Source organism: Quercus robur, chromosome 2 (genome assembly GCF_932294415.1).
Source record: "Quercus robur chromosome 2, dhQueRobu3.1, whole genome shotgun sequence".
Taxonomy (NCBI): Eukaryota; Viridiplantae; Streptophyta; class Magnoliopsida; order Fagales; family Fagaceae; genus Quercus; species Quercus robur.
The window spans coordinates 84,446,951-84,508,703 of record NC_065535.1 but is presented as its reverse complement, the minus strand read 5'-3'; the positions used below and the strand labels follow the sequence as shown (position 1 = coordinate 84,508,703).

Below are 61,753 nucleotides of genomic sequence, written 5' to 3'. Positions count from 1 at the left end.
AATGATCAAAATATTTTATTTAATTTGTTAATATGCTCTTTTGGTTTTTTTGAAAGAAAAAGAAAAACCATCATGATTTTATTTCAAAAATTAAAAACCCTCGACTTTGTTTCATAATTTTAAAATTATGTCTCCTTTATTTGAGGTTCCAACATCAAGCAGTCATTAGAAGAAGGGATCCAGATCCTCTCCATTTCAAAGTGAAATGGAGAGTGTCTAGTTAAGGGATAGGATGCATCTAAAATAAATCAAGGGTGTAAAAACTATCACGTCAATTAAAATTTAAAGCACTTAACTCTAGAAGCTCAACTGTGGTTAAACAAAAGGGTTAACTCAACAAACCCATCTTATCTCAATCTCTCTTCTCCATCGCCGAATATATCAAAATCACCATAGCTGTGCTTTGCTCTCTCAATCTCTCTTCTCCATCGCCGTGCTTTGCTCTCTCTCAACCTTGCCGTCGCCGTTGCCACAATCACCAACTTAGCCATCGTTGTTTCTTCGATTTCGTCTCACATCAGCCTAACATCACCGAACCCACTGCTCGGTAAATTTTCTCAATCTTATTTCTTCTTTATAAGCTTTGTTTGGTTGCTTGGAAAACAAAGGAAAATAAATTAGTATACTGCTATTTTTTTTTACCGATTTTGTCATGTTGAGTTTGGTTTCTATTCTCTGAGTGTTTTTTTTTTTTTTTTTTGGTTTTGAGCTTTGGGATTGTTTGAAAACAAAACAATTGGTGGGTGTTTAAGCTTTGTAGGGTTTATGGTTTGTTTTGATCTGAATTTGTTCCAAAAGGTATGAGATTTTTGGGTTGTTTTGATATCACACTCAAGTTTCTTGAGACTAGGATGAAAAATCTGAAAAATGAAAACAACAAGCAAAGCTAATACTGGAAGGGCGTGGGAGGAAATATAATTAATGATCAAAATACAAGCTTACTGTTTTACTTAATCATAATTATTCACTCGATTAATACACTGGCTTTTTAGGGTGAGGTAGAGTAATTTTTTATTTTCAAAAATCCGAGTTGTTGGGATTCTTGAGAACCCTTTTGTGGTTGGTATTTAAAGCTCTTATAGGAAAAATAATTGAATTTCTTGGCTGTTTTTTGTGCCTCTCTTTTTGCAGATTGGTTCTATAAACGAATTAGCAATTCACCTTATAAAAACCTTACAGCCTTGTCTATTGGTCAATCACATTGGCTTGAGGATGCGTAGACTAAATGTATGATACTGTGAATGTTCAATTTTGGCTTTTAATCAGTTGTTAATTATTTTTATTCTTCTTTCCCCTCTCCCCAATGCCATGAAAAACATAATATTGGTTGCAAGTATTCATCAAAATACAAGCTTAGTGTTTTACTTAAATCATAATAGTTAAACCTGTTGGAAAATAGAGAAGTTTACAAAATGAATGATTGGCATTTGTTGGATATTGCTTGTAGGTTTCATCAATCCCTACTTGGTATACTTTCCTGCATTATTTTGAATCATCAGTAACTTGAGGGGAAAGACTCTCAAAGTGCAAGGTACTCTAGGCGATTGCATTTCATATGTCGAGAAACCTGGGATTCTAGAGCTTTGGTACAAAAAACTTAATAATGAAGAGGCCTCAAACTGGGGCAAGCTGTATAACACAAGACAAGTTAAAGTGATCAAGCTAAGACTGAAAATTGCAGACTGTGGAGGGAATGTATGGTCAAGAAGCAAGAGACATGCCAAGTGTGGAAGTGGCTGACATTGTTATCAAAGTGTTTATTTCAATAGAACTCTTGTTATTATGGCCTTTGTAATCAAAATGTACATTTTAATAAAATTTGTTCTTTTTTTGATCAAATTTTGATTGTAACAGACCATCAATTATTCAACTTGAAGCAATTTACTTTATTGTTGATGATGCCTTATGAATTCATAGTGATGTAAACATTACATATTCCTTTGGTTTATGGTTTCTTTAAAACAACACAAAAATAGGATAGTACACACCAGTTGCAATGATTTAAGAGCTTTGAATATTAATGTAAAAGGGTGATTTAATAGCTTTGAATGTTAATGTAAAAGTGCATCAGCACTGTTATACACAAGTAAGTACTGCTAAAAATATGTACACATGAAAACCAACATATTTGAGTATCTTCAAAAGCCAACTACAAAAACTATCCAAAAACTTAATACAAAATGTGCAAATAATAGTCCAAGACTCCAAGTTGTCCTACAAGCTAGAATATATCAAATGTGAATCTTTACTAAAATTGAATTTTAAAGTTGCTCAGTTCAAGATACATTGTCTTCAACAAGGCATGGAATACTTCAAAACCTTTCAAAACCTTTTCTTGATAACGAGCAAAATTTGGTACATGAAACTTTGCATAACAAAGCTTGCACTTGACTTCATGAAAAACACTTATACCCTTCTCTTCAAACCTTTTTACAGTTGGGCTGCTAGGCTACTTCACGTCTTCAACTCATTTTCTATAAAAATAAAAATCATATGCATTATGTACATCAGAAAAAGAAAAAAACAATAAAATTCCTTAATAATCCATAAAATCAAATTAAAAGTTCTACACATATTGCAAATACACCATGACAAACTGAAAGTGGTCCACATACTCAGCCATGAAAATGGACCAAAATAAGAACAAAAGCACTCTCTCCTTTTAAATATACCTTCTAGCGGAAAGGAAACTAGGGAAGAAGCGAAACAAAATTCCAAACACTTCTGTTTCAAAAGAACATGTAATCAAAGAGAGAATAGAATAATGTTCATCCTCTCATTAGACTCCAAAGCAAGACAAGCAACTGCATTCAAAAGCCATTTAATAATAGATATTTTGATGATAAATATTTATGCTTTTATATGCAGTAAGCCAAATGTTCAATGCTTCAAACCCTTTCAATTTTGACATATCAACCCAAAGGCCATTTAAAATTCAAGCACTAGTTAGCTAGGGGATATGATACAATGTAAAAGTATGATTCAAGCATGCCAAGATGCAAAACCAACAAATAAAAAAACAACAACATATATTATGGAGATTCATAGGCCTGTCGTCCACTTTAATAAATTCTCTAAAAATAATCATATCCTTTATAGTTAAATTAGTTTTCCTGATAAAAAATAAAAAATGGTTTAAAATGTATTTTACTATGTTCCGAATTAGCTCACAATTAAATACAGTTTCTCACTAAGATTCAAACAGCCACTTTCGTTTCATTTGTACGCCACTTCATTTCTCCTAGCTCTTCCCTTTCAATTAGACAATTTCTTACAAATTTCAATCAATCCCCAAGCTCAAAACCAAGAAAAAAAAGAAAAGAAAAACACAGAAAAGAAATCAAAATCAACATGGAGAAATCAATAAAAAATAGCCGTATAATAATTTATTTTCCTTCTTTTTCCAAGCAACCAAACAGAGGTTATCAATAAGAAATGAGAGAGAGAAAACTAACTGGGCAGTGGGTTCGGCGATGTTGGGCTGGTGTGAGATGTGGCCAGCGCAACAACGGTGGCTTGGCACGTTGGTAATTGTTATGGTAGTGGCGACGGCAAAGTTGAGAGGGAGGCAATGGAGAAGAGAGAAATTGAGATTTTGAAATATTCAGATCAAATGGGTTTGCTGAGGGTTAACTGAACGTTTAACCACAATTAAGTTTCCCAGAGTTAAGTGTTTCAGATTTTAATTAACGTGTCACATCTTACACCATTGATTTATTTCAAATACATCCTGTCCATGAAAAGGATACTCTCCATTTCAAAGAGAAATGGAGAGGATCCAAATCCTAGAAGAAGCAAACAAAAAGTAACTTAAAAGTCAAAAGTATAGGATTTCAAAGTATATAGGAAAAAATATAGGATTTCAAAATTTACGTGGCAACATTAGAAAAACCAAACAAAAAGTATAGGATTTCAAAATTTCAAAGTAACTAAGTCAAAAGTATAGGATTTCAAAAGTATATGGGAAAAAATATAGGATTTCAAAATTTATGTGACAACATTAGAAGAAGCAAACAAAAAGTCAAGTTTTCATTTAATACACTACACCAAAATAAGTCTATTACATCAAATGATAATATAACAAGGACTTTGTTAATAGGTGCTGGCTAGGACCTGCTAATGAACCAGCTGTGGTTCATTTATAATCTATCACAAATCTCACTGCATAGAAAATTGACAAAATTTTACTTTTTAGCTGTAGTTTATCACAAAATTATTTGACTTTCTCCATTTAAACTAACACACATTTAATATATATTCAGTTTTTTTCACATTCCTAAAAAAAGGTGAATAGTTTATTTTAAATTTTATCACATTAACGGATGCTGTACAACACCCATATAACAAAGTTAGTATAGTGGTATTAGACATAATATTACATCTATAAATTAAAATTCATTGCAATAGTAACTTAAAAGTAGTAAATTATTACATTAGTAATATTTAGTTGAAATAACTTATAATTTTTAGTTGCAATAAAGGCTTTATTACAAAATTGCATTAAAAAGTTTTTTTTTTTTTTTTTTTTTTTTTTTTTGCAATAACTTAAATTGAAGAAATCATTGTAATAATTTGATACTAAATTATTTTGCAATCTGTTGCAATGAAAATTTCAAGGTGACAGCCTATTGCAATAACTAAATAATCAATTATTTTATAATCTATTACAATAACAAACATAAAGTTGCAACAAATATATTATTACAATAATCTAATGTCAATTATTTTACAATCTGTTGTAATGAAAAATATTAAACTATGAGATTCAAGGTTAGTGTTTCAATTTTGACACAAAGTAGCAAACATATACCTCAGGGATAAACTATGAGATTCACAGTTAGTGTTTCAATTATAATTGACCAAGTCTGAAATCGAGTATCCATTATCTTTTCCTTCTTCAAAAATTTTTTTAAGTAAGAAAAATTTGATATTGTAAGAAATAGAAACTTGCAACGGAATATAAGTAATCGGTTTTTCGGCATACCACTCTTGGCCTAAACTGATGATCACACGAGAGTTTTGAAATTGTTCTACGTTGTCTAGAGCCAGCCTCCACGCAAACCAGCTATTCAAACACATTCTAAATTCCAGTTTGTATGATCCACAAACTAAAAACGTTTCTCCGACGGTGTTGCACACTACTAGAGTGATGCAAACATAACCCACAACCTAAGAGCCTCATAACACTTTGTAAACACTATGAGAAATGTAGAATTCGTTCACTGTTCAATGGGTACCATTCTTGGTGTTTATATACACACCACTCAATTAATATTGAGTGGGATAGTGGACTTAGTGGGGTAGAGTAACGGTCCAATATCATTACTCCTTAACTTCTAGATGTTACAATCTAACTGAGGCAAATAGAGGGACATGCTCACATTGGGTGTATGTCCATATTCTTTCAATTTCTAACAGATATTTTCTAAATGATTCGATACTGGTAACTCTCATCCATCTTTTCCTTGGTACTAAATATATCCTGATAACCCTTAGCGTTGATATGATAAGCGTAGTCAATCACATGCAATAACACCTTGATTTCGACTTGATCATTTAAATTAGACATCTTCATAAAGATCTTGTTGCTCCAAGCACAATCCAAGTTTGACATTTGAATCTTATGTGGCAACATTAGAAGAAGCAAACAATAAGTATAGGATTTCAAAATTTCAAAGTAACTTAAAAGTCAAAAGTATAGAATTTCAAAAGTATATGGGAAAAAATATAGGATTTCAAAATTTATGTGGTAACATTAGAAGAAGCAAACAAAAAGTCAAAAGTTTTCATTTAATACACTACATCAAAATAAGTCTATTACATCAAATGATAATACAATAAAATTAGTATAGTGCTCCATCATTTAAATCTGCTAAGAAAGTGTGAACTTGAAGCAATATTTGTTCCCCCAATTCATTGCTAAAGTTCCATTGACATATAGAATCCAAAACTTGATGACACTACCAAACATATATGTTGATACTTGAGCATCATACACAAGAAAAATAGATAATATATTGGAAGAGGCTCACATGTTGTTGCAGTGTAGACTGGCAACACCGAACAATTATATGTAGTAATACATCATTAATTGTCTGTTACAAGGACATATCAACTTCCTTAGGACCATCAAAGTAACACTGCTGCAGCTTGAGTAGAAGTCTAGCCAATCCACCAACACCCAACAAACGTTCTTCTTCCAAAAACAATTGTTGTGGAGAATCATCTTCACCTCTCTGGAAACACACTTCACTTGAAAGTTTTTTGAAGATTTTGATCATCAATTCTTCTTCATCAGAATTAGTGAGCTGTGTGAGAGACCGTGCCCCTGGCCCATTTTTTTAGGATGTTGGGCCAAACCTACGTGAATAGGTAGAGTCGTGTTATTACCTCTCAAAATGAAGGTCGACTAGTTATATTTTCCTCTTTAGACTAAGGGTTTTACAATGGAGTCGCCACTTATTTAATTATTGGGATAAATAAGAAAATCAAAATTGAAAAATTCCTCATTTTATTAATTTTCAATTGAATTTACATTGATCATAGGAAAATTACATGGCTTTGTTCCTATATACAATCTAAGATAAAATACATAACTTTGTTTCTTAGTTACAATCTAGAAATTGAAAATTACAAGGATAAACCTTGGTCTATCAACCCTTAATCTATGTTCGGAGACTATGTTACAAGGTGGGGGAAGGTGTTAGACACCCACCTTGTTCGGTGAAACCGGTCTTCTAGACTATAGTGGCCAACATTCATATCACATCATCCAATATGTCATCAATCAATTTGCATGTTGAATTTAAAGTGTGTGCATGTAATAAACCCTAATTCAATTTATTAAGCGTTTCATTTGGATTGAAAAATAAATTCTAATGAATGTGTGTGGATTGTGATATCCTAGATTCAAGAATTTGAAAGAATTATGAAACAAACATGTTTTTCATATTTTTGATGTGGATTTAAGATTAAAACTAGTGTTATGCATGAACATGTGATAAACAATTAAGAACATGTGAAGAACACATAAAAACATTTAAGAACATTCAAACATACTCAAAAGAATTTAAATAGTTACTATCGTCATTTAATCTTAAATTCTCATCATGGCAACATAAAAAACAAGTTAGGGAGAGAGATTATACCTTCATGCAAGATCCATATGGTGGAGGAGAAGACTCTTGGTAGAGATCTTAAGGGTGGAGGAAAAGAAGAGTTAGAAGAGAAAGAGTGAGTCTCACTCAATACCTTGAATCTCAAGAAAATGAAGATATGACAAGACTATTCAACTTCACTAGAACTCAAGAAAGGAAAAGAGAGAAGGTTTTTTTTTTTTTTGTGTGTCTTGGAATGAAGGAGAATGAGGATTTATATAGTAGTGGTGGAGGAAATATGAATGGAAAGTCATTTAATAAGGGTTGACAAAGAATCATGAACCTAGACTTCATTAAACTTTGGGGAAATCTGATACATTAAATGTGAAGATTGGCGAGAGTGAGGAGCAAGCCAAAATTCGGTTTTCCCGTAACTGCTGTAACAGCTTGTAGAGCCAACTTCGAAAAATAATATCTGACTCAATTGTGATCGGAATTGTCTCGTTCTTGTGCTCAAATTGAAGCACCAGATGTCTAGTTTCTAGGAAAATTAACCTCATTTACAGATTTAAAATATTCTGAGAGATATTGATGAAATGGTGAGCAGAGGTCATTTGTTAGAAAATTATTTCAACACAATTAACATTAATATGTCCCAAATTAACTCCCAATTAACATTAAATGACTCCAATTACTCCCATTTCAGACTTAATTGGTTCCCAATTTACCTTAATTAAAAAATAATTTTACAAATTACTCATTGAATAATTAATGTTTATCTATCTAATTAATTAGGTGTATGCAATTTCACTATAAAATGTAGTCCTAACCAATCAAATCATGACACATCATTAATCTCAAATTGATTATAATTATAACCAATTGGAATCAATTTTTCATAATCACATAGAGTCGGACTCAATTTGTGATAGTGCATCTCGGCCATTAAAACTTAATTTGATGATAACTTTCAATCTGATGGTCCGATTATGGCTTATGACCAGTCGATTTGATCGTTACAATATCAAGATCATTTTGGTGAAGTGAGATTAAGGACTAGTGACCAGAATCAAGATGCATATTTCCTAAAGTGAGATTAAGTACTAGTGACAAGAATTAAGATGCATATTTCCAAGGCGAAATTACTCATTTACCCTCCATGTGAGGTTAAATGCGGGTTACAAAAATGGGGTGTCAACAAGCTGGTTGCAAATATTCTGATCATTGTTTGAGGCCAAAACCTGGTAGCATGAATATCTAAAGAAGAAGAAAGAACTCAATATGTGTACACATTGAATTTAGACAAAAAGGACATCAGCTTACTAAATGTAACTCACAAAAAAACTAGTTGGGTACTATTGAAACTAACCTCTACATTCTTGTAATCAAGAATCTCACAATAAATAATGACTGCATCATCATTCAGAAAGCCAGAATTTTCTTCCCATATCTTCAAGAATTTGATGAACCAAGGAACAACATAACTATAAGTATTCTGTCTAGTCTTTGTATAGAGAGAAAACACCTTCTGTAGACTTTTGGCAGAGTCTTTTTCATTTAACACAGACAACTTATAGCTAACTTTAAGATTCTTACCATGATCAGCTACACACTCCAAGTATGCACAAATGACACCAAAGAGCATATAGAGCCCTGCATGATAATGATGGAAGCTATCTTGGAATCAAAAATCATATACTAAACAAAGAAACCAACAGCTAAACCAATTAACAATACCATCTTACCAATTTGAAACTTGTAGCCACCAATTTCAAATATTTTGCTCTATAGTGTTTAGGTTTCCCTGATTTCTTTTAATGCTAAAAAGTTGTTCAACCTCCATTTATATGCTCCATTAGAAGCGCTCAAGTCTTCGAAACCCTCGAACATATACAGTTTAGCATCTAACACGATGCTCTGATCATATGTATAACACCACCCCTCATCATATAGGGTGTCAAGACTCATGAAGTCTGACCATCCATATTGATTTCTATCCATAGAGGGGTGTTCTAGTCTATGTCTAAAAACATGCTTATTTTTATCTTTTTGATTGTGGACTAGTAGCCAATAGTAGACTAAGAAACCTCCTTTGAAATTCTCCTTCATTTCTATAAAAAAAGGAAAGGTACTTAGGTGGTGTTTGAGATTTCCTGGTTAACATTAAGTTTTAGTGATTAGTTAATTTTTTTTACCAAACTTACAACTTTATGAAACACAATTTTAACACAAACTAACAAATTTAACAAACACAATTTTAACACAAAGTAGGAAACACATACCTCGTGGATAAACTATGAGACTAACAGCTAGTGTTTTAAAAACCATTGTCGGAGTCTGAAATCGAGCATCCACTATCTTCTTCTTCTTCAATACATTCTTTAAGTAAGAAAAGTTGGATATTTTCTAGATAATTCGATTCTTGTAATCCCCATCCATCTTTTCCTTAATCCAAAATATCTCTAGATAGCTTTTAGAGTTGATATAACTGCTTCGTCAATCCCATGCAATATCAGCTTGATTTTGACTTCAACATCTGAATCAGACATCTTCGTAAAGATGTTGTTGCCCCAAACACCGTCTGAAATCTGAAACTTATACATACACCGGTCGGCTTGCTTCATAGTCACCTCCAAATAATCTCCATCACCTTCTTTCTTATTCATAGCAATTTGACAACTAGAGGTTGATTGAGTATCCCTCTCAGATCTACGAATCACAAACTTACAAATCTCAATGGGAGGACTTGCTACTACGTGATTTTGGATATGCTCCTTCACGAGCCCAAAATTCCATATAACGCAAGAAATATTGTTATGATAACCATCAATTTCAACTAATATGTGCATTTCAAAAATAACATGTAGAGAACCATCCAGTAAGAAATCATCTGAATCAATAAATGCATCATCTATAGAAAAAGCATACGAGTATTCTTTAGAATCGAACCTGTGACATAGGTGATCAACCTTAGAATCAAATATACATGTCTGGTTCACAATTTTGTGCTCTATGAAGGCTAAGCATGTAATGTCAGGGTCTTTTGGAATGAAGGTGCCGAAAATAAATGTCTTCAGAACCGGATCTCTGTAAACTAGGTGGGTGAATCAGAATTCACCCACTTCAAAATCTGTGAGCAAAAGACCATCTTGAGACCCGAGTGTTATGTCTTTATAGTTCCCGATGATCCACTCACACTTCATGTGGTGGTCATTCAATTGATCTTTGCTTACTCTAGTAAAGTTTTGTGAAATATGTGGGTCGGAGCAAAGTTTGGTGGGTTCTGTCATTCTCTCTCTTAGTGAAAATATAGGATTTTCAAAATTTATGTGGCAACATTAGAAGAAGCAAACAAAAAGTATAGGGTTTCAAAATTTCAAAGTAACTTAAAAGTCAAAAGTATAGAATTTCAAAAGTATATGGGAAAAAATATTGGATTTCAAAATTTATATGGCAACATTAGAAGAAGCAAATAAAAAGTCAAAAGTTTTCATTTAATATACTACATCAAAATAAGTCTATTACATCTAATGATAATGCAATAAAATTAGTATAGTGGTATTAGACATAAAAATATTATTACATCAAGATTGTCATTAAAATATTTAAATTTTCTTGCAACGAAATATTTTGTAGCCCAAATCTATTATCTAAAATTTTATTGCAATGATTCTGATGATATTGCAATAATTTTTTATTTTTTTTTGGTAATAAACATTTTTTTTTTGTAGTAATATATGTTACAACAATATATGCTATCAAGACTCATGAAGTCTGACCATCCCCACTGAGTTCTATCCATAGAGGGGCAATCTAGTGCATGCCTAAAATCATGCTTATTTTCATCTTTTTAATTATGGACTAGTAACCGATAGTAGACTATGAAGTCTTCACAGGTTTTAAAATCCTCCTTTATATCTATAAAAAAGGAAAGGTCCTTAGGTGGAGTCATAGATTTCCCTCTTCACATCAAGTTTTAGTGATTAGTTAAGTTTTTTACCAAACTTACAACTTTATGAAACACAAACTAACAAATTTATCATACATAATTTTAACAAAAAGTAGCAAACACATACCTCAAGGATAAACTATGAGATTCAAGGTCAGTATTTCAATTATCATTGACCAAGTCTGAAATCAAGCATCCATTATCTTCTCCTTCTTCAAAATTTGATATTTTCCAAATGATTCGATACTTGTAACTCTCATCCATCTTTTCCTTGGTACTAAATATCTCCTAATAACCCTTAGGGTTGATATGATAAGCGTAGTCAATCACATGCAATAACACCTTAATTTTGACTTGATCATTTAAATTAGACATCTTCATAAAGATCTTGTTGCTCCAAGCACAATCCAAGTTTGACATTTGAATCTTATATATACATATACACTAGTCAGACTACTCAAGTATGTTCATAGTCACATCCAAATAGTGATCCCATCACTCTCTTTTCCATTCACAACAATTTGAGAAGACTTGTTACTGCATGATTTTGAATGAGCTCCGTAAAGTGCCCAAAATTCTGTATCCTCCAAGAAATCTTCCTACGATAACAAGTAGGATCTATATGACGAGTTTCATCTAATATCTGCATCTCAACCACAACATGCAAAGATCCATCCAACAAGAACTCATCAGAATCAAGAATAAGTGTATCGTCTATGGAAAAAAAAAACATGGGGATTCTTTAAAAGAGAACCTATGACATACTTGATTGACCTTAGAATTAGAGAAACATACATGGCTCACAATTCTTTGCTCAATGAAAGCAAAGTAGGTGAGGTCAGAGTTTTCTAGGATGTAGGTTGAAGTGTGGACATAAATTTTCTTCTCAATTGGCTGTGTCGAAACCAATTATAAGAATTGGATATCACCCACTTGGAAAGGTGTGCTCGTCGAACATAATGCAGAAGAACCCTTATAAGACACGGCTACGTCTTTGTAGTTTGGGATGAACCACTTACACTTCACGTGTAAGTCATTCAATTGCCCTATGCTCATACTAATAAGATTCAGTGGGGTTTATCGGTTTCATATGGAGGAAAGTTTGCTGTTGGTGGGTTCTTTTATTCAAGTTCGGCTCAACACATTTTGTGGCCTAACACAACAATTTAAAGTGAGACCATTTATAAAAAGTTATTAGTTTCTTCGAATATCCCACCAATGTTACTCGTTGAACATTTCTTTGCAAAACCATCAATTTGATATTTGCTTTTTTTTAAAACAACTTTACCCTTGATTTGGTTTCTTTGTACTAAGATCACTATGTTCATGTCAAAATCATGAAATATTAACCATGTTATTGGCATGCTAAATGTCTTTCATGCAAAATATGACCATACATTTCTATGAAGATTTTTCACATGTGCAAAGTATTTTAAATTTAAAATAATTTTTTTAAAAAACTTGTAAATTCTAAACGATGTCATTTCTATTAAATACCTCAATCCTACGTTAAACATATTCTTTTCAAACCTTGCTCAAATTCACAGTTCTCACAAAGTATGGCCTATTCTAGGACCAACTCCACACATTTTGGGGTCAGACACAAATGTAAAATATATTGCTACTTAATATTTTATAAGAGATATATGACTTATAAAAAAGAATCCAACCTTTTTAATATAATTTAATACATTAATTAATTGGACTATTTTTGTATAATTATAAAATGTATTTTAAAACTTTTAATTCCGAAAATATTGAATAATTAGTATCAGGATTAGGAGATCATATTTTATACGGTCACTATCTCTCTTGGCAATGTTGGAGTTCAGTTATTGAACAACAAATTTTCAGTAATGAATTTGTCTCAAAAACTATTAATTCTAATTTTAATTTTTATAGAGTAAAAGATTGAAAATTTTGGAAGATCAAAAAGAGTATAATATAGATATAAAATATTCTATTTTAGGGAGCTTCTTCCATTTGGGGGCCATAGGCTATAGCCAAAATGGTCTTATGGTTGAGCCGCCCCTGCTTTCTTTCTCTTTTTAGTGAAGAAGAAAATGAAGATAACGAGGAAGGTTGCAAGAGGAAGTAAGACAACTTTTTGCGTAGGAGAGAGAGAGAGAGAGATTGTAAGAGAAAGACGCAGTGAGAATGAGAGTGAGAGAGAGAGAGGGGGTAGAGAAGTTGTGAAGACTTGCATGTTACGTTATTACAAGATTAGCTAATTTCTTGCTTTTGTGTCTAGAGGGAAGTTGGTTACCACCAAGATGATGTGGCAGGGCACACTCATAAAGTAATAGTACACACAACAAAGAAAGAAAATCCACCTTACACTCACATACTAAGTTATTGTTACCATCGAGAGATTATTAGGTCTACTAGAAGAACTAGTCCTGGTTCTTCTAACCAATAAAATACTGTCATTTATGCATATATGGCATCACCAAGTGGGTTTTTTTTTTTTTTTTTTTTTTTTTTTTTTTTTTGGTACTGATTTGGAATTCGACTCACACATTTATATAAGTATTATTATTTCATTAGTTGGAAGGACCATTTTAACAGTCCTCCCGATGGACCTAATAATTTATTGTTACACTCAGCAAAATCAACACCCAAAGTAGGCTAAATTTATTTTTGTTTTATCCAATATTTTTTTGATAAACTTGTTTTATCCTTTTTTTTTTTTTTTTTGATAAACTTGTTTTATTCAATAAGTTTGATTACTAACGTAATATTAAATATGGGGAAATGTTAACCAATGTCCTAAGGACATTTGTTTAGGAACTATTTTTAGAAATATTTTATTGAGAAAGTGATAAAACAATAAATGCTGTTGACAATTTTTTATATTTCCCATAAAAGTGATGTCAAAACTTTCCTAATGAGATTTGTTAACAATTGCCTTAAGGACATCCATTAACATGACTTTTAAATATGTTAGAGAATATGGTGCTAGGATGTTAGAACTAAAATTCCGTGGTATAAGGTTTGTATATTTAGTTTGCAAATGTAATAGTCTATTAATAATGTTTTGTACATTAATTGAATTTTGCGAATCTAATAGTTAGAATTAAATTTATGAGCTATTAATTTGTTACAATTTGAAAGACCTTTCCCAGGATATATTGCTTGCATATTTTATGGACACCAAAAGAAAGAGTTAATTTATATTTTATTTTAGAGGGAACAAAATAACTTTTATTATTAACTGGAAGCTGAATCAGAAAGAATTATATTATGTTGGAGAAATTATCAATAAAATAATATTCTATAATTTTTCAATATTACTAATAAGATAAGAGATGCCATGAGTTTGGATATCATTGTCATCTTTATGGCTTGACTCTTGAGCCATGGCAGGGTTCGATTTCTTAGACTGAGAAATCCTCATATGCACTTTCTAATTGACGCATGGTTGGTTGGTAACTTGGGAGCATTTTGTGATCAGAATATTAAAGAAATGAATATATATATATATATATATATATATATATATATATATGTATGTATGTATATGAAAACAAAAGACCCTAAGCATGAGCCTGCACATCAACTTTCTGCTTATGTAATATCTACAACTTGAAATCCCTATTTAAATCACACTTCTTCAGTGTCTTTTCTACCTGAAGCAATATTCTCTACGACGTTTTTTTACTGTTTCACATACAGTTCAAGGTGTCAGGACTCAGGTTACTAGTTGTGTTGCTCCTTCCAAGCATCATTACCTCTAGCCTCTCCAGCCAGCATGATGGATAGGAAATTTGACATCAAATGTGTTTAAAGTAGGTGTCAATAGTGAATTAGAATTGAATCTCATCAAAGAAGTTGGACCCCTTTGCATATGTCCAACAGCTGGTCTTGTCTGCACAGGTCTCATAGTTACTTCATTGAGGCAATTATATGCAGAAGGGAGTGTTTGAGTAGCAAATGGTGGAGGAATAGCAACCCTAGATGTAGAAGGAAGCAGAGGACTTGGAGTAGCATGGAAACTTTCAAACATTGAGTTTGGCACTTTGAAGTTGATTGAAGTTGTTAATGGCCAATTTGTCTTTGGAACCGATTGCCTGTGAAGCTCAACGTCAGGTGGACACCATTCAGGCATGTCATCATCATCATGAAAAAGATTCTTTGCACATGGAACAGCACTAGTGCTACCTCGTGTGGTGACAGCTATGGTTTGGGCAGTGTGTTTTCCTTCCACAATGGGAAATCTGAAGATACTGTTGCTTTCACAAAAATTCTTCAGGGGAGTCTTCTTCTGAACAGCACCTAGGGGAAGCTGTGCAATATTTGAATTTTCCAATAGTCTATGATTGACAATTAGTGACACTGTTGGAGGCAGGGACCTATCAATATTCCTAAATCCTTCAGCTGAAAGTTTCTTCTCCCTTATATAAGCATCTAGAGGCTTGCTTGTTATAGTCTGAGAAATACCGGATGAAGTCCCAAAGTCAAATTCAGGAAGATCATCATCGTCAGGCACAGACACAACTTTCTTTGTGACATTAGATGGAAGAGACAGGACAGGTGTTTGAAGTTCCAAACTCGGTTTAGGTTTCTCTTGTCCTGAATTGTGCATTTGAGGAGCTTCAACTTTGAATGACTGTCCCAAAGAGCCTTGATGAGAGTCACAGTCAGAACATGATGTCTTGATTCCCACTGAAACAGATAGAGAATCACTTGGGACTGAAGGTGTTGGCAAGGGTTTAGAACTGGTGGAAGGATTACGAAACTCAAGTTGGGCATTACTATGCTTAACATTCTTGCTTTCAATACTATTATTTCCTATACTCTCAAGAGTCGCATAATCTGTAGCTGACGCAACTGGGAAGGATTCCTCAGCTGGTTGTGTATGAGACAAATTATTTTCTGCACTTCTTTGAGTAGAAGAGTCAGAAGGTGAATTGACAGGCCGCTCCGTCAAGGAACAACTCTTTTTATTCAGTTTCTTTACATCAGTATTTGAAGTTGCTCGGTTCCTTCGCCACACAACACAACCAATCAAGGAATCTTGGTTGTCTTCAACAGCAGCCATGCCCTTGAAGAACCCATGTTTAGCAAGTATTGTGATAATGGTCTCACTACGAGGACAGATGTAAAGATCAATACCTGGAGAGAGTTGTGCAAAGCCAACCCTCTCCCCTTCTTTGTACCCTTTTGCAACCTGTTTAATGTGATGACAAGAAAAAAAAATTATCATCTTTTCATCAGAAATTTCTATGATTCAGCTTTAGCATTTAACAATTAAATCCGTACCAGCTGTTAATAATTTCCAAATTACTCTTTCTGACTCACCTTTTTCATGCCTGCCAGTCCAGTTTTAGAAGACCCTTCTTTCCAGCAAAGTGATATTACCTGAAGACAAATGCTAAGATTAATTAAATCTCATGTGAGTGTATAACATGCAACATGTTGGGTCTCTAGGTAGTATAAATCTCAAAATGCATCTAAGATATTATTCATAGGAAATAGAATCAAGAATCTTATCATGCAATAAGTAATTCATATCCTAGCATTGTAAAATTGTCAGTAGTTATAGAATTACATGAGACATGTTTTGGCCTCTTATCAATAAAGCCTAAGTTCCAAAATTTTAGGGTCAGCTATGGGTCCTCAATAGACTAATCAGGGTTGTTACTAATATTCCCCATCATTCTATCCTATCCAATCTATAGCACCTCCTTAATTATCATGTTATTTTTTACTACTTTTAACAATACTTTTTAGTTTGCTTCTACCTCTCTTTGTTCCTTCAACTAAAATACTCTTTCTCACTAGTGCATTAATCATTCTCCTTTGCACACAATCAAACTATCTTAACATATCTTTCGTTGTATTTCCACTTACCTATCTTAACATTTTCATTTCAACTACACTTATTTTATGAACATTTTGCTTCTTAATAGCCCAACATTCAATGCTATAGAGCACAGATGGTCTTATAGCAACATTCGCCTGATTTTTATCACTTAACCTGCCAACTGATTCATATTTATTATAGCAACCAAAATGATTGGTTTTTATTAAATTAACTGGTCAATAGTTAATGAAAATTTTCTTGTCTCACTTAACCAGACATGATCTTATGGCACATAATCCCATAAATGCAGGATATCTGGGTGCACAAGTTGTTATTGCTCAAGATCTTTTATAGTCCATACTTTCAGTTAATGGTGGGTCAAGGACTAGACTACATATGACTCATTGGTTATCTAGCTGATTCATGTCTACGAAACAGAGTAGCAGGAAAATCTTGGGTTGGATTTGCGCAAGGTGTAGAGATGGGACAAAAAAAACTCGGAATTCAAAAAGGGATTCAAACCATCACACTAAAACTCTCTTTTAATTTACAAACACAATCATCAAGCACCACCACAAATGTAGTTTCTATATAACCTATGACCTAATATATGCAACTTTGCAAGTATGCAATATGTGATTTTGAAATAGCATGAAAGCTCAACAAATCCAAATGCTGGCCATTGTCTAGGGTCAAAATGCTTCCCCTGCTTTTAGGCAGTTCAAGGGTCTTCTATTAATTTATATATTAACAACTAAACACTCTAGCCCACATAATATACAGTAGAATTCTATATTGGCATTCATTAATAAATTAATTTATTTTGATAAAATATTATTAGGGAGAGAGGGGATTTGAACCCTAGATGTTTTTGTTAGAAATACTAGGATATCCAACTAGTTAAGCTACAAGGCACATGGCTTATATTGGCACTAATTTATAATTCTTCATTTCAAGGATTCTCCAAAATCACCATATCCCCCAATTATAAATTAAAATTAACCATATCCCCCCAATTATAAATTAAAATTAACTTTCGAAACTTCAATATGACCATAGTGAAGATCTTTATAACAATTTTGGCAACAGAAGCCTCCTACCACACAAATCTGGTATTGAGAGCACCCAAAACAAACAAAAAAAATCCATCTTTTATCACACAATCATGCTAAATATTACACAAGATGAGATCTCTGGAAGAAGATAAAAAGGAGAGGGGGGGGTCTCAACTCCTATCCTTCCCAATGAACACATAACTATTTGCAATTTTCGCATGTCAACATCAGCAGAATAAACTGTAACACCTTTAATGCACAATCCAGTTCCGCTGACACCTTTAATGTACACTCCTGTACCTCCTATAAATTGCTTTCGGTCATGCATATAATCTAACTCATGAAGTTAATAGGAAATCAGCCACTCTTTTTCAGAAACTCTTTCAGTTTACAGCGAAGTCACCCCAGGCAATCTGATTCTATATTAGCAGAAACTTTTCATAAATTGCTGGAATGCACCACATTTGAATTCTCAATTGCCTCCAAAGTCCTTTGATCCACCAGTGAGTTGAAAAAATCATGGTTGTTCTCGTTTTGTCTTTTGATTCTAACAAACTAACCATATTTTCTCCATCATTTCTGTTTTTTCTTTCCTCCTTCCACTTTTTAATAGTTCATCCTAACAGCATCTGAGAAAATAACTATATTGATATAACATGCATTTTCTATCATTGTCTGTGATCATTTTTTTCTATCAGAAAATAACATTCATTCCTTTACATTATTATCATTGAAGCAAATGAAACTTACTATCCAGTTTCCTCATGTACTAATCATCAGCAAGTGAGTAGCATAAGCAAGGCAGATCTTCAATTTACTTCTATAAAACTAATTTAGACCCTGAAATATAAATTCTTATTTCATGATGATGGGCAAAAGTAAGAGCGTCATACCATCAACCCTCGGTTTCGTGAGCGAGGAAGATCTTGAATATATTTTTCAAAAGCCTCTAACCTCACTTTGCCTTTGACTTCTACAGATTGACACCACTTGATATTAGGCATCCTCTCACCGCTACACATGAAGATCATCGTACACAGGTTAACAATAAAAAATTTAACCCTTTCAAGATTATACATACATGGTGGATATCATGTTTGGTTGTTGTTTATTATCCCAAACAATTGGGAATGTAGTCTACAAGGCAAATTGCTTGAGATGGAGTTCTATATCGCACCAAGTGACTTTTTTTTTCCTTTCAATAAGAGCATGCTAAGTGATTAATGAATTATATGTCCCACAAGGCAACGAAATTTATGTGCATGAAGCATTCCAACAGCCAGCATCAATCAAATGAAAGAAAAAAATCAGCATTATATCCAAGGTCTATAGGGTCTATAGGAAAAGTGGAATTGTATTGGCAATGGAAGTGTAATACTAAACAAAAACCATGTTCTGTGCTACAAAAATGTCTTCAGATTAGTGCTCACTGTAAACAACTCAAGGATAAAGCAACATCAGAAGAAATCCCTTATAATATTAGAGGGATAACTTCCAGATTGGTAGCTTCCATCAGAGCAACTTATAGAGATTTCACGTTGTGGACGCCAGACTATAGTAGGATCAACTTGTGACTCATTCATATGGGCGTTTGACAAATAGGGGAGAGACATCTTTGTGGGGGGGGTGGGTGGGGGAGGGGGTGGTCAGTCTGCACAAATAGGGGAAATGCATAATTTAGAACAATCAAAAGATTACTAGGACAGCTAAATCTTCTTGCAGATTTTCTTACAAAAGAGGAGACATTAAAATAATTTTATTTTTCCTTGCAATAGACACCTGTGTTCCATTCTACTACAATCTCTATCCTGTTAACTATGTTTCTTTTTGTGTGTGTGTGTGTGTGCACAAATAGGGGAAATGCATAATTTAGAACAATCAAAAGATTACTAGGACAGCTAAATCTTCTTGCAGATTTTCTTACAAAAGAGGAGACATTAAAATAATTTTATTTTTCCTTGCAATAGACACCTGTGTTCCATTCTACTACAATCTCTATCCTGTTAACTATGTTTCTTTTTGTGTGTGTGTGTGTGGGGGGGGGGGGGGGGGGGGGGGGGGAAGGTGGGCGCAACTAAAAGAAAAGAACAAGCAACAGTGATAAATGTTACGTGGACAAAAATCCAACCATGAATTTCATTTTCAAGTGTCTATTAATAAAAGAATTGAACTTTTAAAAGAAGATGAATAAACCTCTTAAAGAAGGCAACTGCAAACACATTTACAGAAGAATTCAACTGAAGGGACCCATCCCAGAGCTTCTCAGCAAATGTGGGAGCCACTTTTCTGACAAGTAATTTCCTTCTATCGGTGGACTTCAAAGAACCATGCGTTAGATCATGCCTAATATTCACAGCAGCAGAACAACTACCATTTCTAGGTGAAGTTTCTTCCAAAGCATGCTTAATATTCTCAACTTCTGATCCTTCTTCTTTCTTCACTATTTGGCTATTGCTGTCTCCCTGAGCTCTGCCATTTTCCTTTTTATAATTATCACCCAAGCCAACACCTGAAGGGCCACTGCTAAATTGGAGTTCATTTTGCAGTGACATATCATTTTTGTATTTTTGTTCAACAGACGCAGGGGCTAACAAAGAGCCTGGTCCAACAGTTGAGGCAACTTCTATTCCTTCACAATTTGAAGCCTGATCACTTTGAGGCAGCACGCTTGGGGATGCAATGCTTATTTTCTCAGCTCCATTTCTGTAATATCCATTACAATTTTGTCGAGTTGCCGGGAGAGTATTCTGACCATCAAATTGATCTTTCTTAGATTGATTCCTGATGCCAACCGTTTTAATTGACAGTTGACTTTGATTTAAAAACAATTCAAGGGAATTTTCTTCAATCTCTTTAGGGAACCCATATTCATGAACAGATTCAGAAATGGTGTGTTGCTTATCAACAGCTATTAACTTCCTCTTTCGTGATGATTCAGAAGTTCCTGAATGAGGTGTCAGTATCTTGTTCTCCATAAATGCACCCTGACTTATAGGTGTATGCATTGTCTGACCTGGTAAGATTATGCCCTCTTGCTTCTCATGCCACATATGTTAGGAATCCAATCCACCAACAAACTTCAGTCCTTGCAAATAATTCTTCTTACACTAGATCTGTATTCAGGACATACAAATTCAATCAAGGCCCAAGTATGCAAGAATTCAGTGATTCTAATAGGTAAGTTATTGCAACTGCTAACATTTTCAAGTTTAACAATTTGCAAAGGTAACTTAATTCTGTCTACACTTTCCAGTTTCTTCTAAAAACTAAGTTTATAAGATCATACAACCATATATCCCATTGGATAAAACAAGTAACTCTACTTGGCAATAGAGTTTTTTATTTTTTTTATTTTTTGGTGGTGTTGCTAGTAAAAAAGAACAATTAAATTTCAATTAGTAAATCTCTGTTGAGCAAAAAAAGAAAAATTTAGTAAATCTCTGCAGCATCAATGCCTTTGAACCCTCTAAACTTAACAAGCCAAAAGATACCCAAGACTGAGCCTTCTTGAACAGACTTGGCCCTTAGAAAATATATAGCACTTTACTTTTGCCATCATTCTCTGGTGGTGAGCACACCCTCAAACAATGAGAAACTTGAGACATGGGATTTCAATTTTTATTACACATATTTTCCAGCAGCCCAATGAAGAGCATCTTAACCATATCATCATCAATCTTCAGTTAATTTATTTTTTAAGCAATAGTATTCTATTGAAGTCCGGACTAGGTACAATGGCAAGTGCCTTCCATCAAAAGTGATATATAGCTTGTTTGAGTTCAAGAATTAACCTCTCAAAAAAAAAAAAAAATGATATAACTATCTACCAATCACCTTTCCAAAACCTACAAAAGTGGGAGTTTTGCATATTATGACCCAAAGGCATTTTATTATGAGAATGGACTACTTGGTGCACACAAAAATGAACACAAAGTAGCCTAAAAGAATTTTTTTTTTTTTTTTTTTTAAATACACAAATAAAGTGATTCTTTGAAATCTAAAAGGGAATTGAACTGCAAGGACTGAAGTTTGTGGGTGGATTATACAAAACAAAAGACTTTTTGTGCAATTGCTATACATACAACCTGAGGTTATTCAGAATGCAAATATGCATATAGGTTATCGTTCTTGAAGCCACTCAAATGGCAGGTCTTCCATTTTTACTATATTTTACATAATTTATTAATGCCAACGCCAGATTTACATTTTTTTCTTTCTTTCTCTTTTGTTTCAAAGGAGATATGATAGTTGTGTTGTCTCTCATGCTTGACTATAACTTGACTTCAGAAAAAAGGACTTGCTTTTCAGCGTCCACACCTAATAATTCTTTTGGCATGTTTTGGTGATACATCACTGTTTGTGCAACTCTAGGTTTCTTGATAGACTGCTTGTGTACAAACGTTGTTGGTTTTTTTCTTTTCTTATTTTTATAAATAAAATTTTATATTTTTAAGTAGAATTTCTCACGAATAAAATTGTTATTTCCTTTGGCAAACAAAGATATCTTTAGTCAAGTTACTTTTATTTTATTTTTGGATAAGAATAAGATTTTCTTCAATGTGGGCCATGTTGCACTAGAAAAATTATCTTATGAAACCAGTTTATGCACTAGAAAAATTATCTTATGAAACCAGTTTATGCAACGTTTCCCTCATAACATACAGATCCCACAAGAGTATAATTAGACCCGCCAAATATGAGAGGAACACTCCTTAAACTGGCCTCATGAGATACTTTCTCGTTGCAGTATTGGCTGTAAGAGTTCTATGGATATAATCATGTAAAGAAAATCAGTCCTTTCTTAAGGTTTGAGGTTGTGTGATCTTATTCTTTGGATGGTCACACGTTTCTTACTGGAGCCCTCCATTTAAATATAAATATCCATGAATTTCCTTTTGTAATGAACGAGTTGTTCATATTTGATTGCTTCATATGTGCTTTTACACGAAGCTGTAATTCGTTTTTAATCAAATTTTGTATGTAATCAAAATGTTCGTTGTAATTCTTATAACATCATTTGTATATATCCCAATGGCTTTTGTAACAAATATTACCTTAATTTGGTGATTCCAAATTCATTGGTGCTTCGATATTTATGTGGAAAAAATAAGTCTACCAGCATCAGCAACTCCCTTGTCAAAACAATCTTTAAAATATAATTTTCCAATATTCAGACTTTAAAGAAAGCATGGTTCACATTCTTCTCACGGACCATATTACTGATTGCTAAAATTAAGAGACCACCTAATATAAACATTTCAATTCTGTCTTAATTATAAGCTTCATAGAAAAATAAATAACTATTTGAGAATCTATGACTTAACATCAAGATTTTAAAACCATGATAACCACATTCGGTACACATCATAGCACCTTTTATAAAAATAAAAGTAAATAAATAGATAAATAATTATGCTCATCACATGATAATGTACCCCTTTATAGTTTGACCCTATCACAATTTAGTCACAAACTTCAATTACTACATTTGACCCCTAAAGTTTGGATTAAAACGACATGGTTAGGTTCCATCCAAATTAACAGATGATTTTTTTTTTTTTGGACAAACAAATGACCCCATAATGGATTGATCCAATCACAACTTAGTCCCACATACTTTTTCAACTGTTGCATTTTAGCACCTTAGGGTTTGGTTAAAAAAACCAATAGGGGTACTTTGGACAAAACCCTAATAATTTCATTTTAATCCAAACTTTAGAAGGTCAAATGTAAAAATTGAAAGTTTATGGACTACATTGTGGTAAGGCCAAATCAAAAGAGGTAACTTGTAATTTATTATGATTATAATATCTAAAATTGGAATTCTAATAATCTATGCTAACTCTTTATCAAAGACCATATTTCATAGTGTTTAGGCATCCTTCAACGGACTTCTTTGCCGAGTCAAAAAATTATGCACAAAGCATGTTATTGAAAATCTCAATAAATAAATAAATTAAATCTTAGAGCATGATAACCAACATTATACCCATAGCCAAATTGTTGCTGATAATTGTTAAGGTAAAACTTAAGTACAACATCTTAGGTACAGTATATTAGATTTCTCAATTGAATTCTATGATTGCATTAAATTTAATTATCTTTAAAAAAGAAACACTAATTTTGTTTTATTGGACAATGCATTCAAGTTTTTGAATTTAATTAGAGAACTTAATACACTGCATCTAAATTATTATACCTAAGTTTTACTCTAATTGCTAGAAGTGACAAAGAATGAGACTAGAAGATTCAAAAAGGGTAGGGGTATTCCCACAACTGATTTCTCAAGTAATAAAAATGACTACTACTCGACTTTCTTCTCCAAGTGGAGTTTATAACTCTAGTGATACATTGAATTCTGTTAGCAGTAACAAACCTATGGTGAATTACATGGATATCTATTGGTTTTCCTCAGCAATTCTCGCTACATTCTTTTACCCTATGGATGGTAATAAAGGAAAAGCTACTCTCAAGACAATCTAGTAAACTATGTGATGGAGAAATTAGAGGGCCACGAAAAATACAAACTTTATTTGTAAGTGGTTATTCTTGAAATTAGTCCGATTTCAAGGCTGGAAAATTTCAATAAAAATAGTCTATAGCAATAAAGAGTTTGTTTCTCTCTTGCATACTTTTTATGTACTTTCATTATATCCCCTTGTTGCGTTTATGTCCCTTTGACTATATATGATTAAATTACCAAGCAATATATACAAAAGGATGGAACTTGCTGGATTTGAAGATTTGAGGTACTTTGTAACTTTATAATTGCTGGAATTTGATCTATTTCTATTCATTTCAGCAACTAGTTTGCAAGGTTTTGTTTAGAAGGTCTAGTTATTAGCTAGTCTGGGTCAATTTTAAGCTGCAAGATGCTTCTTCTTCTTTCTTTCTTTTTTTTATTTATTTTTTCTTTTTTTAATAAATGAAACTTACAAAACTTCCATACTAAATAATGTGGGAACTCTTTTAAAACACACCTAACACACACTTCACCCCTGCATTTGGTATGCATAATGAACTTTTGGTACGATTTATTAGCATGTATAACCTTGCTCACTTTAGCAGCCTTTCACCATTCCCAAGTCTTAGCTTCACTAAACTAGCAAGACTGATCAGCTTCCCAGTTTTCTAAATCTCCAAGCGTTTCTTTTACCTAAATGATTGATTGGCATATTTTTAAGCACAAAACAATGACGAATTGCTTGATCCTTCCGGTGCATTAGAATGATAACGCGCCACACTTGTGTAAATACATCCTCCTTCAACGTGAGGCCCAACGGTGTGTTTACAAGTTTGGAGGGAGCGTGGTGAGTTAATAAGGATACAAGAAAAGGAGAGGAGAGGAAAGTGGAGATTATCCTTTCCCCTTGGGATATTTTATTATATGTTTGGAAATTTGGAGGGAGAGGAAAGTAGCGGGTGAGGGGGTGATAAAGAGGAGAGGGGAGGAGAATGATCCCTTTGTTTGGATGTTTTAAAATTAAGTAGAGGGGAGGGGAAACGATATTCCTCTCCTTTGCATGGATGTTTTACAAATTAAAAAGGGAATATGAGGAACTGATAAGATATCATATAAATTGACAATTATACCTCCATTTTATCTAATTTTTAGAAATAGATAGAAATTGACATCATAAGCGCAATTAACAATTTTTTTTTTTTAAAAATACGTTGAAACTCTCTCTGAATCCACCTAATTAAAACCCCATCCCCTTTTAATCTACGCTCCTCTCCTCTCCTCTCCTCCCCATCCATGTATCCAAACACATTGTAAAAAATTAATGTTGGGTGAAGAGAATAAATATGTCCCGCTCCCTTTGTTTGGACCCTTTAAAAATTAAAATGAGAAGGTAAGGAAATGTTAACACATCATATAAATTGATAATTATATCTCTCTTTTATTCAATTTAAATAAATAGATATAAATTGACATCATCATGGCAATATTGACAATTTAATATATATATTTTTAATATAAGTGGAACCCCTCCACTCCAATTTCCCCCAATTTGGGGGAAATAAAAAAGGAGGGATTTGGAGGGCTATCTCACCTCTCCAAATCCCCTCAAACCCCTTCTCCTTCCTTTGAAAAACACATCCAAACAAAGTGAATTATACCACTTTTATTCCCTTTCTCAACTCCCCTCTTCTCCCCCTCCATCCAAACATGCCATAAGACTCCTAGGTCTTTTTTTTTTTTTTTAAGGAACCACTAGGTATGATGTTTTCACCTACTCCTAAGCTTTTTACCATATTATTTTTCTCTACTTTCTACTTGTACAATTTTACATAGGGGTGCTTTTATGGGATTAAAAGATGTCTAGTTCTCCCCAAAAGGTCCATACTTAGAATTGGAGAGACTTAATTATCTTTTGGATTGCCAATTCACAAATGGAATTTAAAACATATTTTTATATAATTGGTTAGTTAAAGAATCATGATGGAATGGCATAATATGTTAATAACGAAAAAGTTTTACTCAAAAAATTACCTGGTAATTGGCTTTAACTGCTGTGGTGTATAACATCTGGAGAGAGAAAACAATTGCAGGTTTAGGCAACAGAATAAAGAGGCCACTGGCTCATCTATGACAAACTGTAGATAATGCTATATCCTATATAACAAAGCATAACAGCTATATATGTAAAGAATGGTGCATTCAACCTTGAATTTTTGTGATAATATTTTTCCAAACAAATTTTTTGGTAATCAATATTTCAAGCTTATTATGTAATATAAAACAAAATAAAAACAATGTACAACCTTGTCATCTATGCAAGTATATGGAAATTTTCCCTGCTACAAAGAAATTAATGTAGACAAATTAGAAGGTGATACCCCAATACAGCTTCGTTCAAGAAAGAGCAGAAGCTCATATCATCATAAATAAATGCATACATACATATATAAAATAAAGCTGATTTCTTTACCAATTAAAACTAGTTGAAAACAATGTTGTCTCCTATGGGAAAAATACTAATAACATTTTAATATGTGCTTGAACAACTATGATTTTATGCAGGCAAAATGGTCCAGATCATAAAGGTGACGCAATTGGTCTTCCATAAAGATATTTTTGCATTAATTTTCTTTCATTTGAAGAAAAAAAAAAAAGGAGATATCCAATTCCAACATCAAAAGGGAAAACAACTTCCTCCCGATCACAACCCAGTTGGGAAAACAACTTAATACAGTGATGAAAAATAGTACATGAAATCTAACTGCAAGTAATTTTCATTTAACAGGTGGAATATGAGGCCTGTTCAGTACCAAATACAATCAAAGCAACAAATAGATTTACAGTTTTCAGCTTAATTCTCTATACCCAGATGAAAAACACTTGCTATTCCTTTGTTTTATAGATAAAAATTAAGAATTCTCAACATTTGGAGAGAAGAAAAAAAAAACCCACAAAATTCAACAATTTTTTAGCACTTGAAACAATTCCACCCTTTTAATAGTTTGGATCTGAAGCAAATGCCTTAAATCGAAAAAAAAAAAAAAAGCCCCAACAACAATAAACAATGCGCTTGCATCAATTGAAGCATGTAATACCCATAAGCAACAGAGGAATATGAAAATTTCATAGTCAAAATCTGCAAGAATATTCCCAAAAACAAGAAAATCAAAGATGGGGTTTTTTACCTGGTGGGCTTGGTCCTTCCTGCGGGGTAAAGAGGGACGCTGTTTTCAAAGGTTATCTTCTGTGTGTGTGTCTCTCTCTCTATCTCATTCATTCTCTGTAGGCTTAGCTTAGCATCTGAAGGTGCCGTACATGCTAGAGCAACGGTGTGAATGTGATACTAATACGGATTATTAAATCTTGACCTTTGTTTTTAGGGATTCTGCTGTCAGCGTCGGCGTGGGATATTGTTAACGTCACCCGTCTTCTCACCAAAACTTAATTTTGCCTAATAAAAGTTGGATTTTTTTTTTCTTTTTTCTTTTTTAAGAAATATTATGTCAATTGTCTACACCATAAATTGGTTCTAATTTGGGTTTACTATCGATTTTTTTTTTAACACATTAGTAATAATCAATAATAACTTGACACCTATGATATGTTGTGGACATAACATTTTTTTTTTTTTTTTGTTATGATAAATTAAAGTTGGGTTTAAGAAGTTGTGATTATGCCAATTTATAAAAATTTAAAATTTTTATTCAAACTAAAATTTTATTTATTTTTAGAATATTTAATTTAGCTAAAATTATATTAGCCAAGTTTCAATAAATTAAAAATTCTATTCCAACTAAAGTTTTATCTATCTTATTAATTGTTAGGGGAATTTAATTTATGTAGAACTCTATCATCTAAAATTCAAGAAATTAAGAGTTCTAGTACAATTAAAATTTTATTATCAAAAATTTCAAGAAGTTTAAAATAAAATTTAATATTTATTTTAATTATTTTAATCATCTATATAATTTTGTATTTCAATTTAATAAAATTTGCATATTATGTATTATTCATACTTTGTGGCTACATATATATATATATATATATATATATATATTGAGAGAGAGAGAGAGAGAGAGAGAGATGTTGGGTTCAAGTTACACCTAGTTAAGCAATGTTACGCTAATCAATATTTTTTAATTGGATGTGAATTTTAACAAATCGACTATTTTTCATGCTTGCAAAATTTCAAAGTAATCAAATATCAATAGTCATGTCATCAATCAATTGTATAAATTCGAGTTTTTGTAGTTTAAAATGGTAAATAACATCCGATTGATATGAAAATTGGCATGCATGTTTAAAACATATAGAACATGTAATCTAACAATGGTATTTTCAAAATATAAATTCATTAACAAGTTATTGCGTGGTGTAATATTGTTTAGAGTTACACCAAGTGTAACTTGAACCCAACTCATATATATATATATGGGTGAGCAAGACTTAGGTGCTGTTTCTTTAGGTTCCTCTCTTAAAATTTTGTCATATGGCTTTTTTCTCATGAAATAGAAGTGTATTTTTTAGTTAAATAGCCACATGATAGAATCTTAAAATGGGAACCTAAGAAATAGCACCTAAGATACTATATATAAATTTTGTCATATATATATATATATATATATTTTTGTGGAGGGGGGGGGGGAGGCTTAGAGTAGTAACCTTGTTAGGCCAAGTCCAAGGAATATGTAGGCCTAGTTAATAATCAACTTGACCCAAATGAGCCAAAATAACTTAAAAGAAGAGCTTCGTAGCCGAAGATTTGGATAGCTTGAGGAAAACCCTCAAGTGAGGACCACATGAAGAGGACGAGATGAAGGCCACGCAATGCTAGAATGTGGGAACCAAGGGAGGCTACAATGACAAGCATAGATAAGGGGAAAGGGAAGCTTCCCAAAGAAGCATCCATTACCTCCGCATTGAATGCACTGCACCAACCATGTCAGCTGCATTAATGGCTGAATGACACTTGAAAAGTGCCAATACAGCTTGTAGTTTACTCAGCATGTCCTCAAAAGGAAAGATGAGACAAGTACCCTAGAGGGAAATCAACAACCCTCCATGTGGAGGGCCAGGATGAGAGTTGGATGACTATAAACGAGAGGAGATTCTCAATGAATAGGAATCGGATCCCACAGAGAGGAGAGAAAATACAAAACCTTGGAATCTTCCAAATGTAAAAGGGCTCTTTAGCCACTTCGAGGAACAATGAACCAACTCTTTTTGCCTCAAATCAACTTTATTTGACTTAATCTTTCTACCTTTATTTACTTCTTTGAGATAATTCATCATGTAGAAAGCTTAAGTATTGGTCTGCATGCCATCTTTACAAATTAATTATAGTGGGCCTTGATCCAAGTCTAATCCTCCATTGGGCCTCGACCCCCCCCCCCCCCCCCCCAAACCAACACACACACACACACATTGTGATTTTTAATTTAGAGTTTCAAGTGGCACTCTAATTATTATGATAGTTTTAATAATATTTGTAAAATATTTTTTACATAAATCTGTTAATTAATTCAAGTATCACAAAATTCTACCATGTATGCTGGTGGATTTTTTTTTTTTTTGAAGTATATTTAAATTGACAAAGTTTTCCTCCAATTGAATATGTTATGTAGATATACACATAGATGATTTTATCAATTGCTGCATAGTAAGTTACAATAATTTTCCTTCAAACCAATTTAGATGTAAAAATTTTCCAAACTAAATACAATAAATATATATTCAAAGTATTTTATAACCTTTTTCACAACTATTGAGGCGGTATGTTGTGATTAGTGTTAATATCGGACCTATATGAATGTGATATTATTTCAATTACACCTTATCATGCTAGTTGTGGGTTCTAGTTAGCTCAATTAATAAAGTTTATTGTCCTCGAATAAGAGATCTGAGGTTTTATTCTTGCTTACACAAAAAACCTAATGATAAAAAGCAATCATCAAGTGCGGATGCCATAAAATTTAAATTCTCTAATTAAAAAAGAAAACCTTATCATGCTAGATTTTTTTTTTTAAAAAAAAAGAAAAAAGATTATCGTGCTAGTAAATGTGAATAAAATAGAATAATTCTTAGGTACTCTAGAAGTACTGATAATGACACTTACTCTTCTCACATTCATGATGGAGTCCACTCATTAAATTCATGGTAAGGTCCACCATAAATGTGAGAAGATAAAGTACTATTTCTCTATACTCTAAGAGTACTTAAAAATTTTACTATAAGTTATTATAAAATTTTTCATATCCCATTACTCCATTAATTTTAAAAAGAGAGGACAAACTTTAACTTTTTTTTTTTAGGTAAAGACAGTTTACCCCATGTAATTATGGTTACTTGACTTTAATTCTTTGACCTTTTCAATTCTACATTTTATCCTTTGTGTATTGAGTCAATTGAAAATGTTAGTCTGTCCATTTATTGTTCACAGACAAATGAAGTTTTGAGTAAAGAGCCACCTAAAGATGGTTCTACACAAAGTACGATTGATTGTCCTTTTCATTTTTCAAACCAAACTCTCTCCATTCACTTTGCTGATTTGTGTGTGTCTAAAAGAGAGACTAGTTGAGCACATTTATGGCTTTATTTTTCTCAACTTATGTTACATGTGTGGACCAGAGTGGTAGATATAAGTAATTTCATAAATAGTAATGGAAAAGATAGCATTTTTAATTAAATTGGCAATGCACAACAGGATGAAGTATCACATTGAAAAAGTGAGAAGGTAAAGTAAATTGACCTTTGTTGGTATGGGTGTTTGTTCCAAACGCTTTTATTCTTATTTATTTTAAAGCCATTAGAAATTTATGAGAAAAATAGTCGTTAGACAATTATGAGAAAAATAGCCGTTAGGCAATGATAGATAATATAGTCGTTGGGTTTTTATGGGTATTAGTTACCAATAAGTATATGTTATTGTTATCATGAATAGCCTCTATAATACCCATCATCATGCCTTTTTTTATAGGTCATAGTTTTACTACTCTAGATTTAGATATACACAATCTTATTCTATGTCCCTCCAACATATTTTTCTATAATTTATATTTGTTCTAAGGAAAGGCAATAGAAAGTTGTTCTTGAACCTTTGTGAGTGGAAGTGCGTCCAATACGAAGGTTGATGCTAAAGTCTAATCATGGGGGGTTGTTTGGCCAAGAGAACCAGTTACACTAAGTTTTACTCCGGGTGGCACGAATCAACCTTTATGGACAACGCTTTCACAGCATGATTCTATAGCATTATAAGATCGTTCTAAACTCCTTTATAGCATTATAAGATCATTCTAAACTCCTTTTTATTTTACGTTCTTGCTAATTATTTGGGATATTAATTATGTATCAAAACTTGTTTATTCACTCAAATATTTCCAACAACCTTAACTATAGGGCGAATGTATTTACTCTCGCCCCCCCCCCCCCCCCCCCCCAACACACACAAAAAATGCCAATGTTATTGCTCGAATTTTCCCTTTCATAGGTTTACAAATTGATCATGATCAAGTGTTTTTTGGGGTAATTTAAGCCTTACTATTTACTTTTATTCTCCAAACACACACACATATATGGTTACAAATTTTGCTATATATTTTGAAATTTTAGTAATTGGATTTCATTTTTTTATTTTATTTTCTTAATATGCATGTCAAATTTTGTATCAATCAGATCTTATTTACTATTCATACATATATTTATTTTTGGACAAAGTTCGGCTACAATTCCCAAAAAAAAAAAATTAACATGGTTACATATTTTGAAAATCTAATCTTTATATTGTATGCTCTTAATGTTTTTAACACGCATGTTAAATTTATTGTCAATAAAATGTTATTTATTATTTAATCCATAAACTTTTATTTATGCTTAATTTTTGTAGGATTAAGAGCCCAAATTATATATTAGGCCTTGGGCCTTGGCTAAGAGCTTGAGTGGTCCGAGGAGAAACGAATGATAATGAACGGTTTAGGCTCAGGATTTAATGAGCAAGATACAAATTGAAAGGTTGTCCGAGGAGGAATATCTCCTTGAGTACGATAGGTACAGCTCAAATATGTATTCCAATGATCAGAGTGACCTTCCATGAAGCTCCAGTGATAGGGACGTGCATCATGAACATATGAGAAGGAGGGGAACCCGAAAATATCTAAGGGAAAGCTGCTATCACCGCATTGAATGCATTGCAACTACTTTTCTGGCCGCATTTACGTGGAGAAGACCTCTGAACAATGCTGCCTTAGCTACTACAACTCACAGAAAGCCAAAGAGGGTGTCTGATAGGATAGGTACTCAAATAAGGGCTCAGATGACCAATAAGTGTAGGATCAAGATGGTTTAAAGAGAGCTATATAATGTAAGAGACCCTTCATGAGAGAGGGATCAGAAAAATAGAGAGAGAACACTATAGCCATTAAAATTATATTTGTATATGGTTTAGTTGATTTATATGAAGACTTACCTCCTCGGATAGTGAATTGATTCAGATCAATGCTCCTTGTTTTTGTTTGATCATCATTTAAATCCATACTAGTTGTTCTTCAATTCATTAAGGCCCAGTTCTTTGACCTACGCTCTACAAATTTATTATATTGGGCTCACTGAGCCAAGATCCCATACATTTTTGGGTTTAGGCTGCAAAACGTGACCTTACAATTGACACCGTTTGTGGGAAGAACTTGTGTAATAGTGAGTGCAACGTTTAACTATAGTAAGATCAGGTCCCCATCAACATGAATCCATGGGTTCCCAACGACAAGATGATTTCCTTAACCTCGAACGCAAGCAGGATCGAGAAGGTAGCGTACACATCGCACATACTAGAAAAAGTTACTCTCGAGTTAGGAGTCATGTCTCTCAGGAGCAAAACAACAGAGCTATGCAAAGGGAAATTGACCATCTAAAGAAGGAATTACATCATGCACGACAAAGACGAACTCCCTTCTAGTCTGACTCCTCTTCTGATGATGAGAAGGATGGTAGTTATCGAAGTAGATCAAGGACTCCTCCTAGTGAATCTTTCTCATATGAAAAGGAATACCATCGTGAACACAGATACAAGAGCCCAACTCATAGAGGATTGGGAAATGACGCTATGAGCAAAGCGTTGAACCAAATTTCCAAGTCGCCCTTCACGCGCAGGATTAAAGGAGCAACTCTTCCTCGGCGTTTCCATTAGCCAACGCTCACCATCTACAATGGATGAACAGACCCAATGGACCATGTGAGCCATTTCAGTCAGAGAATGGCTATCCATTTTAAGGATGAAGCCTTGATGTGCAAGGTGTTCCATCCAGTCTGGGACCCATTGCGATGAGATGATTCGACGGCCTAAGGGCAAATTCCATAGATTCCTTCAAGGAGCTCACCCGGGCATTTCGCTCTCATTTTATTACGTGTACTAGGGTCCCTCGGCCTATAGATTCCCTATTGTTCTTATCCATGCAAGAAGGGGAGACTCTGAAGACGTACTCAAACCGATACTGGGAAATATTCAACGAGATTGATAGTGACTTTGATGACGTGGCCATCAGCACCTTCAAAGCCGGCCTCCCAGCCGAGCATGGTTTAAGGAAGTCTTTGACTGGCAAATGTATCACCAGTGTGCGCCAACTCATAGATCGGATTGATTAGTACAAGATAGTTGAGGAAGACCAATAGTTAGGGAAAGGAAAAACTAAAGTTATCCCTCAAGAGAGGAGGGATTTCAGGTCGGACCAGTACAACAATAACAACCGGCCTCGAAAAGACTTTGTTAGGCAATCAGGATTTGCTAATACTCAGGCGGTTAATGCGATGTTCTGAGAACCGATGCATCAGGTTCTGGAGAAGATTAAAAATGAGTTGTTCTTCAAATGGCCAAACAAGATGGCTGGAAACCCCATGAGGCACAACCGGAACCTTTATTGCCAGTACCATCAGGACCAGAGACACACTACAGAGGATTATAAAAATTTGTGGGGCCATTTGGACCAGCTGGTCCAAGAAGGAAAGTTGAAGCAACTTCTACATCATTCTAGTGGCCAAGGGAGCCAAACAGGTTCGAAATCCCAGAGAGATGCTTCTTCAAGACCTCCTCTGGGAATGATCATTGTCATCTTTACTGCTCCAAGGAGAACCAGTTCTTGTCCCTCTAGAGTGATGTCTGTGGCTCGGCTGTAAGCCGAGGATGATAATATAGAGCCAAAGAGGGCTAGAATGGATATTTAACCGGTACTAAGTTTTTCGAATGAGGATAAGATTGGAACTATACAGCCCCACGACAATGCTTTGGTGGTCACGCTCAGGATTGGTGGGTATAACGTAAAGAGAGTGATGGTAGACCAGGGTAGTGGTGCCGAAATTATGTACTCTGACTTATATAGGGGGCTAAATTTAAGACCCGAGGACTTGACGGCCTACAATTCTCCTCTAGTAAGTTTTGATGGAAAGGTAGTCATTCCGAGGAGTCAGATAAAACTACCCGTGCAAGCTGGTTCAGAAGTGGTGAAGGTAAATTTCATCATGATGGATGCCTATTCCCCCTACATAGCCATTGTAACTAGACCCTAGCTTCATGCCCTGGAGGCTGTCTCTTCCACTTTGCACTAGAAGGTGAAATATTCGTCGGGGGGTCGCATTGAAGAAATCGTGGAGAGTCAATCCACAGTTAGGCAATGCCTAGTGGCTACCATCTTACATCAACCTCAAGCTGAGTCATCGGCCTCTGTTGGAGGGGGCTTGTAGCAATCAAAGGCTCTGGCATTGCCTATAAATGGACCAGCCGAAGAGACAAAATGTGAAGATTTAGAAACAGTTATGGTCGGTGATGACCCAGAGAAGTTCTTTCTGATTGGAACTCAGCTACCTCCCCAAGAGAAGAAAGAGCTAGTAGAATTTCTTAGGAAAAATATTGACGTGTTTGTATGGAATGCTTACGAAGCACCGAGGGTGGACCCAAACTGCATCTGCCATCATTTAAATGTTAACCCATCCATCACTCCCAAAAAGCAATCACTTCGACGCCCATCCAAGGAACTTGTAGATGCTGTTGGGCAAAAGTATTGAGGTATATATAGACGACATGGTGGTGAAGAGTAAGGTGGTATCTGAGCATGTAGGAGACCTCGGAAACATCTTTGAAATTCTGAGGAAACACAAGTTGTGCTTAAACACATCCAAGTGCTCATTTGCTGTGGAATCAGGCAAGTTCTTGGGCTACATAGTAACTCACAGGGGAATTGAGGTCAATCTTGATCAAATCAAAGTCATTAACAGTTTACAACCACCTCGAAATCCCAAAGAGGTCCAAAAGCTTACCGAAATGACTACTGCCTTGAACTAGTTTATTTCTTGGTCAGCAGAAAGGTGCAGACCCTTCTTCCTCTTGATGAATAAGTGGAAGGGATTTAAGTGGACCGAGGAGTGTACTTTGGCTTTCCAGTAACTTAAATAATATCTATCTCGGTTGCCTATCATGTCCAGTCCTGAGGTGGATAAGGTCCTGTTTGCTTATATCGTTGTGGCCCCTCATGCTGTAAGTTTGGTGTTGATACGAGTTGACAGTGGCATACAACGGCCAGTTTACTATATGAGCAAGTTACTACATGAGGCCGAGGTTCGTTATTTACCACTGGAGAAAGCCATCTTGGTGGTGGTGCATGCTACACGAAAACTTCCTCATTACTTTCAAGCACATACAGTTGTTGTCCTGACTCAGCTTCCACTCGGGGCTTTACTTCGAAGTGCTGATTACACGGGGAGGATTGCTAAATGGGGCACAGTTTTAGGGGCTTTTGACATCAAGTACATGCTTCGTATCTCTGTCAAGGGCCAGGTCCTTGCAGACCTGGTGGCCAAGTTTACTATACCCCCATTAGAAGAAGTGGCAGCGACACAAAACATGGATGGAAAATTAGTTGGCACAATCTCCCTACAAGAACCTTTATTCTAGAAGGTATATGTTGATGGTGCAGTAGATCAAAGGGGTTTCGGAGTGAGGCTAGTTCTGGTTTCTCCTGAATAAATCACCATTGAAAAGTCATTAAGACTGGGCTTCTCAACTACAAATAATGAGGCTGAATATGAAGCTCTACTGGAAGGAATGTCCATGGTTCAAAGAATAGAGGGAAAAATAGTAAAGATGTTCTCGGACTTAAGACTAGTTGTTGGCCAAGTGAAGGGTGAGTTAGAAGCAAGAGATGAGAGAATGCAAGGGTACTTAAGTCAAGTTAGCCATTTGCAATCAAGGTTTGAATCATTCAGCCTGCTACACATCCCTAGAAGTGGAAACACATATGCTGATTCCCTAGCCACGCTTGCAACCTCCTCAGTGTAGAGCTTACCTCAGGTTATCCTTATAGAAGACTTGTACAAATCCACGGAGGTAAAGCGAAAGGTGGCCCATGTTAACCAAGTCAGAGTAAGGCCTAGCTGGATGGATCCCATAGTACTATTCTTGAGAGAGGACATCTTGCCGAAGGATAAATCAGAAGCTGACAAAGTACGGAGAAAGACACCTTGTTTCTGGCTATCCGAGGATCAAAAATTGTATAAACACTCTTTTTCTAGGCCATATCTATTCTGCATTCACCTTGAGGCATCAGAGCTACTCCTTGAGGAATTACATTAAGGGATTTGTGGAAGCCATACAGGAGGTAGATCTTTGTCTCACAGAGCCATCACTCAGGGCTATTGGTGGCCAAATATGAAGAAAGAAGTGCAAGAATATGTGAGGAAGTGTGATCAATGCCAAAAATTTGCACTAAATATACATCAACCAGGAGGAGTCCTTAACCCCCTATCCAGCCCTTGGCCATTTGCTCAATGGGGCTTAGACATCGTTGGTCCTTTCCCCAAGGCAGCAAGGAATAAGAGATATTTGTTGGTCGGTACAGACTACTTCACCAAGTGGGTTGAAGCTAAACTTTTGGCAAATATCAGGAACGTCGATGCCAAAAAATTTGTTTGGAAAAATATTATCACACGATTCGAGGTCCCTCGTACCCCCATCTCAGACAATGGTCTTCAATTTGACAGCAAATCTTTCAGGAGATACTGTTGTGATCTTGGAATTACAAACAGGTATTCCACTCCAGCTTATCCCCAAGGAAATGGACAAGCCGAGGCTATTAACAAGGTCATAGTTAATGGACTCAAAAAGAGGTTGGATGATGCGAAGGAAAAGTGGGTAGAAGAGCTGTCATACGTCCTCTGGACATATCGAACCATGCCTCGTAGGTCAACTGGGAAGATCCCCTTTTCAATGACTTATAGAACCGAGGCTGTTATTCATTTAGAAACTAGCTTCCCAAAGCTAAGGACCAGTTCATTTAATCCGAGCAGTAACAATGAGTTGCTAGAAAAGAGCTTAGACTTCATTGAAGAAAGAAGAGAAAGTGCAATGATTCAATTGAGATACTACCAACACAAACTCAAGCAAGGTAATGATGCTAATGTGAAGCTGAGGCCATTAGTGCCTGGTGACTTGGTGTCAAGGAAGGTTCTGGGTACTACAAAGAATCCGGCGTGGGGAAAGCTAGGGCCCAATTGGGAAGGACCATATTGCATCACCTCGGTGGTCAGTATAGGAGCATATTTTTTGGAAGACTTAGATGAGCATGTAATACCGCACCCTTGGAATGTAAACAACCTGAAAATGTATTATTATTAATAAATGTTTCCCTTGTCAATATGTTCATTTGTTGTATAAAGGCATTGTACTTCCTATTATTCATTCTTTATACAAGTATTAAACAGAATCTTAGTCATGTTTGGCTCCTCAAACCACATGCTTTGGCCAAATTAATACTTGTTGGCATCTTTATATAAGTGTTTAAACATAACTTTAGTCATGCCTGGATCCTCGGACCAGATGTTTTGGGGAAATTAACACTCTATGACATCTTTATATAAGTGTTTAAACAGAACCTTAGTCATGCTTGGATCCTCGGACCAGATACTTTGAGGAAATTAACACTCTATGATATATTTATATAAGTGTTTAAACAGAACCTTAGTCATGCCTGGATCCTGAACCAAATGCTTTGGGGAAATTAACACTCTATGACATCTTTATATAAGTGGTTAAACAAAACCTAAATTATGTCAGGCTCATCGGACCACATATTTTGGTAAAATTAACACTCAAATACATCTATCCATTCTTTCTAAGTATTAAATAGAACCTAAGCTATGTCAGGCTCCTCGGACCGCATACTTTGGTAAAATTAACACTGTGATATCTATATGATTCTCACTAAGTGTTAAAACGGATCCAAGATCACAACCAACTCCCCAGATTGGTAGCTCTGAGTAAGTTAATGTCCTTAGTTATTTATCTAAGTATTGAGTAGAGTGAAGAATATCTCTCCTTTTTTATTCTTCACAAAGTTTATTACTTATTAGATTCAGCTTTCATTGTTGGTACTTAGTCAAATTACTTACACTAGTGGTAGAACATTGTTGTTAGTTTTTGTTAAAGCTAGAGTGGCAACAGTTCAAGTTTATTTGTAATAGTAATAAGCTTCAGAGCATATAAAGTAAAGGTGTAAGAGATAAGAAGAAAAGCATTTTCATTAAATAAAGAGGAGTACATTATATTCAGTGACAGAGTGCCACTACCAAAAAAAAAAAAAAAAAAAACTACAAGAAAATCCTAAAGTGCTAAGCCTTGGCCTTAGGAGCAAGAAGGTCTTCTTTCTGGCTCGACTAGGAGGTAGGAGCGTCCTTGGCCTTAGGATCAGCTTCTTTAGTCTTGGCCTCTGCTTCCTTCACCTTAGCTACAGCTTCCTTGTCCTTGGCAACGTTCTTGGCTTCTGAGGAGGGCTTTTTCTCCTTGTCCTTACCCTTGTCTTTGTCCCCCTCAGCCCCCTGGCCTTGATCACCAGCTTGGCTGGATCCCTTTGAAGCCTCAGGGAGAGGGAGAGCAGCTTGGATAGTTAGGGGCTGCTCAGAAGTCTTTAGAGCAAGGGCAGAGGGAGAGGGGATGGCACCTGGGACTTCACAAATTTTCGGGTGATAATATACACTTCCAGGCTGCCTCCAAGCAGAGTCTGCAAGGACTCCTGCAACACTAAGGGCCCTATCCCATGTCGCATTGCAGTAATCCTTGCATACCTCTGAAAGCTCCTTAACGAGCCTAACTTGCATTTCCTTCACGCCGAGTAGATAAGACGCTTGCTTCTCAGTCTCGGCTGCTTCCTTGGCCAGTTGAGCTGCCTCCTTGGCCTTCTGCAGCTCAACCTTAAGGTCTATGACCAGCTGCCTTTAGGTGGCTAGGTCTATCTCAGTCAGGTGCAGCTTTTGACATTGATCCTTGGCCTACCTCTCCATGGTCTTTAAACCCGCTTCGGCACTCAATTGAGCCTTGTCTGCTTCCTTCAGATTCTCGAACAGCTCTGCCTATTCTTGTTTAAGGGCCCTTAGGGATTTTTCAACGTTAGCACGGGAGAGGGCCTCAGCGTTGGCCTCATTACGGGCATCGCGAACCCACTCCTCGGCCACAAAAACTTGCTGAGCAACCTATCTAAAGACAACAGAAGAATCACACGAGTAAAAAAGTAAGGAAAGAACGAAAGTACAACTTAACATTTAACTTCAAGGATATGATAGATTGCTTACCATGGCGAGGTCCCTCTTCAGGGACAGGAAGAGGTCATTTTGCTTGAAGCGCCTGTAAGCCTCCATGTCCCTGGGGAGTAAAAGAGGCTACTCTAGGGTTTCAGTAATATAGCCTACACGCCCCCTTTGAAAGTCCCTGACTGAGGCGTTCCAAGGGATGGCAATCCCATCCACCTCCAGCCGAGAAGACCAGGTGCATTGCGGAAGGCGCACATCAACCCTGGTTTACTCCTCCCGACTGTCCACAGAGTTGGACCTCTTGTCCTGAGGGTTTTTAACCACCTTCTATTGCTTAACCCCCTTTTGAGGACCCACCTCCCCTTCTTCAAGCTCTTGAATCGGCCTTTTCTTCTTTAGATCAGGAATGACTTTCAGTCCAAGGTCAGTAGGGAGCGGAGGAGGAGGAGGGGGAAGAGTAGGAGGAACTTGAGACTTGGGAACTTCTTGTGAAGTTGTCCCCTTGTTCCTTGTAGCCATGAGGTCTCTCAGGCTTCTGTTCCCTGGGATCAATGCCATCTCGTCCTTTTTTTCTTCGGAGGTACTGTCTAGACGAGCAACTACCAAGGTAGGGAAGTGGACACCCAAGTGCCTATGAGCCTCCTCATCGATGTCTGAAATGTTAATTAAGGGAGCCTCTTGAATCTCCCCTTCTTCAAAATGAAATTTGTCTATCTCCTTCTCGAGTGATAAACGAGAAGAGGCAACCTCCTCCCTTGGCGCTGCTGCTGCCTCGGGCAAAACCTGTTGAAGCGGTAACACAATAGGTGGAAGGTCTCTCCGAGCCAAAAAGTCGAGCAACGAAACGTCTATGCGGGCTAATCAAGCGTCACCAGCTCTTATTGCCTGACCCACCTCCTAGAAGATTCTTGATAGAGGCTTGTAGTCAAGTACTAAGTGAGCGGCTCGCAGCTGTCTATCCTCACTGACAAAGACCTCAGACCTCCGCAAATAATTGAGAGCCAGAACGTTGACCAAGCTAAGTCTCGGAGCGACGTGCCTTTTATCTACAAAAACATCCGAGGAGCAAATCATGGGCAAACCAACAAAAATTACCATCAAAATGAGATGAAGTGTTAAAAGTGAAAGGGGATAAAACTAAAAGTACTAAATCCCCAGCCAAAGGGACTAATCCTAAGGCACCCCACTTGGCTCTCCCGCCCGAGTTAGGCAGTGAAGACCATCGTTCCACTCCCCGGAAACAATCAGGTAGTCATCCTTCATGCCCTTGTTAGACTTAGGAAGGCACGATATCAATCTAACGATGTCAGACCGGGACTTGAGATAGTATCTCGTGCCGACAAGTTTGTGGCACTCGTACATGTGAACTACATCATGCCACGTGAGCCCCAAGTCCATCTACTCGTTGAGAGCATCTACGTAACCCAAGACCCTAAATAGGTTAAGGGCGCACTGATGGGGAGTCAGTCTGTGATTAATCAGGTAATCCCTGGTTACCCTACCCATAAGAAGCGTCATTCCTCCCTCTATGAAAGCAATCATGAGAATGACAACTTCACCCACTTCTCTATTGGTAAGAACTTGGTCTAGGGCACAATATTTCAGGGCTACTCCCTACGGAATGTGGTACCTAGCCCTAAATCTCTCTAAACCGACCGGAGAGTCTACTAAGTGCTTAAATCTACCTATCTAAGCAAACGTAGATAACACAAAGGAAGTTTTCTAAAAAAGAAAGAAGGCTGAGGAGAAAAAGAAAGTTTAAAGAGATAGATACTTACGAAAACAAGTGAATTAAATCCTGAACCTTTAGAAATTTTTTTTCAGAATTTCTTAAGGAAAAGAGTTAAGGAAACTTAAGAGTGTAGAGAGTTTAGTGAGTTGGGGTGCTTGAAATCTCTGAAGAACTTGAAAATTCGTAAAGTAAAGGGAAAATGATTTCCCTTAAGGCTTTATATAGAGGATGAAAATGAGTGGGAGTTATCCCGCTCAAAATTCCAAGAGAAAGATCAACCATTGGATCTGCGCCTCACTGTTAGATCTGGGGAACAAAGTTCCGCCTAGAGCAATTAATGGCACCTCGCGGGCTTCAAAGCATCAGTGGCAATTATGGGGCACGTAAAACGGCACTCCCACACGTGTAAATCAAAGGATTAAGTAGAATTAACTCTTAAAAATTCAAAACCCTAGTTTTCTCCTCGGATGAGAGGAAAAAACCGGAATTTTAAGGGGCTATTGTAGAATTAAGGGCCTAAATTATACATTGGGCCTTGGACCTTGGCCGAAAGCGTGAATGGTCCGAGGAGGAACAAATGATAATGAACGGTTCAGGCTCAGGATTTAATGAGCAAGATACAAATTGGAAGGTTGTTCGAGGAGGAATATCTCCTCAGATACGATAAGTACAACTCAAATATGTATTCCAATGATCAGAGTGACATTCCATGAAGCTCCAGTGATAGGGACGTGCATCATGAACATACGAGAAGGAGGGGAACCCAAAAATATTTAAGGGAAAACTGCTACCACCGTATTGAATGCACTGCGGCTACTTTTCTGACCGCATTTATGTGGAGAAAACCTCTAAACAGTGCTGCCTTAGCTACCACAACTCACAGAAAGATAAAGAGGATATCTAATGGGACAAGTACTCAAATAAGGAATCAGATGACCAACAAGTGTAAGATCAAGATGGTCCAAATGGAACTATATAATGTAAGAGACCCTCCATGAAAGAGGGATCAGAAAAATAAAGAGAGAACACTATAGCCATTAAAATTATATTTGTATTTGGTCTAGTTGATTTATATGAAGACTTACCTCCTCAGATAGTGAATTGTTTCGGATCAATGCTCCTTGTTTTTGTTTGATCATCATTTAAATCTATACTAGTCATTGTCCAATTCATTAAGGTCTAGTTCTTTGACTCACTCTCTACAAATTTATTGTATTGGGCTCATTGGGCCAAAATCCCATATATTTTTGGGCTTGGGCTGCAAAACATGACCTTACAATTTTAGATTGCAAAAACATAAAATTTATATATTCAATTGATGATATAACTTTTGATCTTTGATCTTCCAGAAATTTTGTACAAGTATAGAGGATATAAAAAGAAAATGTTATCCAATTGTAGATTTGTCAAAATTCACGTTAAATAAAAAGATATTGAGTAGAGTTGCCATTGGCTACAACCAAGTTTGTAACTAAATTTTTTTTCTTTATTTTATATGCATAATTTTATTCAAAAACTTGAAATTTACATTTGGTTGATGACATAACTATTAATCTCTAATCTTTTGGAAATTTTGCAAGCATAAATGATATGGGAAAAAAAATGTAATCCAATAGTGAATTTGTCAAAATTCACATACAATAAAAAGATATCAACAATGTTTAGCTACAAACTTGGCTGTAAAATTTAGTATCATTTTATTAGATATGAATTTTGACAAATCTACCATTGAATTACTTTTCTTTTTTTTTAATATCCTGCATGCTTGTAAAATTTATATAAAATTAAATATCAATAGTTATGTCATTAATCAAATGTTTAAATTTCAAGTTTTATAGTTTAAAATTATGCATAATTAATTGGTTTGCGGATTAAATAGTACTAAATAACTTCTAATTAATTTGCACGAAATTTGACATGTGTTAAGAACATAAAGAATATGAAATCCAACAATTAAATTCTCAAAAGATGAGGTCATGTTAATTTTTTTTTTTTTTAGTAGGAGTTGTAGCATTAGGCTACAACCAAATTTGTAACCAAATTTTGTCCAATAGATATTAATTAAGTAAAGTTGTAGACATTGGCTAAAAAAAAAATTTTTAAGCCAAATTTATCTCATTTTTCCTATGGTTGGTAGTATTTTTTTTTTTTTTAATATTACCTTATTTCCTATATTTAGTAGCATCCTTTTTTATTTTGGTAATAGTTTGGTAGCATCCTTAAAAACGAGATAAAGTTGTTTTCAATTTCTCAAAAATTAAAATAAATTTATTTTCAATATTTTCCATATTTCCTCTTAGCTTCCTTCATTTAGCGTGGACAGAGTTGTTTTCCAGAATATTTTAGTGAAAAACAATCTTTGGAGTCATATTTTCAATAAAATTTTCCATTAACCAAAGATAGTTTTCCTTCAAAATATTTTTTCCGATATTACTAAACACGGGAAAAAACATAAAACTATCTTCACAAAAAGTTTTCCATCAAAATTAATGGACCGATAGTTTATTTTCTTTTCTTCTACGGATCCCTTGTATTACTATGACAGTATCACATTTTTTTTTTTTTTTTTTTTTTTTTTTTTTTGAGAACGCTATGACAGTATCACTTATCTCATCAGTGAAAAGCAAATGAACCCACTTGCATACTATTAAGCCTATGTTTGGTAAGTGGTAGCTCTATCAAAAATGCGTTTAATCTTTTAGGTAGTAAAATACATTTTGCAATTTTCTTGTTTTGTAAAGCTTTTCAATTTCCCTGGAACCCACTTGCATACTATTAAGCCTATGTTTGGTAACTCTACCAAAAATAAATTTTGCATTTTTTCTTTTTTTTTTTTTGTTTTTTGTTTTGTGCTTTTCAATTTTCCTGAAATGCATTTTATGAAGAATGCATTTTACATTTCTTTTTCTATCCTTTTTTTTTTTTTTGAGGCAAAATGGTTATAAAAAACAAAGAAAGGGAATAGAAATGGGAGTAGGAAAATATGAAAAGGAGAAAAAACAAGAAAGAGAAAATAAATTGATAATGAAAAGTAAAATGATAATCTCCAAAATTGAGGATTATCATTTTTTTTTAATAGAAGAAAAATACCATGAATATTATTAAGGTGCTAGTAAATTAGCATAAAAGGGCAATTGCACATAATAAGCCACATGAGCTCTAATTGGGTTGCAAGGATCCCAAAATGTACTATCATCTAGTGGTTGAGCTTAGTTAGGCAGAACTTGCAAGTTAATTATGTATCGATCCAATACATATTAAGGTAACACTCAGACTCTCAGAGCCATACGAATCATAACTACTACAAGAGTGTTGTTTCTTACCAGAAAAATGACATCTTTTAGACTCGGTTTAGAAAAGAACTCTTCTCCAAAAAACAAAACAAAAAATAGAAAAGAATAAATGCTTTGAACAATTTTTTTTTTTTTTTTGATAAAATGCTTTGGACAATCCATCATATGCACAATTCCTACGGAATTGATAATAGAAATTTGTAAAAGTTGTAAACATTAAAGTCACGATGTCCCAAATTCCACCTATGTATATATCAGAATGATCCTTCAAAACTAATCAGTACATGAGAGTATATGACTTCAATATGTTGGCAATGCTGGGAATTCAGAAAACATATACAAGCAATTGTAAGCTTTACAAGAAAGGGACAACTGTACTATATGTGAAATTACGTCCCCTAGTTTTGAGTAAATAAATCATAAAAGCAGCTTTAAAAGAATAGGCTATAAGATCTACAAATATGCCATACAAAAATTACTCGACTGCAACTGCTGTGTTTACTTGAAGCAGGACGCCAGCAAGAAACCATGACAAACAAATACAAGCACAACATAAATGATGATCAAGAGAACAGCTACCAGAGCAAACCTGCAGCACGAAATGAAATTCGCAATGAGCTGAGTAAGCTTTTCATGACATGGTACATTGCAACTTAATTAAAACAGTACGGATCCATCTCACTCGCAGATTATTTAGGCGATTACCAATATGTGTTGAACTATCCATTTTATGCAGAACAATATAGCAGATGAATATAGAAGATGGATTTGACCACAGTGTGTGTGAGAGAGAGAGAAAGAGAGGAGGGGGGGGGGGGGGGGGGAGAGAGAGAGAGAGAGAGAGAGGAAGATCTATTGGTGACAGATAGCCACCATTTCATATCGACTGCAGGTGATGGCAACCAGAAAAATCTTGGGAAGAATTCTTTTGTGCCAGTTTTCAAAGAATGACACAAAAGATTTCATTTTCTTAATATAATGAAAATAATGGAAGAAAGAGAAGCATTCTTGACAAGAAACTCAAGGGCTGCACCTCCATAATATGACAACTTGAAATCTAAAGACAATTTAACCCAACAAGTGGCATCCAATTAATAGAGTAGTTTCATTGACAATAGTGACTTGCACAGCATCTGTACACGCATTTGCAAATGTTTAACAAATCCATTTATGTGAAAGTGGACAGCATTAAGCTTACTTACATGAGCTTGGCATTTCTCCACCATAGATTATTCTTGAAACGACGGGAACTCCTATTGAAGCGAACTGCACTCCCTTGAAATGAAGTAGTTTTATCAACCAGCAATGCCAAGCGGTCACCCCTGTCCAAGACTTTTTCAATATTGTCAATCATGACACTTTGCACCTATCATCATCAGATGACCAGTATATGTAAGAATTTAATCTTCAGAATCAATTATAGATAATCTGGACATCACATTGTAGTGTATTTTGAGACAATTTAAAGCCAAGCTGAGTGAAGATATTTAATAACAAATAGCATGGTGACTAAGACGATTGGTAAAACCTCCAAAGGGCCCAACAAAATCAATTTGGTTAAATAATTCCAAATCCATCCCTAGAATCTCGTGTGGGATATCTTTCATAATAATCCAACTAACAATCATTCATAGTCAACTGCACAACAGGAGCAATTGACAAGAGCCAGTACAAATTGGACAGTTAATCAACTAAACATGGAAAGTTAAAGGAATCATGTCTTTCAAAAGACAAGCATGAATGAATATGAAAGAGAAAAAAGTAACTACAATCCAATAAACCAATGTATATAAACTCACACAGGCACATACAGACACCCATATTTTTATAGATAGAATATAGAGACATATAATATGAACTTACCTGACTCATTTCACCTTTCAAACGATTTAATCTATCAGCATTTGGATCATTTGTGTAATAGTCCATCTGTTGGCTCAAGACCCTTGAGAATTCCTCATTCATGGCATAGGCAGGAGCAGAAAGAATAGCACGACCATAAGTCTTCACAAACTTTAGATGAATATCTTCAAGAAATGCAAAAGGGAGTCTCCCTGTGCATAATAAATTCAAGTGGACACGCATTACAAATCAATAGAAACAAGACTGAATTTCATCCTGATGTTAAGAGTACTACAAACAACTCCACAGAAAGTATTGTATGTAATAGAGTAATAACTGTTACTGAAGTCTCAATTTTATTTCATACTAACAATCTGACATTCTTCTAAACTACCCCCCCCCCCCCCCCCAAAAAAAAAAAAAAAAAAACACAAAAACTACTTGACCTTAATTTCAAAATTACATTAGAGTTTCTGCAAAATTAGTGTATTGCAAAACGCGTCTGATTGCAGTTAAAAGCGAAGAGCAAGTCTAAAGATCGTCATGATTTCAACCGTTTCACCAATTATAAATTCCAGCCACATCTTCTTGTTTCAAAGCATTAGGTTATATGTAACAATGGCCAAATGCAGTGTGCAAATCTCTTCAATAGCCCTCCAGAAATATAATTTTGAAATTCTTTCCTAGTAGCTAGTCTCCTTCTGTTCATTCATATAGCCATTTTTTAAGTGGAATTCACTGTTAACAAACAATAATTACCCCTGGATATCCTTAAATCTCAACCTTGCAAAATCATGTGACCATCCTAAAACCTTTTTCATTGTAAATGTTAGCTCAGTATGTCATTAAATTTCCAAGAACTACATAAATCTATCACCACAAAAGTGATCATTATATTAGATGCGTGGACACGCGACGTGACTTATTGATGTCAAATATCACTATATTTCCGATACACAAAACATGATCTTCAAAAGAGAGAAAATCCTGCATTCCTAAGTCCTAACAAAACCACAATTTTTAGCCCAACAAAAATAAACCCAGAAAAAAAAAATAAATACAAATTCCTAAACTTCATTCCGTTGATCAAAATTCATTCCAAATAATTCACATCATCAAACCAAAAATTCCATAACATAAAACGATATACTAATTAATTAATTGATTAAACAGAAGGACCATGAATTGATTCACACGTCAAACAAACGTAGAATTCGAAGGCTTAGATTCACCTCATCTACCATGCAAGTTGTTGCTTACATAACATAAACCAATATAAACAGACAAAAAAAAAAAAACCAAAAAACCAGAAAACCAAAAAACTAAACAAATGGAGGGGGATTAATTGTGACACCTTTTGACAAGGACAGGTAGCCAAAAGTTTGTATAACTCAATTGACACTTTTAATGTCTCTAACAGAGAGTCGGAGATGGTTCAAGGATCAAATCACCTCTTCCCGCAAATATCCAATAACAAAAAAATCGTGAAAGCGGGAAAAAAAAAAAAGGGTAAATAATAATAATTACGTCCAAAGGCGTCGTCAGCCATGCAAAGAACGGTGAGGCCATCGGTTCTCTTGACGTGAAAAATGCAGCGATCATGGGAGTACGAGGCATTGCTGTTATCTTTAGCTGCTTGCATCGTCTTCTCAAGGACTTGCCTGGCTAAAGAGCTTGCATTGGGGGCCGTGGCGGCGGCGCTGGACTCAGCCAATAGCACGTTGCCCCTCGCCACCAAGCAGTAAAATATACCCATCATCTCTGTCTATCAAATTCTAGAGACAGAGAGAGAGAGATGAGGACGTTTCAGCTGCTAGGTTAGCCTTTCGGCGGAGAGGTGGGGTTTGGAAGAACAAAACATAAATTTAGGAGAGATAGAGAGAGTCTATTACCATGTCCATGTGGAAAGTGGACACTGGACGTTGGGTTTCAACTTTTCAACTTTCATTCAACTCCTTTTTGGGAAAGGACAGGGTGGAATTTGAACGGAACAGGGGCAAAGGAAAGAGAGGAATTTTCCAAACTAGTAAGACTCTGTTTAGATACCGTTTAATACTAAAAAATGAAAATTAAAAATTGAAAATACTGTAACGAAATAATTTTTAAATATGTAAATAGTGTCGAAGGATCCAATTTTAAAGTTAATTTTGCCAGATTCCGTACTTGCAAGTCCTGTAAACAATACACAAAACCAAAAAAAAAAAAAAAACGCAGATGCGCAAAACATGTAACCTGCCGCTATCCAAACTCACACTAAGATGGTTAAGGTGAAAATTCCCCTTAAAAAAAAAAATAATAATAATTAAATAGGACTTCCCTTTTCAAAAAAATAAAAAATTAAATAGGACTTCGGGTAGCATCTGCCTTCTGGTACATCTTGGCTTATATATGAGCCGATATTTTTTTTTTAATTGAAGATTAAAATTTTCACATCTATGTTTTCAAAAAAAAAAAAATTCACATCTATGAGTAAAAAATAGAAATTAATGATTAATAGAGAGAGTGAGTTGGAACAGCCATCCACATTAGTCATGTACACCAAAGAGATCACCAAACACGGTGCCAACTCAGTTGAAATATATAATGAATGGAGATTATAATAAGAATTATAAAATTTATTACTAAAAATAAAGATGTAATAAAATAACTTCTATTGTTGTAATATTACAATAAAACTTAACATTAAAATTTTAACATCTATGAGTAAAAAATAGAAATTAATGATTAATAGAGAGAGCGAGTGCGTGCGAAACACTTGGAATAACCATCCACATTAGTCATATACACCAAAGAGATCGCCAAACACGGTGCCAACTCACTCGAAACATATAATCAATAGAGATTACAATAAGAATGATAATATTTCTTACTAAAAATAAAGATGTTGTAATGGAATTACTTCTATTGTTGTAACATTAAAATAAAACTCATGATTTATATTTTTGGAATATATTACATATTTCATTTATATTTCCCAAAAAATAATAGTTTTAAAATTTGAGAGAGACTATTATGATGATTTTTTATTTTTATAATTATTATGTGCACTGATTAAAAAAAACTATTATGTGCATATGTAAAGTTTATATTTTGAAAAATATATTAATTTTAAAAATTATTACACATATTAAGATATAGATATTACATTTTTTTTAGAGGAAGTTATTCCTCAATTAAGGAATAGCTATTACTAACGAATGATATTACTTGTAATAAAAATTCAACCAAATAATCAAATAGTTATTCCACATAAATAGACATTCCATTATAAGATATATTACAACATACCAAACATGTCCTAAGTCTAAGCATATAGGCAAAACATTTCATATCATGAAAACAATAAGTTCAGATTCACAACAATCTTCACAAAATATTTCACATCTACTAAGGTAGCAAATTGTGAATAGGACAAGATAAAGTAATGTCGATGGTGCTTCAAGATAAAAAATAATAAAAACTTATTAACTCAATTGTTTTTAAAAAAAAATTATGTTTGTCTATTGAAACTGCACAGTAAAAGCAGCATGTTCTAACGATAATGCTTCAATTTTTTTTAGAAAGAAAAATATTGTAATTTTAAGGTGATTTCTTATGTAATATCTTATTCCTTGCTCTCTTTTCCTTTTAAAGTTGTTTTGGTACTTAATTATGGATAAATGTTTCCCTTAAAAAAAAAAAAAAGATGCTACGTTTACAACATTTTTACAACATTTTTATAACAAATCACAGGTGGTTAGTTGTTATTGGTTCAAATTTCAAACTAACGCTAAGATTACTTTTTTGTCCCAACAATAACAACTAATAACAACTTGCCACTTAGGATTTGTTGTAAAAATGTTGTAGACATATCATTTCTCTAAAAAAAATTTGTCATATGTGAAGATCGCGACCCAAGGGGACCACTTTAGATTCTCCTCTTTAATTTAATAAGTAAGGAGAAGAATTCTTCTGGTAGCAAATCTCAAGTCCATTGTTGATAGTGATTCCCCTTAATCTAAGAGACTTATAACGCAATTGCTACTTAATATAATTTACTAGAAAAATTAAGAAAATATCATAAATAAACTTAATTAATTATTAATGACAATAAATAAAATACAACATTTTGGTCCTAGGCACATTGTAAGAAAAGAAAAATTCACGGTTTTATTTTCTAGTAATATTCTAAAAGAAATTATATGGACAATACCTAATGTATCTCATAAACTAAGCTCGAGTGTTAAATTATTAGGTGAAAAAGTGTTGAGCACGCCATTGGCCTCCTAGAGTTCAATGGCGAATATATAACAAGTTCAACTACCCTATCATATATATTAGGCATATGATTACACCCTAATTCAATCCAAATGCAATTTCATGAGAATTACAATACTGTTAACAGTGGGTTAATCACACATCAGAAAATGAGTGTGAGTTAAAGAGGTTTAAAATCTGTACAGTGTATCCAAGAATTAGGCCATTTTAAATATACATCACTGTCAATTTCTTTAAGACCTTCTTCCCTCTCCCCGTATGTGTGTGTGTGTTAAATCATTAGTATTCTTAAAAAAAAAATTAAAAAAATACTGTTGTGAACCTGAAAAATAAAAAAATAACTTAGTCGATTCTATGTGATTAGTCTCCTAAACTTGAGAGGGAGAATATAACTTTTGGGTTAATTATCTGCTTTTTCTCATTAATGCATTTAACGTACATAAATAGCCAAGTATGAGATAACCTCATCAACAAATCCTAAAATATAGGAACTAATCTTATCCTAAAACATAGGGATCAATTTGAATACAAGTAGATAACAATACTAATCTATTACTACCTTATTCAAATAAAGATTTATCACTAAGTCTAAATTTAAATTCTTCTAATTAAAATAACAATCTATCAAGCACATTGTTTCAGGTCATAACAAATACGGAGTACCAAAACTTGGATAATGTCGTTGAAAATAATCTCAAAGTTGCATTAAAGTATTAAAAATAGATCAAGAGATTTGTGATTTAGTGTTATTACACGATCTTTATCATGAGAAAACATAAGTTTAAATGAACCCCTTTCTCCACTTGTTGTATGAAAGAAAAAAGTGACTGTGAAATAAATTTTGATTATATTTTTATTGCACAATTTAACCAATGAGGAATCTACTAGAGGTTTCTCTCTTTGTAAGAATGGCCCTCATACTACTCTTCTTCTTCTTCTTTTCTTTTTTTTCTTTTTTTGCTGATGATAGCTTATTGTTTTGTCATGCAAACTTGGAAGAATTGAATATTATTCAGGGGATGTCTTTGTACAAAAAAGCTTCAGGTCAACAAATTATCAAGAGAAGACCACACTATTCTTTAGTAAGTGTGTCCCGGATGGGAGGAAGGAGGAAATAAAAAATCTATTAGGTGTTCCAGAAATCAAAGAATATGAAAAGTATTTGGGGATCCCTACAACAGTGGGGAGAAACAAAAAGGCAAGCCTTAACTATATTAAGGAGTGAGTTTGGAATAAATTAAGGTATTGGAAGGAAAAGTTATTGTCCCAAGCAGGTAGAGAAATCTTATTTAAAGCCGTGGTACAAGCTATTCCAACCTTTGCGATGAGTTGTTTCAAACTTCCCCTTGGCCTTTGTCACGATAATACATCATGAATTCAAATCCTAAAGTTCAACCAAAAGAATAATGAACTCATGTAGTGCAAGGTTGATCCAATTGCTTGGTTATACCTCTAAAGGAAATTTACCCTAATGGGATGTCGGGCCAGCTCTAGGCCTATGGTCCCATAAATATTGAAGGATAATAATTGATATTTTTTACTAAAAAAAGTGGAATGTGCCCTCTTTCCCTAACCTCCAAAAATTCTCCAAAATATTGCATCAATAAAAATCCAATCCAATTGAAACCTCAAACTAGTTTACCCCCAGAAGAAAACAAAACCAAAAAAAAAAACCATTGAGCATGTCAAATCATCAATGCCAATCTATTTACCCTAATAGCTTGAGATTTTAACTTTTGTAAACCAGTATTTCACACAATAAATTGTCCAAATTATTCACATAATCTCCCACGTAATCACATTAATCTCTCTCTCTCTCTCTCTCTCTCTCTCTCTCTCTCTCTCTCTCTCTCTCTCTCTCTCTCTCTCTCTCTCTCTCTCTCTCTCTCTCTCTCTCTCTCTCTCTCTCTCTCTCTCTCTCTCTCTCTCTCTCTCTCCATAATCAAAATTGAAAATTTGTTTCAACTTTCTTTATCCATGCATCACTTTATCTAAGGTAAAGTATACATAATTTTTTAATAAAGAAACTAGCCTCTGAGCACGCACTCACGCGTGTGCTCAGAGGCTCTTCTAATTCAATTTTTTTTTTTTTTTTTGCAATAACGATAGATGTGTTTTTCTTTAATTATTAATATGGCAAATGTGTTTTTACAAAGAAACGTGTATTTGTTTTAATTTTAATTTTTTTATAAATGGATAAAGCAATTTGAAAACCATCAGAAGAGTGGTCATGTTTTGTAGGCAACGTTTTAGTGAGAGTTAAAGATGTATCTACTTATCAAAAAAAAAAAAACATATATATATATATATATATATATCTATTTAGTTTAGTTTTTTTTTTATAACTATTTAGTTTTTTATTTTTTTTATTTTTTGTTTTTGGATGAACGTGGGGTGTTTTTTCTATAGGAAAAAAAAAAAATGTTGCTAAGTTGTTTAACTTTTTTTTTCTATTAAAAAAAAAAACATATAGTTGCTTTAAAAAAATGGGTTAGTGGAAGAGTGTTCCTATTTTGTAGGCAATATTTTTGTGCAAATTAGATATATATTTTTACCAGAGTATCCTTTAGTTTTGTTTCTACTTAAACCTAAGGGTGTAGAGGTATTTTGGAAAAAAAATAATTTCGGTCCAAATAGGGGAAGCCCCTTAAATAGTAGTATAGATAATAAACTTCATTTCCTTTTTGTTAAATTGTATACTTGAACTATGATAATTGATTCTCTATATGAAATTAATCTTGGTTTGGTTAGTATTCATTCATTGACTTATGTTTTAAGTGAAGTGAAGTTGTATTGGTAGATTGGGGCATTTGGGTGATTCTATTATAAAGTGCAGTTGCAATAAGGCCTTTAAAAAATTAGATTATATTATTCTAAGCTTTAAAGTTTTGTTCTTATCATGTTATAACTTTTTATTATAATTAGTGTTTTTTTTATATAAATATTTTGTTATTATAAATGTCTACCAAAAAAATATCACTCTGGATATGAACAAGCAATTCATCAAAAAAGTTAGGAAGATCATGAAATAATACTACAGAAAAATGACAATTCTTTATTATTTAAAAAAGACTAAAGACTAATTTTTTTTTTTTTCCAAATATGTATATCTTTAACAGAATTCTATTGACAATATACTTTACATATGTTTATTCATAAATAAGTTTTTTTTTTTAAATTAATATTGATAAAATTATTCTCGAAATTAATCGATCATGTCCCAAAAAAATTAATTGGATAAACTATTATCAATTGAAAAAGAATTGTTAGCAAAAATCCTAAATACAAAAACTTGAACAATAAATTTGCAACTCAAAAAGCAAGAGTGGTTTTTAAATTAAAAAATAAAATTATAATATAGAATTTGAATAAATATTATTTAAATGATATTTTAGTTTGAAAATTTCCTTATTTAAATCTCAAATTGTATCAAGTCGACTCTAATGCATAATGGGATCAGATGTCAAGCCATTATAATCTTCTTAAATATGAAAACAACATAAAAGTTCATTTGTGCTTAAAAAGTGAGATTTTAAAAAATTGTGCATAAGCAAACAAGTTTGAGTGAGTTTGATAAACCAGTGCCAACCTACCAAGAGGGGTACAACAGCACCAATTTGGTATCTTTTTCCATTCTAATGTGCTTGATTTGGAATGCAAGCGAGGGGATTGTGGAAAATAAGCAATTAGAATGTCTATATTTGTTGAGGACATAAGCTAGCCTGTTGATGTTTCTTTATAAATTAAAAAATTTAAAAAAAAAAAAAAAAAAAAAAAAAAAAAAAAAAAGGTAGCCTGTTGATTTCCATTCGAATTCTGCTCTCTCTCCTGTTGGAGGACGTCAAGACTTCAGATTTGTTGTTTAATTTCTGGGCATGCTCTCATGTGTATGGAGTATGGACATTCTAATTGCTAGGCCCACGCCCATTGCTGCGTGGGCTCATGATTGGGCTGACTCCTGTTCTTTTGTAGAATATGATCCCCATCCATAATCTCTACCTTGAAGTTTTTGTGGAGGAGATGGGTGATGGACTGATGGGCCGGGTTTAGAATATATATCCTTCCCTTATTCAACAACAACAACAACAACAACAACAACAACAACAAAAAAAAAAAAAAAAAAAAAAAAAAAAAAAAAACCTATACGAACTAAGCTATTTCAATTTAGTTCATCTTCTAGAAAATTACAAGCTTGCAACATCTCTCTCCAGGTTTGTAAAAATATCATAAGTCACCTCCAATTTTTATAAACAACACTTCAGACCTTGAGATTTATATATAAATAAAATAAAATAAAAAACTCCTATGATCATTTTGTTCATTATAAATTAAGTCAAAATAAATATTTTCCAAGTTTGATTCTCATCCAAAATAATTTTAAAATAATGCTTACTAACCAAATAAATTGTATGATAAGCAAAATTAAAAATTAAAAATTAAAAATAATAACTCCAAGCAACTGTCTTTTTCAAAAATATAAGGAGATTTTGATATTTTTCTAAATCACAAAGAAGATTTGTATAATTTTTTAAACTTAACATAGGGCTACTCTGACCAGGTCCAAAGCATTGGGATCAATCTATATAGCATTGGCTGCATTGCCTTGCTAGCTACATTAATTTACACAGTATACGCTCATGAAAATTGGAATTGATATCTCTTCAAAAAATGTAGTATAACAAATAAATGACCAAAAGCCTTGTAAGTTTGTAGTTCAACGAATACCTTTTAATATTTCTAATGAAAACATTTATAATTTAAATCTCACTTCTCTATTTTAATTATCGAACTAAAAGAACAAAACAAAAGAATATGATCGCTCCCCGTGCTTCCCGTGTGCCATTATTGATAGCATCACATTTTTCTTTGGCTCCCTATACAAATAAACTAAAAACAATTAGTCAAGCATTCTGTGGATGTACAATATCCACGTACATGATCACAGCCAACCCAACCCAACACTATCATCACTGGCTCAGATTTCATTTTTATCAGAGACTTGCATTCAGGGCCATGAATTTCATGGAGGAAATCTGATTCTGAGCCATGAAGACCCAGCGTCCATTAAATTTAAATGTTACAGTATAGAGACACCACACGCGACAAAAAAAAAAAACCCAATTAATAAGACTCGTGTCTTCGTACAATCGTACGTATGCACAGAGGAATTTGTGAATCGATGTGGATCAAACATGGAGTAATGTACACGTATGCGTTGGATTAATGTTTTCATGAGTCTTTACCAGGAAGTCTGTCTCGTGATAAATTCACATTTTTCGTCGTACGTGTGTTGACGTATATACGTTAGTAACTTCTTTTTATCTAAGATAGAATTCTATTGACCCTGCCCGGATCCTATACCTTACAAGTACACTAACTTGTGAAGTGACTATCACGCAACGAGGGGCGCGATGATCATATACACTAGTAACCAATTATGATCATAAAGGGATAACCAATTTAACAAAAAGGATAAAGGAATATCCTAATGGTGCAAACATGATATATTAGTGAAACGAGTAATGATACGGTTATAAACTGTTGATATGGCCAGCTTCTTCATCTAGGCCTACCATTAACATCACTTTTTCTTTTACCAATAACCACTCACCACATCAGTAGTTTGTAAAAAAAAAATTGAAAAAAAATTTATATCTCTAACATTACTCATAGTAAAAAGAATTTGGTTGGATAGTTTAAAACTCAACCCAAAAAGTAGAAAAACATTGAGAGAGACATTCTCAAACTTGCTAAAAACAGATTGTAATAATAAAATGAAAAAGATGTCACTAAGATATTGATCCAAGTAATAGGTCACTCATGATAAAGATGTCAATTGAAAAGTTTCTTCCTCTACTCTAAAATGAAACTCAACTGTAGGGGTTTTTTTGTTACTCTCCCTCAAAAATAACAGAAGGATACAAAGTTTCTTTGGTGGGGTTTGTCAATGGATGTGTTCGTAGTTTAGATTCGATGATATCCCCTGATAGGTCCCCCACGTTCAGCAAGCCAATCCACTCATCTCATTTGGGACAACATTTTTCCAAGTGGACTTTACAACCTGCTGCAATTGCATGCAAGATGATCCAAAGCTCTCCCCATCAATAACGTTTACCATGTGGGCAAGGTGTTCTAAATGGGAGGGTAATATATATAATGAACCCAAACATGTACTATATATAGGGGTGCAGGTGTAATTCTCCTAATCACACAGTTACAAGATTAGTTAGCTTGGTAGTAGTAAGATTGCAACTAGTGTAGCCAAGTTTTTTTTTTTTTTTTTGAGAAGAAGTGTAGTCAAGTTGGTTAAGTTGTTATATTGTGGGATATTTTGGCCAATAAGCTTTGCAAGCAATTTTTATAAATACTTGTAATTTATAGCATTTCATTGTTGAAGAAATAAGATGATCATTGAAGAGAGAGGAGAGAGAGAGAGAGAGAGATTGGTAAGAGCAAAAGAGGGCGACCGATCACATCAGAGTGAGCAAAGCAGTATCACGGATACACAACATTACAAAACTTCCAGCCTCTCAAGGATATCCTTTCACAGATTAACTCACGGACGGACATATAGACCAACTTCCAGACCCATCACCATGTCCATGCATGCCCCTCTGATCTCCCCCACCTTGCTTCAGTACACACTTTCTAACTGTATAATCCTTTTCTTTCTTTCTTTCTTTTCTTTTCCTTCTTCTTCTAACCCCACCATTGCACATGCTTGCATAGCTGTACTGCTCTCCAAACACAACAGCTTCACCACTCTCCACTCTCCACTCTCTGTATGTTTGCATATATAATACTCTCTTTTTTGTTAGCATAGCAGATGGTATTTTGCTTTTTGTTAGCTTACTGTTTTTCGTCCAAGACTATTTTATCTTTTTTCAGATCTCACCATGTCCAAACAAATTTGATCAAGATGTAATGTTTGGACTAAATCATAAGAGAGAGAATTGTTTTCTAGCAACAATTGTCAGAACAAAAAAATGAAATGGAGTGAAAATAATAGAGTCAAAAGATTTAAAGGATTTGCATGTACTAGCTACTAGCTTCTGTAATTTCCATGAAGTTTCTTTGTTATTGCACATAATAATTAACGCAAAGTAGTTCCTGTAACCCCACCTCCATCAACGTGTTTATAAAGCGGATTTTGTCAGTCCAAACGTTCAGTCCCCTTTCATGTGGGACCTATATCTCTTTTAGAAATGATCAAGCATGGAACCTCAAGGTACATCTTTTTCCATGCCTATTTTTGCTTCAACTCTAATAAATGAAGCAATTAAGGTAAATTTTGACCTTCGTCAACCATTCCAACTAAAATTGTTGGAGGGATGCCAAGAGTTTTTCTGTATTACAGCTCAACTGACACCATCTAATTTTTATATATATATATATATATATATATATATATATATATATTAATAGGTAAAATTTAGAGAAAATTCAATTAGATTTTACAATTAAAGTCCAATTTTGTATTATATATTCTAAATTATTTATTTTTAAAGATTTTTATTTCTTAATTTTGGAGCTAAATTTGAGATCACATCATAAATATTTATCTAAGTGAGTTATTGAGTACAAAAACCAAAAAGTATAGAATTAATGAACTGTAAAAATAAATAAATAAATAAATAAAATGTACTTCATAATATCGAAAATTAAGAATACATAAAATAAAAAAAGTACTTCGTAATATCGAAAATTAAGAATTCATTAAAAAAAAATTAATATGGAAAATTTACATTTTCTACCCAATAATATTCTTACTTGATTTTCTAAAGAGTTAACAAAATATAATTGATGGTGTCACAGAATCCCCAAACCCATAACTCGTCCATATGTCTCGTCCAACAAAAGAAGCAACAATAGGCGGAGAGAATTGCAACCGTACCAGCGACCCTCGTCCGTATATGGACGGGCTTAATACCTCAAGATCTACTCGTCATTTATGGACGACAAGCCTTCCAAGATGATCTCGTCCGTCTTTCACTAAAAGTGGACGAGATCATCCTGGAGGTCTCGTCCATCCTCATTATGGATGGACTAAAAGTGGACGAGATCATCCTGGAGGTCTCGTCCATCCTCATTATGGATGGACTAAACGTGGACGAGCTACTCATGAAGGTCTCGTCCATCTTCATTATGGATGGACGAGTTCATCGGCCCGTCCGACCTAAGTAACTTCCACAGCGGTTACTCCCAATTCTCCGGACTCCTCGACACTGGGAACGGTTACCAAATAGATAACCGTTCCACACACTATATAAGGCTTCTTCGATGAAGGAAAAAGGTATTCAGACACTTTCTTACTTTTAAGAGAACACTTCTTCGTTACAGAGAGTTCCAAATAACTAACTTGATCATCGGAGGATTTTTGGCCGGTCGACACCGGTCCCCTCTGATTCTGTGTCTTTGGTATTACAGGAGATAGCCCGAAGATCAACGTTCAAGTCTTATCAACCCACTGATAACCAAGGAATCATCAGTTGGCGCCGTCTGTGGGAACGATTGTTTCACAATTTGTTTCTTCGTGACAAAGGGTTGATGGTTCGGACTAGATCACGGGCTACTAGCCCAGGCCATCAGGGTAGCAGCAACCCGCATCGCGATCGCCAGTCTGCGCCGGTCATGCAGTCATCTGCCCAACAAGCACAATCTATGGCAGACGCTATGGCGGAGTTGACTCGCCAAAACCAAGAATTGCGAATGGAGATTAATATGAGGAGGCAAACACAAGAAGAACGTGAAGGAAGACAAACAGATAGTCACGGTGGAAGAGAGAACACCGAAGTTGGAAGTCAGTTCAGAGGCACCACTTCACGAACGGTACCATACTTGAAGGAAGAAATGGACCAAATGAAGAGAGTTATGGAGGAAATGAAGGAGAATATGAAAAAGGCAAATCCGATAGAAGACTTGGTTCACAGGACAGATTCTCCCTTTACGGCTTCCATCAACGGTCACCCACTACCATCAAAGTTCAAGTTGCCTTCTCTGGATTCATATGATGGAACACGTGACCCGTTTGATCATATAGCCACTTTCAAAACCACCATGCATCTTCAAGGAGTGCCTGATGAAATAATGTGTAGGGCCTTCCCAACCACCCTTAAGGGTTCGGCGCGAGTTTGGTTTAGCAAACTACCTCCGAATTCGGTGAGTTCTTTTGAAGAGTTGAGCAAGTTATTTGTTAACAATTTCATTGGAAGACAAAGGCACAAGCGTTCCTCGTCCAGTTTGTTGACAATAGAGCAGGGAGAGAACGAAAGCCTTCGGTCATTTATCACCCGTTTTAACAGAGAAGCTCTCAGTGTGGACGAAGCAGATGATAAGCTTCTACTGGCAGCCTTCCACAATGGGGTGAATTCAGATCTGTTTATACACAAGCTCTATGAAAAAGAGCCCCAGTCCATGGCCGAACTCGTCCATTCGGCTCAGAATTTTATGAATGCAGAAGATGCAATCATTGCTAAGAAGAGGAAGAGGTCCGAGAGAATGGACGCAAATCCCAGTCGTCAGCATGAGCAAGGTACTCGTCCAAAGAAGGGACGGATGGAGGAAAGGAGAGATCGAGAAAGTAAGAAGCCAGGCCCTCCAGTACGGAACCAGCAGTATACCCCTTTAAACGCCCCACTTGAGCAAGTCCTTATGCAAATCAAGGATGATCCTTCCTTGAAGTGGCCAGAGAAGATGAAGGGTGATCCCAATAAGCGCAACAGGAACAAGTATTGTCGCTTCCATAGGGATCATGGTCATGACACGGACGAGTGTTTTGACTTGAAGCAGCAAATTGAAAATCTCATAAGGCAAGGGAAGTTAAGGGGTTTCCTTGGACGAGACCAGAGGGACGAGAAACAGAAGGGAAAGATGGAAGATTCATCGCGACCACCACTCGGGGAGATAAGAGTCATCATTGGAGGAAGTACAACTGGCCAGTCGTCCAAGTCCAAGAAAGCATACTTGAAGGTAGTACAGAGCGTCCAACTTTCTGGACGATCACCAAGAGCAAGATCCACGGACGAGCGGGCAATCACTTTTACGGACGAGGACGCTGACAGAATTCATCACCCTCATGATGATGCCCTCGTCATCTCTTTACTAATTGCAAACTACACAACCAGAAGAGTGCTTGTGGACAATGGAAGCTCAGCAGACATTTTGTATTATCCAGCCTTTCAGCAGATGAGATTAGGACGAGACCAGCTCCGTCCAGTGAACTCCCCCCTAGTAGGCTTTGGGGGGATGAAGGTGCAACCAGTGGGTACCATTTCCCTATCCGTGGTAGTGGGGGCATATCCACAACAGATTACCAAGGATGTGAACTTCCTTGTGGTAGATTGTCCATCCTCTTACAATGCCATCATTGGGAGGCCAACTTTGAATAGTTGGAAAGCTGTTACCTCTACTTACCACTTATCAGTCAAGTTTCCAACAGAACACGGGGTAGGACGGGTACAAGGTGACCAACTGGCAGCAAGAGAGTGTTACTTGGCCATGCTGGCCATGGATGAACAAGTTCAAGCAATGAACATTGAAGAAAAGAGGGTTGTAGCAGAACCTACTGAAGCATTGGAAGATATTTCCTTGGATGAAGATAACCCTGAGAGGTGTACCAGGGTGGGAGCAGATTTAGAAGAGAAGATTAAGACAGACCTCGTCCAGTTTTTGAAGAAAAACATCGACGTGTTTGCGTGGAGT

At 34.7% G+C, this 61,753-nt stretch overlaps 2 protein-coding genes across 4 annotated transcripts; both read right to left on the bottom strand.

The window, feature by feature from the left end:
• Nucleotides 1-14,567: 14,567 nt before the first annotated feature.
• On the bottom strand, nucleotides 14,568-27,724 carry LOC126715458 (uncharacterized). 3 transcript variants are annotated; one of them, XM_050416059.1, is made up of 7 exons: nucleotides 27,556-27,724; nucleotides 26,674-26,709; nucleotides 26,402-26,437; nucleotides 20,101-21,020; nucleotides 18,801-18,921; nucleotides 16,348-16,407; nucleotides 14,568-16,216 (listed from the first exon to the last, which is right to left on the bottom strand). In XM_050416059.1, the coding sequence occupies exons 4-7, from the start codon at nucleotides 20,955-20,957 to the stop codon at nucleotides 14,780-14,782; spliced, it is 2,475 nt and encodes an 824-aa protein (XP_050272016.1). In that variant the 5' UTR covers nucleotides 20,958-21,020; nucleotides 26,402-26,437; nucleotides 26,674-26,709; nucleotides 27,556-27,724; the 3' UTR covers nucleotides 14,568-14,779. The 3 variants fall into 3 exon arrangements, with proteins under 3 accessions (XP_050272016.1, XP_050272017.1, XP_050272015.1); XM_050416060.1 differs by having other exon boundaries at nucleotides 26,674-26,706; XM_050416058.1 differs by lacking the exon at nucleotides 26,674-26,709.
• A 17,457-nt stretch (nucleotides 27,725-45,181) lies between these two features.
• LOC126715457 (vesicle-associated membrane protein 711-like) lies at nucleotides 45,182-48,700 on the bottom strand. The gene is made up of 4 exons (XM_050416057.1): nucleotides 48,323-48,700; nucleotides 46,817-47,007; nucleotides 46,156-46,319; nucleotides 45,182-45,542 (listed from the first exon to the last, which is right to left on the bottom strand). The coding sequence occupies exons 1-4, from the start codon at nucleotides 48,552-48,554 to the stop codon at nucleotides 45,452-45,454; spliced, it is 678 nt and encodes a 225-aa protein (XP_050272014.1). The 5' UTR covers nucleotides 48,555-48,700; the 3' UTR covers nucleotides 45,182-45,451.
• Between the last annotated feature and the right edge of the window lie 13,053 nt (nucleotides 48,701-61,753).

Bases quoted from the DNA above. Each gene is read 5' to 3' on its own strand.
- LOC126715458 (XM_050416059.1), bottom strand. From the start codon at position 20,957: ATGTGGCATGAGAAGCAAGAGGGCATAATCTTACCAGGTCAGACAATG. The intron at 18,922-20,100 runs GTTTATTCATCT...CTTCATGTGTAG, and splicing joins GCAGTTGCCTTCTTTAAGAG to CGGTGAGAGGATGCCTAATA. The intron at 16,217-16,347 runs GTGAGTCAGAAA...CACATTAAACAG, and splicing joins GACTGGCAGGCATGAAAAAG to GTTGCAAAAGGGTACAAAGA.
- LOC126715457 (XM_050416057.1), bottom strand. From the start codon at position 48,554: ATGATGGGTATATTTTACTGCTTGGTGGCGAGGGGCAACGTGCTATTG. The intron at 47,008-48,322 runs GTAATTATTATT...TATTATGCACAG, and splicing joins GGCTGACGACGCCTTTGGAC to GGAGACTCCCTTTTGCATTT. The intron at 45,543-46,155 runs GTAAGTAAGCTT...TTCGTGCTGCAG, and splicing joins TGGAGAAATGCCAAGCTCAT to GTTTGCTCTGGTAGCTGTTC.